This window comes from Perognathus longimembris, chromosome 14, assembly GCF_023159225.1.
Source record: "Perognathus longimembris pacificus isolate PPM17 chromosome 14, ASM2315922v1, whole genome shotgun sequence".
In the NCBI taxonomy this organism is placed as follows: Eukaryota; Metazoa; Chordata; class Mammalia; order Rodentia; family Heteromyidae; genus Perognathus; species Perognathus longimembris.
Window position 1 is genome coordinate 38237005 of NC_063174.1, and position 60948 is coordinate 38297952.

A 60948-nucleotide genomic window follows, 5' to 3' on the forward strand; every position below is an offset into this window, starting at 1 on the left:
GATCCCCCCCCCCCCCGCCCCCGTTACTTCATCAAAGCTTTCATTCCACTCCAGACTTCACAATGGTCAAAATTTGTGTATTGAGGAGCATCAGTAGAAGCTCATGAGTTATTTTAGTGGCTGTAACTAAATGACAGAAAGTGACCTCCCAGATGGATTCATTTTTTTAGGCTCATGACCATAGCATTAAGCCATTACATAATTGATACTTATTAATACCGCAAACTTACATTAATATTGTAAAGCAAAATATGTGATGCAGCTGTTGTCAAGTAATCCATATGCATAATGGAATCCTCCCTTGGCTAGCTTTAATTTTTTTTTTTTTTTGCCAGTCCTGGGCCTTGGACTCAGGGCCTGAGCACTGTCCCTGGCTTCTTTTTGCTCAAAGCTAGCACTCTGCCACTTAAGCCACAGCACCACTTCTGGCCGTTTTCTGTATATGTGGTGCTGGGGAATCAAACCCAGGGCCTCATGTATACGAGGCAGGCACTCTTGCCATTAGGCCATATCCCCAGCCCAGCTTTAATTTTTAAGAAGAAATAATTATAATGAGATGTTGAAAAGTCCATAATAAACATGTCTGCAAAGACTGTGGACAGGAGAACATAGCAAATGACTGGAAAATTAAGGATGGCTACACAGAAAATGGGACATTTGTGCCAACTATGTTAATTTTTTTAAATAAGAAATGATGGCTCTGATGATTGTTTTGACAGTCAAAGCTAGAGTAGCCACTCAACTAGAGCTGCAGTTCCACAAAAAGACACGAAGGGGCATAAGAGAACAAAAGTCTTGAAAAAGAAATCCTTCAACTAGTCTTTCCCTTCATGGAGCAAAAGACTGGGAAATGTGGCTGTTTTTTCAGATGTCAAAACACCAGATTATTATCATCTTCATATATATTATTAATGATAAAAACATATAAGCCTGTGTTATTATAATGCTATCACAAAGAAAATATCTAGCAGGGTGCCAGTGGCTCGTGGCTATTAATCCTACCTATGCAAGAGGCTGAGATCTGAGATTTTTGGCTTGAAGCCAGCCTTGCAGAAAAGTCTTTAAATTCTCTATCTCCACTTAACCAGCAAAATGCCAGATTGGAGGAATGGCTCACATGGTGAATGCCAACTATGAGCAAGACAACCAAGCAAGAGTGTGAGGCCCGGAGCTCAAGCCCTAGTACTGTTGTATTCCGAGAGTGAGAATAATCCATCAACGCACAACTTAAGGTAGGAAGGGGTTTTATTTACAAAGGGATTTTATTTACAATCTAAAACCCAGAACCAGAGCCACCCTCCACCTCCTAATGCTTGCCTGCGACTACCTTATCCTGACCTGTCTTGACCTGAACTCTGAACCTCTACCTTAATTTCTAACCACCTCAGCCTCCCAGCCTCCAAATCTCCAAACCTCCAGAGGAGCAAGCTTCCTTCCTGTAGGCCTCGCCTCTCCTCAAGCTTATTTAAGCCTCAAGCCTCCCCACAGGCTTTAGGCTTCTCTGCCGGCCTGAGGCTTCAGACTCTCCCTCAGGCCTCAGGCTCCAGAGTCCTCTGCAGGCCTCAGGCCTCGGGCTCCCCCTCAGGCCTCAGGCCTAAGACTCCTCTTTAGGTCTAAGGCTCCGGACCCTTCCGCAGGCCTGAGGCTCCGGGCTCTCGCCCAGGCCTCAGGCCTCAGACTCTCCCTCAGGCCTAAGGCTCCGGTCCGCTCTGCCTGCTCCTCCAGCAGGTCCGGTATGGCTCATCACTCTGCTCCTCCTCCGACCAGTCTGGATTCGGGCCTCCTGCACCGCTGGTCTGGACTCCAGGCCTCCCCTCGATGTTGGTCTAGACTCTGGCTTCTTCTGAAGTGCCAGACTTTGAAGTCAGGCCCCACTTTACCAAGCGAACCCCACTTTACCACGTGAACCTGAGATAAGCAGGCCCTGTGAGCAGACCCAGAGCAAGCTTCTTAGGGCCCAGTCGGTCAAGAACTCTAATCGCTGGGAATGCTTAACTCTGACCATCCCTAGAATGCCTCGAGCCCTATGCCTCGAGCTCTGAGCCAATCAGATTTGTACCTGTGTCCTAATCTTGCTTGCTTGAACACCTGATTGCTGTAACTTTGTTTTTGCCTTTATAAGCCCTGTGAAATCGCAGCTGGATGCTTCCTCCTAACCTCTGCTGTGTTGGTGGGGAGGACAAGGCCTGAGTTGCAGCTCGCTTAAATAAAGCCTTGCCTTGCTTTTGCATTTCAGAATGTCTGAGTCTTGGTGGCCTTCTTGGTGGTCATCTCTCGTGACTTGGCACAACACTTCCTCGCCTCCTTCCTCCTTGCCCTTCCTCCTTTTTCCCCTATGCCCAGGCAGGCTCTCAAGCCCCTCCCTTACTCCTGAGGCAGCTTAATGCCATGCCCCCTCCTACATCCTAGGCAGTGACACAGCAGGGGGTGGGATTTCCCTGCCTGGCAGGTTATTTACAAAATTAAATTTAAAAATACAATAAATACCTCAAATTAACAAGCTAACTGTACACCTCTAGAAGTTTTAAAAAACAATGTAGATATCTCAGTGGTAGAGCACGTTACCAGCTTTTTACAAAGCCCCAGGTTCGATTTCCAGCACTGAAAAAGAAATGAAAGAGGGAGAAAAGGAAGCAAATAAAAAAGATTTTTCTAAACCCAAATCCAGAGCTAGCAGAAAAGAAGAAATGTTAATAATTAGGGCAGAGATAAATGAAACTTAATTTAAACAGAAATAAGAAAAATCAACAAAAGTAAGAGTGTTTTTTAATTTTGGAGGTTTTCTTTGCGGGGGGCGGGGGGGAAATCTGGTGCTGGCCCTAGGGCTTAAACTCAGCACCTGGCTGATGGCATGAATAAAAACATGAAGTGGTTCATTGAAGGTAAGAGTCTCGCAACTTTCCTGCCAAGGTTGGCTTCAATCTCGATCTTCACATCTCAACCTCCTGAGTAGCTAGGATTAGAGGCATGAGCCACTGGCATCTGGCAGGTTTATTTACTTAGATTACTCCCACCCCAAATGGACAAACCCTTAACTATCTTAAGAAAGGAAGAGCTGGGTGACGGTGGTTCTTGCCTACAATCCTAGGTACTCAAGAGGCTGGGGTCTGAGGATTGCAGATTGAAGCCAGTCTGAACAGTCAAATCCAAGTGACTTTTACCTCCAAGTAACCCCCACAAACACAGAAGCTGGTGTATGGCTCAAGTGGTAGAATGTCAGTTTTGAGTAAGAAAGCTATGAGACAGCTTCTTGGTCTTGAGTTAAAGCTCTAGTATTGGCATAAAAAGAAAAAAGAAAGAACAAAAAGAGGAGGGAAGGAATAAAAGAGAAGCAAATAACTAACATTAAAATGAAAGAAAGAGCCTGGCACTGGTGGCTCACACCTATACTCCTAGCTATTTAGGAGGTTGAGATCTGAGGATCACAGTTGAAAGCCAGCCTGAGCAGGGATGTCTGTGAGACTCTTATCTCCAATTAAGCACCCAAAAAGCTGGAAGTGGAGCTGTGGATCAAGTGGTGGAGTGGCTAGTTCAGGGACAGCACCTTGGCCTCGAATTCAAGCCCCAGAACAAGCAACAAAGAGGGGGTTATTATAAGCAATGGCAAAGAATTATAGAGAAATTTGATGTTTGTGGTGGAGATAGCATGAATAAAAATAATACTGAAGAGTTAAAGTAAGACCCATTTTCAGGCAGCCCCCCCCCCCCCCCCCCCCCGGTTCTGGCTAGCAGGACAAGCTTATTAGGGCCCAGCCAGTCAGGAAACTCCCTGCTTAACTCTTTTGTTTTGTTTTGTTTTTGCCAGTCCTGGGCCTTGGACTCAGGGCCTGAGCACTGTCCCTGGCTTCTTCCCGCTCAAGGCTAGCACTCTGCCACTTGAGCCACAGCGCCGCTTCTGGCCGTTTTCTGTATATGTGGTGCTGGGGAATTGAACCTAGGGCCTCGTGTATCCGAGGCAGGCACTCTTGCCACTAGGCTATATCCCCAGCCCCCCCTGCTTAACTCTTAACCGCCTGGGAATGCTTAACTCTATCCGCCCCGGAATGCCTCGAGCCCTGAGCCAATCAGATTTGTACCCGTATCCTAATCTTGCTTGAACACCTGATTGCTGTAACTTTGGTTTTTTGCCTTTATAAGCTCTGTGAAATCTCAGCTCGGGGCCTTCCTCCTAACCTCCGCTGTGTTGGTGGGTAGGATGAGGCCCAATCTGCAGCTCGCCTGAATAAAGCCTTGCTTTTGCATTTCAGAACATCTGGCTCTTGGTGGTCTTCTCGCAACTTGGGCATAACAATAGGAGGCTCAAATTAAGTATCTATACTCCTGAAATAATTTAATAATTCACTTTTCCATAGAGGGATATTTGAAGAGTGAATATAGACACAAATGAATGATAGACATGCTAGTAACTTTCTCAGTAAATGATGTTCAATATAATTATCAAACATCCTCCAATTAGCTTTGGTTTGAGTGGCTCAGATTTGAGTAAAAGAGTTTAAAATATGCTTCTCATGTATGCTCAGGAAACTGAGCTGAAGGAGGAGAGAACGTAGCACAAACCATCTGTTCAGGTGCCCACGCTCCAGAATCAGTATGAGAAGAAAGTCTAAGATCAGTGGGCCACAAAGATTCAGAGACTACAAGAGACAGAAGGATGATCAAGACCTAGGGTAGATACAGAGCCTGCAGCCCAGAAAGCCAGCAGGAGCACTGTGCTTTCTGCTTACCACTTAAAGTTTTTTGCTTCAAAACAGTCCCACACATGTCTGCTCTAGGAAATCTTCCAGCATAGCTCGGCAGTGATGAGCCATATGATCACCCACACAATTCATTGACATGCACTTAGAGCTTACCTGTGAGGAACAGAGAGGTTTTGATGGGCTGTAAGTACCAACCCTGCTGGGTTCCGTCATCTTTTTCTATGAGGTCCAGGAGAAATCAGTACATAATAGATCAGAAATAAAAAAAATATTGCTTTATTTTCATTTGCATACCTGCCTAATTTCTCAGTGAAGGGCTCTCTTTTTAGGGCAAGCAGCTGCCATGGAAGCCCTCCAAAGGAATTTCCTTCTTCTGTGAAGCACCAAAATCATCCCACACTAGACAGGAAATGAAAGCAATAAAAAAGTATGATTGGCTCAGACTGGAAATGAAGATGGACCCATAACAAGGGAGGCCTTTGCCCAGTTTGCCTAGCCCTGGCTATGTGAGGTAAAGAGAAAGGTGAATGAGGATCCCGAACTCTGTTCTCTTTACACATGGGCCAGCTAATTTCCTGGGTCTGATCAATCTACTCAACAACTAGTCTATAGGGAAATGTAAAGACTGGAGAAGGGGAGATACAAAGATGGACTTTACCCTAATACAGGTTTCCTTAGTTTGGGCCATAGAACATCAGCATTGGGAACACCTGGTAGCTTGCTAAAAGTATGGACTCTTGGGCCCTATCACCAATGACTAGAATTGGAGAACTGTGCTTTTTATAAGATTGGCAGGCAACTCATGTTAAAGTGTTATAAGCACTAGGTTTTTGATTTCTAAATTCATGCTCAAATTTTCTGTCATTTGGATCTGGACTCACTTCCTAAAATAGTGCTCTGCAGTATGGTCACTAGTTAATGAAATGTTTGAGAAATTCTCATTGACACTCATTTCCATCTGAAGGAAAGAGGCCTTTTCTAAGAAGCTAGTACATGCCAATAAGTGGCTTCGATAAAAAATAAAAACATATGAAAAACAAGCAAATAAAGCAATTCCAGACTTACACACAGTTCTGTTGAGAGAGACAGATGGGCATAGTAACTCTTCTCTCACTCCTTCTTCCCACCCATTTTATTCCCTCCCTTCTTCATTCATGTTTCCTTTTCATTCGAGCCAGTACTAAGATCTGATGTTGAGTTGTGCGCCATTCACAGGATGTTATATGTGTTTACCTGCCTCTGTCAGCCCTGTCCTTTTGTCAGCCAGTAAGACAAGACATGGAGGGAAAACAAGAAGCAATCTGGCACTTCTAAACTTCTTTTAAATGACTGTGACTAAATTGGGTCACCGTAACCTAATGTATTTTTTATTTTTGATATGACCAAACCCCAGGCTATCTATAGCCCGAAATTTATATCTAAACAACTTTACACTTAGGTAAAATCACTTTACTTAAGTTTTCACTGTAACTCAACAATGAAATCTTAAAAGAAGGCCAGGCATTAGTGGTTCATGCTTGTACTCCTTGTTAATCAAGAGGCTGTGCTTTGAGGATCATGGTTTGAGGCCAGTCCAAGCAAGAAGATGTTGAGACACTTACATCCAATTACCCAGAAAATGCTAAAAGCAGAGGTATGGCTCCGTGGCTCAAGTGGTAGAGCATCAGCCTTGAGAAGAATAAAGAAATTAAACAAGAGTCAAAGGCTCCGAATTCAAGTCCTAGTGTGAGCCCAAAAATGTTACCATTTTTTTAACCTTATAAAATAAGGAGTATCCATCACTGGGTGAGAGCGGAACCCTGAGGTTGCCTGAAGTTGAAGAACTTATTCCGAAAATAGCAAAGAATTCCAGCCCACACCCACCTCAAGTGTGAAGCCTCTTAGCCACTGAAATAATGTGTTTTACTTCACATAAAGCACCATAGTCTCATAGTGTAAGTAGAGATTTATTGACTCTGTCTGGGGTGAATGGGAGGATTAAATGGACTAAAAATGATAAAGCACTTAGGAAAGCAAGGTATAACTTAATACATTAAGATTGTGAGCAACTTTAGTTATTTAGAAAATGGCAATAATATATGGGAAAACAAATTTATCCCTTAAAATAAAAAAATCAGTTAATTTGATATATATTTTTTCATGTATCAAATTAAAACATATCTTTACAAATTTTACCCTTGATGTCAGTAAGGATAAGTGTGAAACTACGTGACTAATCAGATAATTGGAATACAGGTTAATGTCTCCTTTCATGATTATTATTGTGATGATGATGATATGCCAGTCTTGGGGCTTGAGTCAGGACCTAGGAGCTTTTTTGCTCAAGGCTACCACTTTATCACTTTGAGTTACAGCTTCACTTCCAACTTTGTTTGGTGATTTTTTGGCCTTTACTGCCTGTGCTGGCTTCCAATTGCAATCCTCAGATCTCAACCTCCTAACTAGTGAGGATTACAAGGCATGAGCCACTGGGGCTTGGCAATATCTCATTTCTAAAAAGCAAATTGACAAGACTTTCTTGAACTGGGTGTGTAGCACAGTGGTAGAGTGCTTGCCTTGCAAACACTAAATTTGACCCTTCCTTCCTTTCTTTCTTTCTTTCTTTCTTTCTTTCTTTCTTTCTTTCTTTTTCTTTCTTTCTTTCTTTCTTTCTTTCTTTCTTTCTCTCTCTCTCTCTCTTTCTTTCTTTCTTTCTTTCTTCCTTTCTTTCTTGCCTGTCCTGGGGCTTGAACTCAGGGCCTGAGCACTGTCCCTGGCTTCTTTTCGCTCAAGGCTAGCACTCTACCACTTGAGCCACAGCGCCACTTCTGACTTTTTCTGTTTATGTGGTGCTGAGGAATCGAACCTAGGGCTTCATGCATGCTAGGCAAGCACTCTACCACTAAGCCACATTTCCAGCCCTCATAATTTCTTATAAGGAAAAATAAATTAGGATAAGCATATGCAAATACAAAGAGTGAAGGAGCAGACACGACGGTGCACATCTGTGAGCCTACCACTCAGGAGGAGAGCAAAGTGTCATTTGTGAAAATACACATTGCATAGGTCTGGAATGTGACCAGAGAATCGCTTATTGATGAGATGCCTAGGTGTTGCTGAGGCACATGTCTACACACTCTGCTTTAGAATATATTTTGTGTTATATATATATAGTATAATATAATTTTATATAATATATAAATATGTCTGTCTTCCTCACTGCCTCCAAAAATCATCTTCATCCTAAAGCTCCCATAACTCATCCCAACCATTTACCAGTATTTCTATGCATATATAAAAAAAACCAAACCAATATGTCCCTAACACACCTTGAGATGTCAAATGCCACCACTTCTTTGGAAAGCCTTTACTGTGGCTGATATGTCATTTCCTGCTTATTTTCTCATACCCAAATCTTACCCCTCTTTGTGGCAACAAAATACTTTTCCTCTTATAAAGCCCCCCTGTTGCTCTCCTCCCCAGAGCTCTACAGTGCTTTCTATTTCTCCAATCTCCACCTGGTCCAATGTCTTCAACCCAGGGTGGCAGAGCGCCCCCAACAGACTGGGCGCTACTTCATTCAGCACAGAGGTGCCTTGCCCATCTTCACTTAGCAAATTTCCAGCAAGCACCGAATGTGGACTGAAACAGAGAAGAGAGCAATGGATCCCAGGAAGAGCGCGGAACTTTGTAGTAATGAAAGCTGCCATCCCCAGCCCGCCAAGCCCGACGACCGGCAGTAACAGGTGTCTCCATCTCGGGAGCCCGTGATTCATTCGGCCAGGTTGCGCGCGCACGCACACTCCGGGGATTACAACGCCCCACACGCTGACGTGCGCAGTGTTCCAGGCGCCCCGGAGACACGCCATGGGCACAACCTGGATCCACAAACAACAACAAAACAACAACAACAAAGACGCCCTGTCCCCTTCAAATAGCAGTGCTTGTACTGCGAAGAACAAGAAACTCCAGCTTGTGCTTGCTTCGCTGGCTCCCCACCTCACCCCACTTACTAAGAAATCTAATGAGGATGAATCTGCATGCATCTCTCCAAGGCTGCTCCACCTTAACACACACACACACACACACACACACGCACACGCACATGAACATACACGCGCGCACACGCGCGCACAGTCACGCGCCGCGCACACGCTCCCTTCCCCCATTCGTCTCCTGACTAGGCGCGCCTCCAAGGCTGGATTGAATGGAAAAGGGCGCGGGGCCCCCTTTGTCTTAAATCCTCCGCTTCCACCAGCAAGCCAAGCTTCTTCCGGGTCAGCAACGATCACCACCACCCCAATCAGGCCCACGGTCCCCCTAAACTAAGAACCCGGGAGCGCGCGGGCGCGCGCGAGGGTCGGGTCCCGGTCGCCAGCAGGTTGCTGGAGGAGAGGAGGGCGGGGAAGAGGGCGGTGGGGAGGGAGGGAGGGAGGGAGGGAGAGAAGGAGGAAGGGAGGGGAGCAGTCCCGGGAGGAGGAGAAAGCAGTCTCCGACAGCTGGCGAGGAGAATGGGAGCGCGGGGCCACGGGGCGCCGCGGGGTGTCACGGCCGCGCCGGAGCCCGTGAGGCGTGGGGCTAGCGCCCGCCGCTTTTAAAACCCAGGCGGGCGGGCGGATTGCGGAGCGCTCGGGGCTCCCGGTTGGCGGCCGAATGGAGAGGAAGAGCTCGGCGGCCGTGGCCAAGGGGAACCCAAGCCCGCCCGTGGTCGGCGAGGGGCAGCGACCGCCGCCGCCACAGTGCGTCCCCGGAGGTGGTGAAGGGACTCCGGCGCGGAGCCAGGCTGGGGCGGCGGCCGAGCCCGCGGAGCTCATCCGGCGCGCGCACGAGTTCAAGAGCCAAGGGGCGCAGTGCTACAAGGACAAGAAATTCCGCGAAGCCATCGGCAAATACCACCGGGCGTTACTGGAGCTCAAGGGCTTGATGCCACCTCCCGGGGAGCGGGATTCGCGCCCAGCCTCGCCGGCTGGAGCCTCCAAACCCGGGCGCCTTTCGGACGAGCAGAGCAAGACGGTGGAAGCCATCGAGATCGACTGCTACAACAGCTTGGCAGGTGAGCCGCGCCGCGCCGCGCCCCTCCTCCGCCCGAGCGCCCACCTGTCCCGCGCGCGGCCCCACTGCGGGTCCTTGACCCTGAGCGGACGGTGGCGCGGCGTCCCGGCCGGGTGCAGACTCTGGGCCACTTTGTGGAAGGGGGGGGGGGGCGGCGGAAAGTGTGACTTTCAGGATGATGCCTCCTTAAGGCCAGAACCATCTCCTGTCCCTTTGCTTGCACACAACGTAAATCTTGCTTGTAAATGGCCGGGAGACCGAAGGCAACCCAGCTGGTCTGGTGACGGCGGCTCCTGGTCTCCAGTGAATGTGAGTCCCCAAAACGTAGTAGCCGTACTGTGGGTGGGCCTCTGCAACCACCGCGAGCCCAGCGTTTTGCAGTGGGTGGGCTATGAACCTATCTGATGTCTCCAGAGATCATTGGCTCCAAAGTTGGCCTTCATCTCTCCCCTCCCCCACCACACTAACCGCACACCCACCCACCCACGTCCTTCCCCTAGTTCTCTGGCCCTAGCAGCCAAGGGGAGTGTGCCACAACACCGTCTTGCATGTGAAGCAAAATGGATTCCAAAATGTCACTGTCTTATCTCTGAGCTCTGCTGGAGCTCAGGTTGCCAACCGTCTCCAAAGGTCTCTAGCTGCTGGGGTCTTAACCTCTGCCTCATTCTTCCCACCCAGCTCAGGACTGGGGAGGAGGGGAGCCTTCTGTTGGGCTTAGATGGTATCTATTCCAGAGTGCACTTGGGGGATGAGGTCACAGTCCGTAGTTAAAAATATTTTCAACTTAAATGTCTTGTTTTAGTTGCTTTTTTCGCAGACGACTTAAAGTCTGTTTATTAAAAAAAAAAGGGGGGGGGAACTCTAGGCCTTTCTAAGATTTTTTTTTTCCTGTGAGAAGATGGGCAGGGCAGCATTGGCTTTGCATTTAAAAAAGAATTCTCTCATTAGACTTGGTAGAATTGTGGGCATAATTGAGCTACTCTGACCAAGTGAATGAACATTTCTAGTTCCTTAACCCTTGAAGTTGCCTAAACTAGCTGTGGCCTGTTGAAGCAGAGTTGGGTCCAGGAGTGTGACTGGGTGTGGCAGGGATGGTGGAGGTGTCTGGAGGCCAGGTACTTGGGGATGGAAATAAACATGGTTCCCCAGTGCAGAACTGGTGCTTTGTTCCCTGTGAAATTTCTAGTAGCTCCAGCCTACCTTTGCCTTCCCCAAAGGCCAGGTCTGTTACCATCTTTAATCAGGTAAAACCCAAATCACCTAAAACATTGCAAAGTCGTTTAGAAACTTAAAGGATGCATAGCAATAGGAAACTCAGCGGTTTTAGAAATGGTGGTAGCCACAGAGCAGCTGGTTGCTCATGCCTGCAATCCTAGCTGCTGGGGAAGCTGAGATCTGAGGATCGTGGTTCAAAGCCAGCCTGGGCAGGAAAGTCCATGAGACTCTTATCTCCAATTAGCTGCCAGAAAACTGGAAGTGGCACTGTGGCTCTAGTGATGGAGCACTAGCCTTGAGCTGAAGCACTCAGGGACAGCGCCCAGGCCCAGAGTTCAAGCCCCACGACCGACAATAAGAAAAAGAAAGAAAGAGAGAAATGGTTGTAGCCATAATGGCACTACCAATAACAGTAGCAGATAAAGTGATGGTACAGCAAAGAAGGAATGTTTGAACACATGACATGATGGATGGCTTGACTTCTTCTATTTCCTGTAAGTCTCTGGCTTACTGGCTGCTGCCTGATAAATAGTAAAAGGGCAGAGCAGTTGTGGGTGGAGGCAGAGGTGCTCTGGATGGATTATGCAGTGATTTGGCACTGGGGATGGAGCCTTAAATTCCATGTTCTAAGACTGCTCCACACCCCACTCTTTTGACTTTCATTCAGTGGCCAGCACTGACTGTTCTTCACCCCAGAAGTGGTTACATTTCCTTGGTGAAACTAAAGATGTGTCCTTGGTCAGGCCAGCCAAGTCAGGGCCAGGGTGGAGCCTGAGGTCTGGATAGCTCCTCCCCTCTCATTCTCACATGGACACTTTTGGGGGAGGGGAGCCTTTGTGGTAAAAGAATGGAAAGTAGATTTTCTCCTCTGCTGCCCTCTCTAGTGCCTACCAGTTATTAAAATTAATAATTTATTGTGCATACTGTTAGGTACCTCAATGGCTTTTAAAATATAACCTATCTAAAAGAAACAGGACCATCCATTAGAAAAAAAAAACAAAAACACTGCCGTTCATCTTACTAAGGATATCAAGAAGGGTGCAGAGCCAGCCCACTCCAAAGGTGATGCTCTTACCTTCACACCTTAATGCAGAAAGCATACACTGAGCCTTTGCCTCCTCTGAACTTGGTCTTAGGTGGACTCCCAAAGAATTCAAAGAATTCTTCATTCCTCAGCTATGGTAGCCAGGAGAAAGAGATACAGTACCTTGATTTAAAGTTCCAATGGAGGTCCATACTTCCAAATGTTGTCATATTTTCCATAATAAAGGAAAGAGTGATTGAAAGCTGAACAATCTTGTCAAGGCCAAAGTCTGTATTCTTGGGGAGAGGTTTAAGCAGTTGGAAGGAAGGGAGGTTTCACATAGAAGTAAATATCTAATATTGGCTTTCTTTGGGGTGAAAGGCCAAATCAGTTACCGCTTTCTCATCCTAGCTAATAAAGAATGAAGCATCTTTTCTTATGGAATGTAAAAGCAAGAGAGAGATAGCTGAAACATGTGTTTTCCTTTAGAAAATAGAAAAACAGTTAAAGAAGTAAATACAAAATTCCCTTTCAATCATTCCATAAAGAAATCCATTGCATTGTATTTTTTCTATAAAAATAAAATGTTTATAAAGCTGAAGTGTATACAATCCTGTATCCTGCTTGTAATACTGCTTACTATTACATTATAAACTCAGGCATTTTAGACTTACTAAAATATTTTCATGAAGCTTATTTCCTTTTAAGATTTTTATTACCATGTTATTGGTTGTAAATGGGAGTTTCCCTGTCATTCTCTTACATATATGCAATAAATCCCACTCACACTCACCTCTTCCATCTCTCTCCCTCACCTCCATCCCCTCCTTTTATTTTTACATTTTTGTTATTCTATTGTTTTTCTAAGGGTGATATACAGGGAGGTTACAGTTTAATGAGTCAGGTAATGAGTAAATTTCTTTTTGGATAATATCACCCTACCCTTGCTCACATGAGGCTTATTTCAAGTACAAAATTTAAACGTGTGTTTTCAGTTATCAATGGATAGAAACTTAAGAAGTTGGGGTTTTTGTTTTTTTTTTTTAACAAATGCCACTCCTGGAGCTTGAACTCAGAGCATAGAGGCTGGCCCTGAGCTCTTGTATTTTGTTCAAGGCTAGCACTCTACCTCTTGCACCACAACTCCATTTCCATCAGTAGAAAGACAAGAAAAGATGGTCAGTGGTATTGTTGTCAGAGTGCAATACTGCAGCCTAAGCCAGGACATATATCCTTTCCCCAATGGGCCTGCTCAAAGGAAAAAGAGCAGCAATGACTGGAACATTCGGCAGGAGGGCAGCCAACCCTGCAATGGGCTGGAGTGCCAGCTGACCAACTCAGTGGGTTCTAGGTGATGGTAGTTGCAGTATAGTTGGCTTTTTGGTATTTTTTAAAGTTTTGTCCACATAGAGTGAAAGACTTGGGACTGAGAAGGCACTTGAGAATTAGCCCAGAAGTACTTGCAGAATTAAGTGTTGTTGCTAAGACCATCTCTGCCCCACACAAGAAGCTTCTGGAGGAAAATTGTTCTCCGTGGACCTTTATACTCTGTGTGGAAGCTTTCTGAAGAATGGCAAGGAGACCAGCTGCAGTTTGCTGGAGATGTTAGTCTGAAACCCATCTGGATGGCCTGGAATCACTGGAAGGATGTACATGTGATTTGCTAAGTGCCCCACGCTATCATCTGCTCTCATTGGGATTTCCTTGCTGTTTTGGGAAGTATCTGGCCAAATTATTCAGGGCCTCTGGATGAGATTGTGCACTACTTATTCTATGGGAAGTTCAAGGGACGAGGTAGGAAGTATAATGTTCCTTCAGAAAATTATATGGTTCAGATACATTGATTAGAAAAGCTATGCTGACCAGCCAGGGAAGACTTAGGAATATGGTCCATATGCAAGATTCTTGTTGACTTTGAGCAAGACACGTGACTCATCTGGAGCCTGGGAAACTCTTGAAAGGGTAGAGCCTTTTCCTGTGAGACTATGATGGCCTCAGCTGGAATATGACCCAAGAGATGCAACACATAATGCCTTTGTTGGTATTTTCAAATAATGGCCATGGCTCAGATGCCAATAGTGAAAATGGGTGCCAACAGAGTTATGGGATTGGACTCAAAGGTTAGACATTTGCATCTTTATTCTTGAAGTTCCTGTGGTCTTTTGTTTCACTTCCATTTGGATGATTTCTATCTGCTTATTTTACCAAAGGGGCAGATCATAACTATTGTTCCCAGTTGAAGCCCCAAGACAGTCTTTGAAGAAAGTCCACACTGGGAAAAATCCTGAGATGATACCCTCTGAGATCATAATATACATACATACACACATACATAAATACGTACATACATTTGTATGTGGGTCTATATATAGTACTATATATACATAACTATGAGACATGTATGTGTATGTACATATACATATATGTGGGTGGATATATATATTTATATGTATATAGTATATAATGTCCCCACAGTGAGGCTTTTCACCTGCAGCTTACAGGTAGGCTCTGTATCACCTGACCACACCCCCAGCCCTAAAACCAGTTTTATCAGTGCTTGAGACTATATCTTGAAGCTCCAGGCTGGGCTCAGGGCCAGTTATACAATTTTCAGGACCAACAAAAAGTGAAAATGTGGGACTCCTTGTTCAAAAAGCAGGGAAAGCATGTCACTGCAGGTCCTACAAGTTAGCTGAGCACGTCATACATTCCTGTGATTCCAGCATTTGAGAGGTTAGGTCAGGAGGATTGAGACTTCAAGGCCTATATATCAAGTTCAAGATTGACCTGGGTTACATAATAAGGCTGTATCTCACAGACAAAGTTAAAACAAAAGATAAAGCTATTTTTTCTTCTTTTGTGTATTTTATACATTCTTGACTTTTAAAATTAATTTGCTATTTTATATCATAAGAAAATTAAAGTTGTGTATTATTGGCATGAATCTTGCTACCCATGGATGTTCTGTGCAATGCCAGTTTATAAAAGCACTTGTCTGTGGAATCATAAAAAATCATACAATTGAACCTCATAGCTCATGCACGCATGCGTCATTGATTTCTACTAGAACAGGGACGAGGTTGTACAAAGCAGACATTTTATGTAGCCTCTGTGTAGGCACCCTTTACTTGCATATTTTACACATTGGTTTTCCACAGGCTTCTTGATGAACAAGGGAAGGAGAAGGAACTTTCCTTTTGTGTCATCATTTTCAGCATAAGTAAGTGGTTGACTAACAGAGAGAAGGAACAAAAGTAAGAAAGGATATGATAGGGTTGCCAGGCCATTTGTATTAGTTAGGACAGTATTGTTTTCTTTCTGGATTTGAAGCAATTTCTGGTCCAAAAGAAGAGTGTGGCCTGTTGAAACTGTCTATATATCTACTTACTTACCCACATGATGCCTTTACCTTGTGCTTGCACTGAGCTCTGTGTGTGTGTGTGTGTGTGTGTGTGTGTGTGTGTGTGTGTGTTGGTACCAGGACTTGAACTGACAGATTCACACTCTTGTTTAGCTTTTTCGCTCAAGGCTGGGCTTCTACCACTTGAGCCACACCTCCAATTATGGCTTTTGGCTGATTGATTGGAGACAGGAGTCTCTCAGATGTATCTGCCTGGGCTGGCTTGGAACCAGGATCCTCAGGTGTTAGCCTCCTCAAGAGCTAAGATTACAGTGTGAGCCACTGGTATCTGGCCTTATCTTGAGATCTGATGAACACTCCTCTATCTTGAGTCTACTGTAGTTCTGTGTTCATAGGGTTTTGTGAATATGTATGTGAACAGGACTGCAAAGAACAATATCATGTGTACCTCCTCATATACATGTTGCTCTGTCCAGTCAGTTTCCACTTACAAATGCTAGTTCAATGACTGAATGATCAAGAAGTCCAAGAAGGCAACAAACAACAGAACATTAAAGCAAGTACAGGACCCTTTTGGGTATGGGGTCCTATGCAGTTACATAAGTGACCCACTTTTGAAGCAAGCTAGTAGTGAAATACTAAGATGATTGAGTGGGTACATCAAAAGTGAGTGAAATAGGGTGTTGACTGGAGGAGAAGTTGTCAAAAACAGAGTACAGGGTAAAAACTGATTTCAGTAAGCAAAAAGCAAAGGGTAAGAATGAATTACAAATGCTTAACGCAGTAGTGAAACAGAATTCTGGGGCTAAAGACACAGGGTAACCTGGTAGCCAGAGATGAAATTCAGGGTAAGGGTTGAATCAAGGAGCAAGAAAAACAGGCACCGTGCTAAGGTGCTTAGATGAAATCCTGAACTGGATAGGAGAGTTTGGCCAAGCCATTGTTGATCTAGGACAATTCCTTGTGCAGAACACTGTAAAAGAAACCCTTCTTAAACATTCTGTAAATGTAACTTCCAAGCCCATTTTCCAGGTATGGGCGTGAAAATGGAAACTTGTAGGATGCTGGTATACTGGGAAGAACAAGCTGAATTTAGTAATGGGCTGAGTTTCTAAAGTAGATCCTGCAGCTCCTTAGTCCATCTCCAAGGGAAATGAATTGAATGGCTTGTAGCCAGAAACTTCAGGACATCTTGAAATCTGACTCTCTACAGGCCCAAACCTGAGCATTCCCCGTCCAAGATGCAAGACTCAGCTGCTATGCCAACAGGAAGAAACACCATCATGAGGAGAAGTCAAGCCCCTCTGAAGGTCACAGGTTGGCTGTGATCTCCAGATGGAAAGTTCTGTCCTGCTATTCTACTCATTCACCACCAGATTGTGCCTACTATATACAACCAAGATAAAAAACTGAACATTTCAAACAACCAAGCAGAGATTTCCTAATTCCCTTTAGAGAGAATCAGGTATCCATGTTTTTTTTGTTTGTTTGTTTCTTTTTTACCAATCCTGGGCCTTGGACTCAGGGGCCTGAGCACCTTCCCTGGCTTCCTTTTGCTCAAGGCTAGCACTCTGCCACTTGAGCCACAGCGCCACTTCTGGCCGTTTTCTGTATATGTGGTGCTGGGGAATCGAACCCAGGGCCTCATGTATACGAGGCAGGCACTCTTGCCACTAGGCCATATCCCCAGCCCCAGGTATCCATGTTTGAAACAGCATTTTTTCCCATTTTTCACCCAAATAATGAGGGTGACTCATTCCCACCCATAAGGCAGCAACTACATGCTCTAGCTCAAACAGTGGCACAAGTCAGAAAAACATGAGAGGTGATGAGAGGATTTGAATGGAAAGATTTGAGCCTTCCTGCGTTGCCTTGAATTTGCTCATTATCAATGTGGAGCTCATTACCCAACCCTTGTACTTATCTATAGCTTTAGATCAGCACTGACATGAAGTGCATCCACAGGACCCTGAACCAATATTTCTCAATATGTTTTGAAAAAGGAAGCAGCATGTTAACTGCCAAGGAGAGTCAACTTGAGCTAGAAGAATACCAGATTGGACTGGATCCAAGTAGACCTTCCCATCTCTTCATCTTTATTGCAAAATAACTTGTAACAAACAGAGGGGCTGAGGGGCAAGCTCTGTGGTAGAGTGCATGCTTAGTATACCTAGGGCCCTAGGTTTGGGTCTCCAGCATCACAGGAAAATAAGTAAGTAGGCCCTCAAGTGACAGATCGTGTTTGCATGGAGGAAACTTTGAGGGCAAATGTTTCCTTTCTACTGTGTTTCTATGTGGAAAGAACAAAACTGTGAAGAGGGCTCAAGTAGCTAACCCAAGACTAACCTAAAAACAGAATTATGTTTCCACCTTAAACAGGTCTATGAATTTCCTTGTCAACATTACCCACTCATCATGTAGCCTCAGCCACACATTTCTAACCACAGGAATGCTCAACACCACTTTTGATGACTACCACAACCAAAACAACTACAACAACCATAATAGTTATAGTAATGACAGAAAACATCACTATGCTGAGCTCAGTTCCTGCTACACAGTAGATACTCCACAAAATCTTTGAAATGACTGAAAATGCCTGCCATAGAATTTGTCCTTGGTTAAGGAACTAATAAACTTAGTCATTCAATGAACACTTACTAAACACAAACTGTATTCTAGACCTTGAGTTTGAGAGGTAGATATAGAGCAATAAACCTGAAGGGCAATGTCCTGGCCTTCAAAGAACATATATGGATATCATTTCCTTTGATCTATACAACTTTGTGAGTTTCAAGAGTTAAGTCATTTGGCCACGGTCACAGGGGGAAGAATATGTGGAAAACTGGGATTTCTTAGCCACCAGGTCTGTAACTCCAAAGGCTACCATTTTAGTGGCTCACAGACTCAGTTGCTTAGAAACTAAAATTAGCCTCCTTGAAATTTTTATCAATCTATCCATGTTCTTCCTTTCAAGCAACACTGGATACAACTCATCATTGTCTTAAGGATAAGCCTTGACATTTTTAGAGCAACACACCCATCCTGCTGTTGCGTCTCCTGGTGTTTAAGCATCCCTTTTTACCATGCTTGTGCTATACAGAATTGGAATCCCCATGTCATGACCATCCTAGGAGAAGAAGACTGGAGGTCCCATGTTCAGAGGTCAGAGCATAATTTCCCAAGGTCACTGGAAAATCGCCATGAAATTGTGTGGATAGAGGGGAGTGAAGAGCCTGAAAGCCAAAAAAAATTTTTTTTTTTCGGTCAGTCCTGGGCCTTGGACTCAGGGCTTGAGCACTGTCCCTGGCTTCTTTTCACTCAAGGCTAGCACTCTGCCGCTTGAGCCACAGCGCCACTTCTGGCCATTTTCTGTATATGTGGTGCTGGGGAATTGAACCCAGGGCCTCATGTATACGAGGCAAGCGCTCTTGCCACTAGGCCATATCCCCAGCCCTGAAAGCCAAAATTTTTGATGATCATAGAAGATGCAGAAGCCTCAACCATACCTCCTCCTTCTTGCTCCCCGGTACATAGCTTCCATTAAGGCATCTTAACTGTGTGACTCACATCTGTTATCCAAGCTATTCAAGAGGCTCAGATCTGATAAACATGATTTGAAGCCAGCCCAGCAAGAGAAAGTCTGGGAGATTCTTAACCCCATTAAACTACAAAAGAAAACAGCCTGATGTGGTGCAATGGCTCAAGTGCTAGAGTGATAGTCTTGAGCAAAACCCAGGCCCTAAGCTCAAAACCCAGAAATGGCAAAGGAAGAAAGCAAAGAAAGAAGGGAGAAGGAAGGAAGGAATAAAGGTTGGGAAAGAAGGAAGGAATGATGGAAGGAAGGAAAGAAAAAAGAAAGAAAGAAAGGGAGGAAGGGGGAGGGAGAGAAGGAAGGAAGGGAAAGAAAAAATTTCAAGTGGAAGAATGAAGCACAAGAGCTTATTTCAGCCACTAAAGAAGTCACGTGGTTGGAAAAATGTAATGGATATGTTCTTTGAAGGCTCCTTAGTTCCTCTCAGGCACCTGTTTTATTTATAGGGATATAGTAGAAGTTGTTTCTGGAGTTCAGCCGCACTACAGGAGAAGCCTAATGAGTTCACACTTCCCTCAGCTTCTCCACTCCAGGTAGGAAATGCCATCTGAGGTTAGATCAGATCTTGATCACTTACCTTGTTTTGCAGCCACCAACAGTGATAAAAAAAACCTCTCTCCCCCTTTTGTTCACATCTGTTTGTTCACCTGCTTCCCATATTCCTTCAGCACCATTTTTGCTGCATCCCTTTTTGGTCACCTCCCATGAACCTGCCTGTCTCATCGCACCTATCACCAGATTTACATTTTCTACCATTATGCTAGGTATATGTCCTCATGTCACTTAATTTAATCACCTTTTGTTTTTCTTTCATAATCCAGGGTGGGGAATAACATTACTCCTTTGGTTCAATGGAATGTAGAAGTTTATAAAGGTTGGAACTACGTGAAAGTTAATGGAGAAATAGGTGGGAAACCAAGATTTACTAAATAAAATCTGAGTTCGGTTATGCCACGCTGCTCCTCTGGTTCACTAGGACTCATGTGTGCTATTCATTTCTTCCTCAATTTTCTGTCTCTTCCATCTCACCTCATTGGTATTCATAGGGACATAGACCTCCCCATAAAGAGAAAAACTTACTCAAGTTTCCAATGTTCTCATGGTTCCATGACCTGGCAGGGAGCAATCCAGGAGGGAAACAAACAGATTTGACTTGGTACAAGGAAAACACTCAGAATGGACCCATAGTCCCAGCCTTTGGCCAAGAGGAGTCATGCTCTGAAATTCTCAACCATGGCCAGCAACTCTTCCCTGAAACTCAAGCCCACCCCAGGCTGTTTCTAAAAAGGTTTAACAATTTTCCTACCCAGGAGGACTTCCCAGCTTAATAGAGCCAGTATTGCCAGGTTTCTGATATTTTTGTAACTGACTGCTTGGTCAAAATCAAACACTGAATTTTGGAAGACGAGAACAGGAAGAGGTAATACTTGATGCTATCCGTTTAGACACCAAGGAGCACATGACACTTTAGGCAGGCTTTCTCTTTCCCACAATTCTCTCAGAAACTCCATTCATTTCTAGCATCCTGGGAAGCAATGAAGTGCCTCTCTTGTTAGCCCAAGTTTGCAAAGGGTGCCTTGGATAGCTCAGCTGAGATAGTTCTAAGAATGTTTCTCTGCACATATGAGTATACTGGAGTAAAAGAGAGGTGTTTCCTTCCCCTAATCCAGAGACAAAGGCAAGAGAAGGAGGGTGGCTAGAGGCTCTTCAAAATCCTAGATGGTTCAATGCTCCTGAAAGGGGACTTGGAGAGCCAGTGCCCAGAGAATCTGAGAGATTGTACTTGGCCAAAGCTACAGAGCAAGTTAGTAACAGAGGCTGTGACAAAACTCTGGTCTTCACTTGCCCTCACTCCATGTTTTGAGAACAGACTTAGATTAGGTCTGGCTGTGAAAGGCCACCTTCTGTGACCAGTACATAGAAGAAGAAAGAGTAAGCTTCCTTCTGAGTCCTTTTGCTGCTCTCTCTGAGCTACAAGTAAGTAGTAAACATTTCCTAGACTCAGGGGCTGGTAAGAATCCTAGATGCTGAGCATGCACACCTTCCTTTCCAAGCACTAAGACATATCACTTATGTTCAGGGAAAGTACATATCACAAAATTGAAACCAGCCATCTTTCCTGCTTCACCACCAGTTGCAAAGCATCACTAGTGTGTGACAGAGTTCACGGGGGATGTCCCCTTTACTTTCACTCACATTGCCAGGATTTAGCTGTGGGTGTGTGGACTGGCATGTGAGGGCTGAGAGTGAAGGGGTCCTAGCATGAGATCTAAGAGAAAATGTAGTTGTAGGATCATTTGATTTGATCTTCTTGGTGTTCCTTCTGTAATTGTGTGTTTACTTATTGAGATTAAACTAGAGTGGTGATCCTTTTTAGATCTCTCTATTCTGTTTTGTGTTGTTTCATTTGAATTTAACATGACAGTGAAAATGATTGATAATTTTCTGCATCCAGAAAGGACCCTTCATATGAAGTCCACCACACCCAGCTTAGGACACTACTAATCTCGTCATTTAATTCCATAGGATCACTTGCACTACCCGAGAACTTCTTCCCAATAAAATCATGTGTAAGGACTCACTCCAGTTGTTCTACAACAAGGTTTCTTAGTCATGCTGTCCAGTATTACATTCCATCAATAGCCTCAAACTTGGTTCCATTCTTTTTTAAATCACAGCTTTATTTTTTTTTGTTTGGTTTTGGGTTTTTTTGCCAGTCTTGGAGCTTGAACTCAGAGCCTGAGCACTGTCCCTGGCTCAAGGCTAGCACTCTGCCACTTGAGCTACAGCGCCACTTCTGGCTTTTTCTATATATGTGGTGCTGAGGAATTGAACCCAGGGCTTCATGTATACAAGACAAGCACTGTACCACTAGGCCATAGTCCCAGCCCCTTGGTTCCATTTTTATAAATACTATTTGTCCCCTAAACTGAAAGGAGGAGCATCCACATGCCTATTGTTGTTCAGGGTTTCTGTCTTCCATACTCAATCTTTATTGAATCATAAAATAAACAATCACTTTCTCTTGTGGCTTTTTGAAAAGAATTCCTCTCGCATGAAGTTGCACTAAACTCATATAAGTGTCCCTTCACTTGGTGAATTCCCTCCAGCCCTAGGATTTTCAGATTGAGTCTATACCCCTTTCCAAATAGCTCCCATGGCTACTTTCTGCCCCAGGCTCTCCCCTCCACTCTACATCACTGAGGAGCCCAGCATTGTTATGTCATAGACTAACCCCAACCCTTACACCTCAGGAGCTGCTGAAAGCCTTCAGCCTCAGTCTGCACTGCTCCTGGCCAGCCTGATGGGACTCTTGATGTCCTAGGGATAGTCTAGCCTGCCTGACATCTGACTGCACTTGCTTTGGCCCAGAACTCCCTTCCTCATGAGGTCATCCTGGGCCCAGGGCCTTCTGCCTGGAGCTCTCTGCCTGTTCTCTGGACTCTCCTGTCCCCTGCCTTCTGCTCCAATGACCCACCCGGGTGGCGCTTCACTTCCTCTGAGGTTGTCATCCTCAGGAAAGTGCCCCATAGCAAGGGCAGAAGCAAGATACCAGACCAGCTCTCCTACAGCATGCGCTATCGGGGTCAAAGACACGTGCTGCATATGAAACGCAAGAAGAACTTGCTGCCCAGACATTTACCTGTCATTACTGACAATGACCAAGGAGGCATGCAGGAGGACTATCCCTTTATCCCTGGAGACTGTTACTACTACAGCTACCTAGAAGAGGTTCGTGGATCGCTGGCTACACTGGACACCTGCCATGGAGGTCTGCGTGGAAGGATACAGGTGGATGACTTCACCTATGAAATCAAACCGTTGGAGACCTCTTCGAAATTTGAGCATGTGATTTCTATGCTCGTGGCAGAAGAGAGAGGAGAGGCCATCCAAAGGTGTGACATTGGAGAGGAAGAAATAAAACCGGTAGTTGAAGACCTCCCACTGGCAGAAAGTCCAAAGCAGGCACCTATTACTTGTGGCAGAGACATCCAAAAGACACACGAATACAGTAAATCCTTTCTAATTCCTACATCAAATACTTCAATAATCAGACCCTTGTGCTGCAGCATGTAATGATTATAAACAGCATTTTAGACTCCATTTACAAACCAACTGGTTTTCATATGCGTGTGCGTTATGTGATGCTATGGGAATAAAAAGATGCTCTCAATTTGCATATACACCCCTTGCAAGCACAGAAGTTCATAAATGACTTTGGGAGGTGGATGATGAATGTATGGAGAAACAGAATTAGCATGAGTGTTGCAGTGCTTATATCAGGACATCTGATTGGAAGCAGGGATCATTATAGTTTTCAGGCATCCATGTGCAACCCGAAGGACTCGGGATTGTTTGTGGGTGCAAGCAGGTTTCATGTATTTTTGGCTGCGACTCTGGTTGCATATACTGTAGGTCATCAATATAACATGCCCCACAGCAACACTTATTGTGTATGTTTTCTTTTTTTTCTTTTTTTTTTTTTTTTTTTTGGCCAGTCCTGGGCCTTGGACTCAGGGCCTGAGCACTGTCCCTGGCTTCTTCCCGCTCAAGGCTAGCACTCCGCCACCTGAGCCACAGCGCTGCTTCTGGCCGTTTTCTGTATATGTGGTGCTGGGGAATCGAACCTAGGGCCTCGTGTATCCGAGGCAGGCACTCTTGCCACTAAGCTATATCCCCAGCCCTATTGTGTATGTTTTCGAAGGATCCATTGTGTCATGACTCCTGTGCCCCATCATCAAGATTCATTTAGCAATTGTTCTTTCCCTGCAACACATGCATGGATTCTTAAATGGGACACCTGCATGTGGGAGCTGAATGTGCCCTATGAAAGTTTTCGTTATGTAGCTCCCCGTTGTGGAGACAAGATCATAAATCAACTGGAGGACTGTGACTGCGGTTCCTTCAAAGAATGCGCCAGTGATAAGTGTTGTGGGATGGATTATGTCAGTTACGCATGTTACATAGTTCATGGATTTGGCAATATTAGAGGAAACTAGATATGTATTAAGAAATTCAACTAGATTTTGAGCTCAGGAAAGAACTGTATAAGACACAAGAAAAATATCACCTTGAGCATGGATAACTGCCACCTAGTAAATGAGCAGAGGTATAACCTCCAAGTTCTGGAAAATGGCAGGAAAGAAGATCAGGATTTTCATGTCTATTCAAGGAACTGAAGGTTCTGATACACGCTCTTCTTGGTCCAAAGCACAGCAAGCTTGGGAATTTGTCTAAATTTTCCCATGGGAGGGGTACACATTTTTTTCTACCTATCATCTGTTGATGGGCTCCTAGTCTGGTTTCATAATTTGGCTATTTTGAATAGTGTCATGACAGTAATGACCTAGGAATGAATAAATGCATGGAGGCACAGTGAAGGGCGACAAAAGTTTTTGTCTGCAACTGCCTCATGCTGGGCTACTTTAGAACTAGGAGCAGCTGCAACCTCCAAGGGCATGAGGATTTTCTTTTCCTCCTTCCTCCTTCCCTCTCCACAGGCCTCTCCACAGGCTGAACCCTCCTCAGGTGGACCCCATCATGGACACCTAAGTTCCTTCACCAGCCTCTAGGCCTCTCTACTGACCTGTGGCCCTGTTGCCTGGCTTCTAGTCCTCTCAGGAGGCATTTAATCCTCTCCACAGGCCTCTCTGTAGAGCTCTAGGCCTCACTGAAGAACTCTAGGCCTCTCCACAGGCCTCTCTGCAAAACTCTAGGCCTCTCCACAGGCCTCTCTGCAGAACTCTAGGCCTCTCCACAGGCCTCTCCCCAGGTTCAGGCTCTGCTCTCCAACACAGGGAGCCTCTTTTGGCCTTTTCTGGCATGGGTTTCTTTCTAACACATTCTCCAGAACAAGTAGTGTCAATATATCTGGGTCCCTGTCCCCCCAGCCACTCATTCAACCACCCTTTAACGACCCGCCTCCAAGGGGTAGTGGGTGACAACACTACAGGGCAGACTTCTGGCCACTCTTATTCTCACAATGACTGAGCCATATGCATGGGTTTTTGGGTAGCACTACTACCAGTGATTCTTTGGGGATATATATACACTAGTGTCATGACTAAATCACAGGGAAGTCCCATTGTAATTCTGGAAGAAACTCCATGCTCATAGTGGATGGTCTACTTTACACTATTATCAGTAGTTAATAAAGGGTCCAGTTTTTGTTCAATAATTACTTGGCATTTGTTATACTGTTCCTTTTAGGTAGGCATTCAGATAGAGGTGATATGGAGTCTCATTGCAGTTTTGATTTACACTTCCCTGAGAGGTAAGTATAATGAATATGTTTTTTAGAAAAATTAAAAATATTTTCTTGAGCCAGAAAGTACTGGCCCACCAGGACTGCAGGTCAGGATCTCAAGATGCAGCTTAATGAATATTTTGAATTGTTGGTATTTGTACTTTGATAAGGAAGAATGTCTGTTCAGTACAATTACCCTTTTATTGATTGTGATATTGGCTTTCCGTTGATAAATTTCTGAGTTTTAAACAATATATCCTAATATTAATTTCTAGTCAGATGTGTATCTCCCAAATATGTTCACCCATCCTATAGGATCTCTCTGTTGATAACATTGTTGGTTAATACATATTTTGTATTACATACATTCACTATACACACATATATGTGTGTGTAAATGTATGTACATAATTGTCTATGTTTGTTAAGTTTCTCTATGTTCAGTTCAAATGAGCACTAGACAGTACCAATGACCCAGAGAATCAGTGATCACCTTAACTACAACTTTTAAAGTTACAACTGGCTTCCAGGTGAATCCCTTTTGATACATATGGAATTCATCTGGCTGCCACTTTGTGTATTCAGCCTTATATTGTAGCGCTCCTCAGAGACAATGCCCCAGCCAAAATGATATCTGCTTTTCTTCTCTCCTAGTCCATGGTCACAAGATGGTAAATGTTCCAATGGTAACAGCAGTTTTCAATTTCAGAGCAGTCGTTGTGTACCTTAATTTTTGGAAATGGATACCCACAACTCTAAGAACAATCTCTTGTAGGGACAGGAAGCAGAAAAACCAGGGGAAGGGAGCCACACGAATTCCCGCATTATTTCTTGTTGCCATATATTCTTCCTATTTGATAATTGACAGAATCTATATAGAACATGCTCACTGCATCCTGAAGGATGGCATACATAGCTTTGAAAGTGATGTTTCTAGATTGGTGCTGGTGGCTCAAGACTAATCCTACCTACTCAGGAGGGTGAGATTCCATGATTGGGGTTCAAAGTCAGCCTAAGCAAAAAGTCCTTGAGATTCTTATCTCTAGGCAGCCACCAGAAAACCAGAGGTGGTATGGTGACTCATAGTGGTAGAACACTTGCTTTAAACCAAAAGAGGTCAGGAACAGCACCCAGACCCAGAGTTCATGAACCCCCAACCTCAAATAGAACAAAACGGAACATATTGTTCCTCTGCTGGCATTCTAACACTCTGATGTATCAAGCATGTCAGACCCTATGATTTGAGAGGAAAATCGGCACCTAACATACACTAGACATTTTAGGATACTTGCTCCTTGGAATCATTTTACTCAAGGCATTTGTTCAAAAATGCACGTCATCTATTTACTTCAGAGTACCACAAGTCTGTACTAAAATTCAATGTTGCTTGTTTTCCTACTTTCAATACATCCATAGAAAGAAAGATAAAGATCAAAACTTTATGGGACAAATGATGGTTTATCTTAGCACCACAGCTTGGTCCCATAGCAAGGTTACTTACTTCTTTGGTCTCAACTCAGTGCAGACCATCTTCGTTATCAATCAACATATAGGTAGCATATTCTTTTATGATTATGGTATGTTTGCTTTAAGAGTTCATAGAGGTGAATAGAAAATATTGCCTCCATCTCTCGGGCAACACTTCCTATATACCTCTGTGGGCTCCAAATATCCCACAATGTCTGTGATCACTGAATGCCTAAAAATGCCAATAAAATGGCTGTCTCTGAGTCATTTTCACCTCTGAATACATGTCATTTCATGATTTTCTCCATGAACTACCAAGTCACACTACTCCTGCCTCATCAGCATGGAAAACTATCAATAGAATCACTGTGACTTCAGTCTGTGGCTTTCTTTAGGGGACATCATATCATTTCTTTAGGGGACATCATACCAAAGACAGGTGAGTTAATCTAATGCTGGATGAAAACCTTTGAAGAAGAACGTGCCTGCTCCAGGAAATGGAAACAAGATTTGTTCCTTCTTTGCTGTTTTTCTTTCTTTTTCTTTTTGTCTAGTTTGTTCATTTTTCTGTCTCTGGGAGGGCAATGGAGGCACCAAAATGGAGGGGCAAAGGGGGAATAAGTGCCACAGTGGTACTCACTAGATACTATCCTTTAGGTTTAAACTTACCTGTACAACTTGGGCATGGGGATGGAAAGAAAAACTGGGAGAGAACAAGGGAAGTGTTGACAGTGTCCAAAAAAGAAATCAACTCTTTACTTACTTATACAACTAAGGACTCTGCACATCACCTTTTAATGACAATTTTTAAGCTGGACGTGGAGCTGTGGCTCAAGTAGTAGAGACCTAGCCTTAAGCAAAATAGTCAGGGGCAGTACCTAGTCACAGATTTCAAGCTCCAGGACCATTGGAAATAAATAGATAAATAAACAAATAAGTAAAATGTGTGTCTGAAAAATGTGTGTGTCTCAGACTGACATAATAAAACTTGGGGCAGAAATCTATAACAAGATACCAGGAAAAGTATGAAAATGGCTCTACAAAAATTGCTAATTTCTAATCTAATTTAATTCCAAGAAAGGCAAGACCCAACTCAAACCAACAAAATTAAAGATGAAAAAGTAAATATAATTACCAATGAAAGCCAAAAGATCCTGAGCAAATATTTAAAGGAATTATTTTCAAATAAGCTAGAAAATCCTGAGGAATGAATCAATTACTAGATGCACATGAGTCGCCAAACTGACTAAGGTGATATAAAGCAATTCAACAGAGCTATAACCAGCAATGAGATAGAAGCAGTCTCTCAACCAAGAAAAGCCCAGGAAAGATGGATCCACAATCAAATTCTTTAGATGATCAAAGAGCAACTATTACCAATAATCCTGAAACGATTCCATGAAATAAAAAAGGCACACGATTGAACGCATCCTGTTTAGTAATTGAGAAACAACTAGAGTGGTGAGCCTATTTAGGTCTCTGTTTCTATTACACTTTGTGATGAGTTTGCTGTTGAAATCACCATGTCAGTGAAAATGGTTGATTGTTTCCTGCATACAGAAGGGACCCTTCATGCCTTATTCTACCAAACCCACCTTAGGGCACTACCAATCTTACCATTATTAATTCCATAGAATTGTTTGAAGTACCCTAAAACTTCCTCCAAATAAAATCATGCATAAATACTCACTTCATTTGGCCCATGTACTTTCTCTACAAATAATATCTGTGAGAATCAGCCCTGCACTTTACTCTATTAGGATGTTTTCATGTTAAAAGGGAAGAACATCTCAAGGACCTTGGCTACATGATTTTGTCTAAGTATTCCCTGTTAAAGTCTAGGTTCATAGGATGCAGTTGATACATGTTGGAATAAAGGCAGGATTAAGCACTTCTGCACATTTGCAGATGTGTGTGTGAGTATAAGTTCTTAGGACTGAAATTGATTCTGTCATAGGGTAGGTCAGGCTGAACATGAAAAGCAACTTTTGTTCTACAACAAGGTTTCTTTTTCGTGCTCTTTAGTATTCTATTCTTCCAATAGCCTCAAACTTGGTTCAACTTCTCTAAATAATATTTATCCCCTAAACTTTCCTGAAAGGAGGAGCATCCACAGGCCCATTGTTGCTGAGGGTTTTTCTTCCAACTCAAACTTTATTGAACTAAAAAATAAACAATCACTTTCTCTTGTGGCTTTTTGAAAAGAGTTCCTCTCGCATGAAGTTGCACTAAACTCATATAAGTGTCCCTTCACTTGGTGAATTCCCTCAAGCCCTAGGATTTTCAGATTGAGTCTATACCCCTTTCCAAATAGCTCCCTTGGCTACTTTCTGCCCCAGGTTCCTCCCTGCACTCTACATCACTGAGGAGCCCAGCATTGTTATGTCATAGACTAACCCCAACCCTTACACCTCAGGAGCTGCTGAAAGCCTTCAGCCTCAGTCTGCACTGCTCCTGGCCAGCCTGATGGGACTCTTGATGTCCTAGGGATAGTCTAGCCTGCCTGACATCTGACTGCACTTGCTTTGGCCCAGAACTCCCTTCCTCATGAGGTCATCCTGGGCCCAGGGCCTTCTGCCTGGAGCTCTCTGTCTGCCTGTTCTCTGGACTCTCCTGTCCCCTGCCTGCTGCTCCAATGGCCCACCTGGGTGGCGCTTCACTTCCTCTGAGGTTGTCATCCCCAGGAAGGTGCCCCATAGCAAGGGCAGAAGCAAGATACCAGACCAGCTCTCCTACAGCATGCGCTTCCGGGGTCAAAAACACGTGCTGCATATGAAACGCAAGAAGAACTTGCTGCCCAGACATTTACCTGTCATTACTGACAATGACCAAGGAGGCATGCAGGAGGACTATCCCTTTATCCCTGGAGACTGTTACTACTACAGCTACCTAGAAGGAGTTTCTGGATCGCTAGCCACACTGGACACCTGCCATGGAGGTCTGCGTGGAAGGATACAGGTGGATGACTTCACCTATGAAATCAAACCGTTGGAGACCTCTTCGAAATTTGAGCATGTGATTTCTATGCTCGTGGCAGAAGAGAGAGGAGAGGCCAGCCAAAGGTGTGACATTGGAGAGGAAGAAATAAAACCGGTAGTTGAAGACCTCCCACTGGCAGAAAGTCCTAGAGCAGGCACCTATTACTTGTGGCGGAGACATCCAAAAGACACGCGAATACAGTACATCCTTTCTAATTCCTACATCAAATACTTCAATAATCGGACCCTTGTACTGCAGCATGTAATGATTGTAAACAGCATTATCGACTCCATCTACAAACCAGCTGGTTTTAATATCCGTGTGCGTTTCGTGTTGCTCTGGGAAAATGCGGATCTTCTCTCTTTCAACATACCCGAACCATTTGACTTTGTAAAGAACTTTGGGAGATGGATTGGTCGAATGTGGTATACCAAAGTTCCTCACAGCGTTGCAGCGTTTTTATCAGGAGAACTGATTAGAGGACGTAATCATTATACTACCCAGGGAGGAATGTGCTCCAGGGACTGGACGGCATTTTTCGTGGTTGCAAGAAGGTTTCATGTATTTTTGGTTTCGTCCCTGGCAGCACATACATTAGCTCATCTATTTAATGGATATCACGACTCACCTCATTGTATGTGTTTTCGAAGAACCCATTGTGTCATGACTCCTGTGCCCAATCTTCAAGATTCATTTAGCAATTGTTCCTTTGAGGCATTACGCCACTGGGTTCTTAAATGGGACACTTGCATGTGGGAGCCGAATGTGCCCTATGAAAGTTACCATTATATAGCTCCTCGTTGTGGAGACAAGATCATAGGTCAAATGGAGGACTGTGACTGCGGTTCCTTCAAAGAATGCGCCAGTGATAAGTGTTGTGGGACGGACTGCTTCTTCACGAAGGGCACCCAGTGTGATTCGGGAGACTGCTGCCAGGACTGTAAATTCATTCCTGCTGGAACTGTTTGCAGAGACATAGTGGGTATTTGTGATCTGAAAGAATACTGTCCTGGAAATTCAGAGAAGTGCCCAAATGACACTTATATCCAGGATGGAACCCCATGTTCCCCAAAAGCTGTTTGTGTGGGAGGAAACTGCACTGACCGTGAGTTGCAGTGCCAAGCCCTTTTTGGACCCAACATAAAAGAGGCTTCAGCAGAATGCTATAAACAATTGAATAAGATTGGGGACCGATTTGGAAACTGTGGGTTGATTTCTCAACGAGGGGGACCTCTGCTTTTGCAGTGTTCAGAGGAAAACTTCATGTGTGGCATGCTGCACTGCAGTGGTGTTTCTGCTCTTCCAGGAGGAGGGGAGCACACTACTTTTCATGACCTAACCGTGCAATATGAGAAAGAAGAGCACCATTGCTTCGGATATGATGTACACTTAGGCACAGAGCAGCCAGAAATGGGTATGGTAGTGGATGGTGCAATGTGTGGTGCCGGAAAATACTGTTTGAAGAGAAATTGTACTTCTTTTGCAGATTTGAGTTTTGACTGTGATGTGAAAAGATGCAATTACAAAGGGGTGTGCAACAACAACCACAAATGTCACTGTATGCCTGGCTGGAAACCACCGACATGTGAAGAGAAAGGACAGGGAGGTAGTGAAGATAGTGGCCCACCAACTGGCAAACAACATCGTCTTCAAACCTACATACATGTGGGTATGCACAAAGTTGTCCCTGTTGTATTAAGTCGCTTAGTTCTGTTTCTGCTTTCCATTATTGGTGGTGGAATCCCAGCTGTAGTAGCAGGTAGCAGACGCAGAAAATAAACGTGTGAATATTCTCAGAACCCATTCTGTGGATTTATGTACCCATACTGTAACTTTCTGGACAGAATAGCCCCTGATTCCTGTGACAATTGCATCATCTATTCAATCTGAGGTGTCATCTTGAAATAAAATCACTGTGGGATTAAACATGGGTCTTCTTCAGATGTACTCTTTCTTCTTTCTTTCTCTACCCCCTTTGCTCCCTCCCTCCTTTCCTTATTTCCTTCACCACTGGATATGAAACCAGGGCCTGGTTATGCCAGGCCCCTACTCTACTACAGAACACTTTCCACATTTGTAATACTCCCACACATAAAATAGGAACTTGAAGATTCACTAGCAAGTTGGCTTGTGTATATTTAAAGTGTGAGTTTTAAGTTTCTCTGAATGTCCTGCATTGTACTTCATTGCATTAATTTCCACTCGTTTTAATTGTCACAAAGTGCTTCCAACTCAAATGAACTAGATTTTTTTTGTTATTTGTCCATTTTGCTTTGAGTGTCAAACATATACATAAAAAGTGACATTTGCCAATATGCCTTGTGGACAATAAGAAACTTTTCATTACTTTTTCCTTTTTTTTTTTGCCACTACTGGGTTTCGAACTCACAGCCTTGTACCTTGGTAGGCTGACAATCTGCAACTGAGCCATACCTCTTCTCTGTATTAATCTTTTGTGTTACAGCCATGTAGAAAGTCTCAATCTTTTAGAATTTCAAGGACTATATTCAACAATTGGAGATGATTCGACCACTCTGGAAATAGTCATATTTGATGATAGCACCAAAAGAAAAGTCTACTATGTTTTGGCTACATGCTAGTTTCTGTGTAATTATTTTGTTATTCTTGTGCAAAATCTAGAATGTTGCATGCATAATTTAATTGATTAATTTTATTAGACCATCACTTAATGAACAGTGGCCTGTAATAGAACACTTTTTAAGGCTTGGGATGTTTCAAGTCATAGGTTTCAATGCATAGAATCTCAGAATTGCCTCTGCATAACTTGGATATAAATTAGGGAGTAGCTGACTATAGGACCTTCACAGAGGCAATGTTGAAGTGAAAGGAAGCAGGCAGAATTACTATGAGAGTGGGCAGAGAGGAAGGTGTAGTAAGTAATAAGGGTTGTATTCTTTGTGCTGGGTTTTATGGTTTATACCTATAACTGCATCTGTGGGATTACAGTCTACAAGTGGCCTGTGTGAAGAATAAATGATTCAATCTGAAAACTGAAGCAAAAGGTACTGGGGGATTGAGTCCAATGAGATAGTATTTCAATAGCAATTTTAAGTTCCTCAATTCCAAAATAAAAGCATGAGAATCCTTCTTTCAAAATAATGAAAATCTTTTGCCAAATCTCTTTTCAAACTAAAGCCTCAAGACTGGAATAGCCAGTAAATCAGAGAGAAAGCTTTCAAGACTGTAGAATCAGGGTTGCTACCCATCTTAAAATTTTCCTATACGTTTGGAGATAATAGAGGAGACTAGATCTGTATTAGGAAATTCACTAGATTTTGTGCTCAGGAAAGAACTCTGAAAAACACAAGAAATATACCATCTTGAGCATGAACAACAGTGACCAATAAATAACCAGAGCTATAAGCCTCCATGCTCTGGACTAGGTCAAGAAACTAGAGCAGGATTTGCATGTCCAGTCAAGGGAATGAAAGTTCTCCAATACATGCTTTTCTTGCTCCAACACAAAGCAAGGTTGGGAATTGGAAATTTTTTTTTACCATGGGTCAGGTACACATTTTTTTCTACCTATCATTTCTTGATGGGTTGCTAGGCTGATTTCATAACTTGGCAATTTTGAATAATGCTATGACCAAGAGGTGTGTTTGGGTATCACTGTAGTGATTCTTTGGGGGAATGTATACACTACCATCAGGGCTGGATAAGAGGGAAGTTCCATTTTAGTTCTGGAGAAAACTCCATTCTCATTTTCGTGGTGGCTGGTCTAATTTACATTCTTTTCACTAGTTATTTATGAGTCAGTGTTTTGTCCACTAATTGCTCAGAATTAAATGACACCATAATCAAAATGGGTTAGTAGACATCTATCAAGTATTTCACCCAGTAACTCCATAATATACATTCTCCTCAGCAGTCCATGGAGTTTATCCAAAATAGAACACATTCTAGGACATATAGCAAATACTTTAAAATTTTGAGCAATTTTTTTAAATCAAACAACTCCTTACATTTTATATGACCACAATGGAATTAAACTAGAACTCAACATCGAAAGATACTACAGAAAATATTCAAAATAGGGAGACTGAAAAACACATTGTTTGAATAACATCTGAGTCACTGAAGAAATAAAGGAAAAAATAAAAAGTTTATGAAAATAAAACTACATCCTATCACAACCTCTAGGATACAGTGAAAGCAGTGTTGAGAGGAAAGCTCATAGCTCTGGGAGCCTACAAAAAAACAACAGAAAATTTGAATTAACAAATTTCTGATGCAACTAAAATTTCTACAAAAACAGGAATAAAACAAACCTATAACTACTAGGTGGAGAGGAATACTAAATATCAGGGCAGAAATAAACTGACTTTTTACTATACAAAGAATCGATGAAACAAAAAAGCAGGTTTTTTTGAAAAAACCTGGCCACCCCCAACAAATTTGACAGAGAGCAAGACAGAAGACACAAATCAACAAAATTAGAGAAAGAAAATACCACAATAACTATCAAAGAAATCCAAAAGATTATGAGAAAATAATTTTAACAACCTATATTTCAACTGGTCACCAGTGGCCCATTCCTGTTATCCTAGGTACACAAGAGGCTGGAGTCAAGAGGATCCAGCTTCAAAGCCAGCCCAGGCAGGAAAGTCCATAAGACTCTTACCTCCAATTAACCCTCAAAAAGCTGTAAGCAGAGCTGTCTCTAGGGGTAGAACCCTAGCCCTCAGCCAAAAAGCTCAGAGACAAGGAGGGAGGGAGGGAAGAAAAGCGGGGGGGGGGGGGAAGCAATGCTGGAAGTACCACAAGTCCAAACTTCAAACTTTACTACATTGCTATAGTAACAAAAACAACTAGATACTGGCATAAAAATAGACCTGAAGAATAGACTAAAGGAGCCAGAAATAAATACATGCTTACAGCCAACTGATATTTGAAAAGGAAGCCAAAAACTTTATGTTGAAAAGAGCCTCTTCAACAAATGATGTGTTCAACACCATTTGTTGAAGACATCATTTGTTGTGTGGACATCAATATACATAAGACTGAATCTAGAACCCTGTCATTTTGTACTAAGGTCAACTCAAAATGAATCATAGACCTCAATGTAAGATGAGAAACTTTGAAATATTAAAACTTGGCATATGCAAGAATTCCAAGGGCTCAGAAAAGTGGAGAAAGAATTGACAGAGGTGAGATTGCATCAAGCTAAACATTTTTGCACAGTGAAGTACACAGCTCTTCAGCTAGACAAAAAAGTCTGCAGAATGTGAGGAATTCTTTGCTGTCTATATATATGGCAAGGGCTTAATATCCAAACTATACAAGGAACTCAAGAAACTATACCTCACACTAGTCAATAACCTAATTAATAAATGGGCAGAGGAACTAAACAGAGTTCTCAGAATAAGAAAGAAAAATAGTCAATAAACACATGAATAAATGCTCAACACCTCTTGCCATAAAGAAAATGCAGATCAAAATAGCATCTCCTTCCAGTAAGAATGGTTATCATCTAGAATACAAACAACAAATACTGGAGGGGATGTGGGAGAAAATAGCCCCTATTATACTCCCTACTATACTGTTGGTGGATATGTAAAGTGGTGCAACCACATTGGAAGGTAGTTTGGAGATTCCTCAAAAAACTGAATATAGAACTACTTTATGATGTAGCAACACCACTCTTGGGCACACATCCAGAATATTATTAGCCATATAAGATAATGTGCATATCCATGCTCATTGCTGCATTATTCTCTGTAGTGAAGTAATAGAAACAGCCTAGAGTCCTTACAAAGGACAAATGGGCCCAGAAAATGTCATATAAACATATGCATGCATACACACACACACACACACACACACACACACACACAATTTTGTCAAAGGTTTTTCTATATTGAGATGATCATAGTATTTTTGTTTTCAGTCCTATTAATGTGATGTGTTATATTTATTGATCTTTGTATGTTGAACCCTCCTTGCATCCCTAGGCACTTTGGATCATACACTTGACCACAGAGTATAATTTTTTGATGTTTTGATGAACAGTAATTGTATATAAGTGTGTGTGTATATTTACACATATATAATGGCATGGAATTTTACAAGACCTTCAAGAAAGAAATGGAAGAAGACATAAGAATATAGAAAGATATCCCATGCTCATGAATGGGAACAATCAATCTCATAAAAATGGCCATACTGCCAAATGCAATCCACAGCTTCAATACAATACCTATTAACAATCCAAATGAAATTCATCACAGAATTAGATAAATCAATCAAAAAATTCATATGGGACCATCAAAGGCCCCAAATAGCCAAAGCAAATCTGGGCCAATGATAATAATAAAGCAGTGCTGGAGGTATTACAATTCCAAACCTCAAACTTTACTACAAAACTATAATATCAAAAACAGCTTGTTAGTAGTACAAAAACAGGCCTGAAAAACCAGTGGAATAGACTGGAACACCTAGAAATAAACCCATATATTTACAGGAATCTGTAACTTGATAAGGAGGTTGTAATCTGACAAGGAAAATGAATGTATATGTTGGAAAGAAGATAGCCTTTCAACATACAGTTTGGGAGAATTGGAATCCATATGGAGGAGACTGAAATTGGATTCCTGTCTGACACTGAGCACTTTAAATGGATCAAAGACCTCAATATGAGACCTGAAATCTTTTTTTTTATTTTAAATTTATTTGTTTATTAATTGAACATAAAATTTTTGACAAGGTGTTGTGCAAAAAGGGTACAGTTACATAGTAGGGCAGTGTGTACATTTCTTGTGATATCTTACGTCCTGTTTTTCTATCTCTTCTCTAGGTCAGGTAGACATATATACAATATACAATGTATCAAGAACATATACAGTATCCACGTGGACACACCCAAGAAAGTTCATCTAGGGCTGTAAATGTAATCTCGATATTAGACCATATGTCGACAGTAGTCTTATATGAACATACATACCTAGCTTTTGAGCTATTGTATTCCCCTGAGAGGTCAATTTTTGACCTTTATATGTTGAGTAATTGTTTGGTTTTAGTTACATACTGTTGGGTCGCTGCCCCAATCCTGTGGGGAATACTATTTGACAAGCAGTTGTTGGTTTCACAGACTTGGTCTCTACTGTCTCTCCGTCTCCCTTTGTTAACAGTCATATATCAGGGAGATCATGCCCCTTTGTTTTCTGTGTTCTAGGCTTGTCTCGCTCAACATTATTTGTTCATGTTCTGACCATTTCCCTGCAAATAACAATATTTCACCATTCCTAATCACTATGTAGTATTCCATTGTGTATAAATACTATATTTTTTGGATCCATTCGTCTGTGGAGGGGCATCTGGGTTGTTTCCATATTTTGGCTATTGTGAATTGTGCCGCGATAAACATGGAAGTACAAATGTCTTTTTTTTTTTTTTTTTGGCCAGTCCTGGGCCTTGGACTCAGGGCCTGAGCACTGTCCCTGGCTTCTTCCCGCTCAAGGCTAGCACTCTGCCACTTGAGCCACAGCGCCGCTTCTGGCCGTTTTCTGTATATGTGGTGCTGGGGAATCGAACCTAGGGCCTCGTGTATCCGAGGCAGGCACTCTTGCCACTAGGCTATATCCCCAGCCCTACAAATGTCTTTTTGATATCTTGGGGTTTGCTGTTTAGGATAGATGCCTAGGAGTGGTATGGCTGGGTCATAGGGTAGGTCGATATTGAGCTTTTGAGGAACCTCCATACTGTTCTCCAAAGTGGTTGTACTAATTTGCACTCCCACCAACAATGGAGAAGGGTTCCTCTTCCCCCGCAACCCCTCCAGCATTTGTTGTTGCCTGAGTTCAGAGTATAGGCCATTCTAACTGGAGTGAGGTGGTATCTCAGGGTTGTTTTTATTTGCATTTCCTTTACTAGCAGGGATGTTGAGCATTTCCTCATGTGTTTCTTTGCCATTTTTATATCTTCTCTTGTGAAGTCTCTCTTTAGCTCTTTGCCCATTTCCTAATAGGTTTATTGGGCTTGGAGGGGCTTAGTTTTTTAGTTCTCTGTAGATGACAGATATCAGGCTTTTGTCTGTTGCTGTGCTGGTAAATATCCTTTCCCATATCGTTGGCTGTCTTTCTATTTTGGTGGCTATGTCCTTAGCTGTGCAGAAACTTTTTAATTTGTAGTAGTCCCATTTGTCTAGTCTTTCCCCTATTTGTTGTGCCCCTGGGACTACATTCAGGAATTTCCTTCCTGTGCCTATAAGTTCTAGTGTCTTTCCTACTCTGTCCTTCAGTAGTTTCAGGGTTTTAGGTCTGATATTGAGGTCCTTGATCCATTTTGAGTTGATCTTGGTGCATGGTAATAGGCTTGGGTCTACTTTGAGTTTTCTGCATATGGCTGCCCAGTTCTCCCAGCACCAGTAGTTGAAGAGGCTATGTTTATTCCATTGTATGTCTTTAGCTCCTTTGTCGAATATCAGTTGGCTGTAAGAGTGCGGTTTTATTTCTGGGTCTTCATTTCTAATCCATTGGTCTTCCGATCTGTTTTTATACCAATACCATGCTGTTTTTGTTATGATGGCCTTGTAGTAGAGCTTGAAGTCTGGTATTGTGATACCTCCTGCACTGCTTTTTTTGCCTAGATTTGCTTTGGCTATTCTAGGTTTTTTGCTGTTCCATATGAATTTATGGATTGGTTTCTCTATTTCAGTGAAGAATGTGGCTGGGATTTTGATAGGTATTGCATTGAATCTGTAGAACAATTTGGGCAATATGGCCATTTTCACTATATTGATTCTGCCTACCCATGAGCATGAGAGGTCATTCCATCTCCTTGTGTCTTCTTTGATTTCCCTTATTAGATTTTTATAGTTTTCATTAAATAGTCCGTCACGTCCTTGGTTAAGTTGATCCCTAGGTACTTTATTCTTTTTTTGGCTACTGTAAATGGAATTGTTTCCATAATTTCCTTTTCTGTTTGTCTATTGCTGGTGTAAAGAAAAGCTGCTGACTTTTCTGGATTGATTTTGTATCCTGCTACTTTGCCAAATTGGTTTATTAGGTGTAGGAGTTTGGGGACTGAGTTTTTTGGGTCCTTCAGATATAAGATCATGTCGTCTGCGAATAGGGATAACTTGATTTCTTCCTTGCCGATGTGGATCCCTTTGATGTCCTCCTCTTGCCTTATTGCTATGGCTAGGGATTCCAGCACTATGTTGAAAAGAAATGGGGAGAGTGGGCATCCTTGTCTTGTTCCTGAGTTTAGGGAATGATTTAAGTTTTCTCCATTTAATATGATATTAGCAGTTGGTCTGCTGTATATGGCTTTTATTGTTTTGAGGAATGTTCCATCTATTCCTGTTCTCTCCAAAGCTTTTAATAGGTATGGATGTTGTATTTTGTCAAAGGCTTTTTGGGCATCGACTGAGATAACAATGTAATTCTTAATTTTAGATCTATTTATGTGGTGAATTACGTTGATTGATTTACGGATGTTGAACCATCCTTGTGACTGTGGGATGAAGCCTACTTGGTCATGATGTATGATTTTCTTGATCACTTTCTGGATCCTGTTAGCTAATATTTTATTGAGGTGCTTTGCGTCTGTGTTCATTAGTGATATTGGTCTGTAGTTCTCTTTTTTTGTTGGGTCTTTGCCTGGTTTGGGAATGAGTATGATATTAGCTTTGTAGAATGAGTTTGGGATTTCTCCCTCTGTTTCTATTTTGCAGAAGAGTTTGAGGAGTATTGGTATTAGCTCATCACTAAAGGTTTTGTAGAATTCGTTGGTGAATCCATCTGGGCCTGGGCTTTTCTTTGTTGGGAGGTTCTTGATTACCTCCTGTATCTCACTGTAAGTTATTGGTTTATTTAGTTGATTTATTTCTTCTTGGTTCAGTTTGGGCAGTTTGTACTTCTCTAAGAATTAATGCATTTCTGTAAAATTATTGTTTTTTGCTGAGTAGAGGTTTTGGAAATAGCTCCTTATTATTGTTTGAATATCGTGTGTACTTGTAACTTTTCCAGTGGAGTCCTTGATTTTACGTATATGAGTCTCTTCTCATCTTTTTTTTGTAAGTCTTGCGAGGGGTCTGTCAATTTTGTTTATTTTCTCAAAGAACCAGCTTTTAGTCTTATTTATTTGTTGAATGGTCTTTCTATTTTCAATCAGATTTATCTCTTCTTTAATCTTTGTGATCTCTCCCCTCCTAGTCGTTTTAGATTCTGTCATTTCTTGTTTCTCCAGTTGTTTTAGTTTCATCGTGACGTTATTCATCTGCTCTGCTTCCATTCTTTTAATGTGAGTGCTGAGGGCAATGATCTTGCCCCTCAGTACTGCCTTAGCTGTGTCCCATAGGTTTTTTGTGATGTGTTTTCATTGTCATTGTGGCTTATGAATTCGTTGATTTCATCTTTAATTTGGTCTGTGGCCCAAGTGTTGGATAGCAGTGTGGGGTTTAGCCTCCAAGAGTGTGTATAGCCTCTGTGGTATCCTTTGTTGTTGAGGGTTACCTTTAATCCACTGTGATCAGATATAATACATGGGATGACATCAATACTTTTGTATTTGCTGAGGTTCTTTGTGTGGGCTATGACGTGGTCTATGTTGGAATATGATCCATGGGCTGCTGAAAAGAAGGTGTATTGGGTCTCTTTAGGGTGGAAGGTTCTGTACAAGTCTGTCAGATCCATTTGGGATATGGTGTTACTTAGGTCCTCAGCTCCCTTGCTAATCCTCTGGGTGTTGGATCTGTCTCTTGGAGAGAGAGGGGTATTAAAGTCACCCACTATGATTGTGTTTGCGTCTATCTTGTTCTGTAGTTCTGTGAGAATTTTCTTGACATATGTAGGGCCTCTTTTGTTCGGTGAGTATACATTTATCACCGTGATGTCTTGATTCTAGATTTTTCCTTGTATTAATATGTAGTGTCCTTCTTTGTCTTTTTGAGTTGATTTTAATGAAAAGTCCAGCTTGTCTGAGATCAGGCAGGCTACACCTGCCGTTTTGGTGGGTGCATTTGCTTGGTATATCTTACTCCATCCTTTCATTCGAAGCCTTTTTTTGTCCCTTGCTGTAAGGTGGGTCTCTTGTAGGCAGCAGATGTCAACTTTTTGTTTGCGGATCCATCCTGCCAGTCTGCTCCTCTTTATCGGAGAGTTTAAACCATTTATATTTAAAGATATCAAGGATAAGAGTGTTTTTTCTCCTTCTATTTTCTTGTTGGGCTGTATTTTCCTCTTTTTTTTTTCTTGTCTTTCTGTTGTACTTTGGCTATTGTAGTTTCTTTCTGATTGGTCTGTGTGTCTTGTACGATCTCTGTTGGGTGGGGCTCCCCTCTTAGAATTCGCTGCAGGGCTGGTTTTTTATTCACATACTCCTTTAGCTCCTCTTTGGTGTGGAAAGATCTGGTTTTCCCTTTGAATGTGAACTCCAATTTCGCTGGATATTTGATCCGAGGTTGCATATTGTTAGCCTGAAGTACTTGGATGGTGTTCTTCCACTCACTTCGTGCTTGGTAAGTTTGTGTGGATAGGTCAGCTGTTATTCGAATCCTCTTCCCATTGTAGAAAATTTCTTTCTTCACTTTGGCTCAATTCAGAATTTGCTCTTTAATCTTGAGATCTGAAGTCTTGAATATTATGTGCCTTGGGGTGGCTTTTCTGGGGTCTGGCCTGCCAGGTGTCTTATAGGCTTCGGTTACCTGGATGGGTCCCTAGTGAGATTGGGGAAATTTTCTGCAATACCTTTATTGAGAACATGTTTAAGCCCTCTGCTCTAGTTTTCGGCTCCTTCTTCTATTCCAATTATGCGCAGATTATATCTCTTGTCTTTGTCCATTAGTTCCTGGATTAGTCTGCCCTGAAGCTTCACTGTTTCTTGGAGTGTGGTCATTTTCTGGTTGTTGTTGGCTGCTTCATCTTCCAGGCGAGAGATTCTGGATTCCATATGGTCAACTGTTTGTGTTGTGGATTCAATTGCGGAGTTTATGGCTGTCAGAGAGCTATTTATGGTTGTCAGATCAGCTCTGATCGTGGAAATTTCTTCCTTTAAAGAGTTGTATTTTAAATCTATTTTTTCATGCATTTCAATTCTCAGGATGTTAAGATCTTCTTTAAAGGAGGCTTGCATTGTATCCATTTTTGCTTCCATTTCTTTAAAGGAGGCTTGCATTGTATCCATTTTTGCTTTCATTTCTTTCTTGGCTTCCTGGGTGTCCTTTAAGATTTCCCCTCTAAACTCCTGGAATTGTTTTCTGATTTCATTTCTGACACTTTCCATCATTCCTGTTAACATGGCCTCATTTGCTTTTTTATTCTCCATCTCCTCTTCAGTCGTGCTGCTTTTTGGAGCTGGCGAGTTGGCTTGCTCTTTGATGAACTGTGTTATGTTTCTTTGTGATTTGCGCATCTGGAAATCTGTGGCTGGCTTCTCAGGTTTGGTTTGTAGCTCTGCCCTCCCTCCTGTGTAGGCGTGTCTACCGGAGCAGGTGCTGCCGCTGTGGCCCTGCCCACCAGTGTGTGGTACGCCTACCAGAGCGGGCGCTGTCGCCGGGGGCCCTGCCCTCCTGTGTGCTGTGCGCCCGCTACAACAGGCACTGGTGCTGTGGCCCCGTCCACTTTAGCGGGGTACGCCTCCCAGAGCGAGCCCCGGGTTGTTGGGTTGTGTTTGCGCCCTCCTGCGAGTCTGTTGGGGAGGGCGGTATGTGTGGGGCCCAGTGGGATCGACTGTCCGGGTGTGGGTTAGCACCCTCAGACCTCGCCTCTGCTGTGAGGGTGGGGCGTGATCAGGCTCAGGTGTCCCTGCTGTGCTGGTATTGCCCACCAGCGCCTGTGATTTTAGTTGTAAAGGTCCTCGAGGTCCAGGCGCCTCAGGTGGGGCTTGCACTGCCGGCCGTCCCCAGGCCCCTGTTGGGAAGGGGGCGGGGCCGGTTCTGCCAGTTCAGGAACCTGTGGGGCCTTGGGGCTGCTCTGCCCTTCCCCTGCTAAACTGACTTCCCAGAGCCTGATGGGATCTTCCCGCCTGATTTGGGTGTTCTTTGTTCCCTCAGGGTGGGGAGGAGGAGGGAGGGAGATCTAGCTTCTTTGTAGGGCTTGGGTCTCTGATAGCTGGTCTCCCATTGGTGGAGGGTGGGTAATGGGGGACTCACTGATCCTGGATTGTGTGTGTGTCCGCGCAGCCATTGGTCCTTCAGGGGGTGGCGAAATGTCGTGGTGGCTTCCTCAGTTCCCTCCTTCTGCTGCGCTGGGTTCCCCAGCCGCTGTCTGTCCGAACCCGGTGTGGACCCGAACTTCCCGTCGCTGTCGCAGTGTTTCTTGGTCCGCACTCTCCCTGGTGTCCATGGAGTCCCGCTGTCTGACTTCTGCGCTCCCTGCAGCCTGTCTGCCGATCGCCGGGTTCCCCCTTTCCCAGCCTGGCCCTGTTCAGGCCAGGGTTGGCTGGTGGGGGGAGGGTGCCCCGGAGATTCTCCGGCTCCATGTAGATTTTCGGCTCTTCTTTTTTGCTCCTTTTTGTTTTCCTGCGTTTCTCCACTGCTTCTGGCTGCTGGTTTTTAGAGACCTGAAATCTTGAAACTACTACAATAAGGAGACGGAGAAGCTTTAGTACTTATTGGCATAGAGAGGGACTTTCTAAGTAGAGTTTCAGGGGTTCAGACAATTGGAGAGGGAATTGACAAATGGGATTGTATCAAATTAAACCTTTTTGCACAGCAAAAGACATAGTTACCAAGCTAAAAAGATGGAATGGGAGGTTTTTACCAGTTATATATTTGACTAGAGCCTAATATCCAGAATATACAAGGAGCTCAAGAAACTAAAACCCTAAAAATCAGTAACCCAATTAATAAATGGGAAAAGGAGCTAAATAGAGACTTCTCAGAAGAAGATACAAGAATGGCTAATACATACATAAAGAAATGTTCAACATCACTCACTATAAAGGATATGCAAATCAAAACAGCATTAAGCCAGATGCAAGTGGCTCACATCTTAATCCTAACTAGTCAGGAGGCTGAGATCTGAAGATCACTGTTCAAAGCTAGCCCCTCATCTCCCATTAGCCATTAGAAAACTGGAAGTGGTCCTGTGGCTCAAAGTGGTAAAGTGCTAGTGTTACATAGTAAATTATCTGAGAAGCCACATTTCGAAGGATCCAATCTTGGAGGCTTTATTAGAGCATTAGCAGTTTGCAGGCAGCCAGCTGTTACAAAGGCCTGCGGCCCACAAATACCCTTAACACTGTCAGGAAACAGGCCAGAGAAGAAAGGTAGAATAAAAACAATACCAACAAACCAATTCAGCTCCAATGGAGAGCTGACGACACCATGGTGATCAGAAACAAGCCAGGAGACAGGACCCAGGATGCGAAGACAGACATGTGTCATGGCATAATGGCACCTGGGCTGATCTGACCCTAAATAGGGTCAGGTCAGGAGCTGGGTCACAGGAAGCTCCCAGTCCCAAGCACTTGACTGACAAGTTCAGTAACCTATAAGCCAAGGGCTCATCCCTGTCTCCAGGGATTCAGGAACTTAACCTGGAGATGGGACTTCCCTTCCTCTAGGAATTCAGGTAGGCCTATCAAGACAAGATGCCAGATAGTACAACTTGCCATGTGGCCAATGATGGTGCTGGCCAGATCTGACCTCCTTAGTACACTAGCCTTGTGCAAAAAAATTTGGAGACTGAACCCCAGCCCTGAGTTCAAGCTCCAACCATGACCAAAAAGAGACAGAGACAAAGAGAGGAGAGAGAAAGAGAGATTGCATATTACTCCAAGTAAGATCGGCCATCATTAAGAATATGAACAAATACTGGCAGGGATGCTGCAGGGGAAGAGCTAGGAAAGGAATCCTCTTATATTGTTGATGGGAATGGAAACTAATGCAACCACTCTGGAAGATGGTTTGGAGTGGGTAATGTTGAGGTAGAGGAATGGAAGGAGGAAGCGTGAGCGAATTCAGCCGTTATATTCAATGTACCTTATGTAAAACTTGAACTATACAACTTGAGTGTAGGGATAGGGGTGAAGATATATGGGTGAGAAAGAGGAAAGAGGTGACATTGATCAATATGCAATGCACTCATAACTTGAATGGAAACCTTTTTGTACAACTACTTAACTAAATAACCCTAAGGCTCAAGTTGTAGAATGCCTGCCTAGGAAGCACAAGGCTCTGATTTCAACTATCAGTACTGGAAATTGATGATGATGATGATGATAATGATGGTGGTGGTGGTGGTGCTGGTGCTGGTGGTAACTTCCACTGTGTGCTTTTAGAAGAAACATTCATCTGTGGGGTTGGGTTTTCTAGGTATCAAGATGCAGTGCTTTTAATTGAGTGCTGCTGACTTGTGCCTATAATTCTAGCTACATAGAAGGTTGAGATATGAGGATCTTGGTTTGATGCCAGTCTAGGCAGGAAAGCCTGTGAGACTCTTATCTGCAATTAACCACCAAAAAATCTGAAGTGGTGCTGTGGCTCAGGGCTAGAGTGTTAGCCTTGAGCACAAAAGCTCAAGAACAGCATTCAGGCCCTGAGTTTTAACACTGGGACCAACATTTAGGGCTTTTATACATTATCCACAAGCCTTCAAGGAAAAGCAAACTGAAACCATAGTCACTTACTTAAAAAAATTTTTTTAATTGTTTATGGTCCTGGGACTTGAACTCAGAGCCTGGCGTTGCCCCTGAGCTCTTGCTCAACGGTAAGAGTTCTACCAACTTGAGCCACAGCATCGCTTCTGGTTTTCTGGTGGTTAACTGGAGATGAGAGTCTGAGGAACATTCCGCCTAGGCTGGCTTTGAACTGCAGTCCTCAGATCTCAGCCTCCTCAGTAGCTAGGATGACTGCTAGGTAGTTGTAATAGCTCGTAGCTAGGTACCCAGTTCATAATTACTTTCATTTTTACCATTTTCACCAGGGGCACACAGGGAATTGCTATGCTGGCATAGGGTCTTCAGTCATTGGCTCAGAAGCAGCTAAACTGGCCCAGCAACTTCCAGGCTAAAATTGCTTTTCTCTTCCCTCATAGGCTCTCCTGAGTCCTATAGAGTTGAGAACCAACCTATTCATATTCATTTTTCCTGCTACAGCTGGCTTTCAAGGCTCCTAATTCCCCTGAATTGTGAAGACTCAAGGGAGCCCAATGGCTTTTGGTCCTTCCCTTAAAGCTTCCATCCATAAAGCTTCCTGTCAGCCACCCAGCTGGGATTGTGGAGTCCACTTATGGCTAGGAAAAGGGCTGGGGGAAGGCAGCACCAGGGCCTGACGCTTGAGGGGGAGGAGGGTGTGTAAAAGCAGAAAGAGGCCCAGAGCCCCATTCTATGCCTCTACTCCTAGATGCTCCTTCTGTCTTCAAAGGTACTTTTGTAATATTGTATGTATTTACCAACCCCAGTGTGGAAGATACCCCTTTGAGAGGAAATCTGGTAAATAACATGCTGTAGAGCCAGATCCCATTCTGTACCTGACTGACCTTACCATAAGTCCTACTCCCCACCCCTCGCTTCCTGGTAAAGACCATATCCAACCATGAGTTATGAGTGGAATTTTCAGTATCTAATCGTGAGTGTGATTTCCAGTATTTGTGAGAGGGATTTCCAGTATCCAATTGTGAGTACAATTTCCAATATCTAATCAAAACCCTGCAGCTGTTCATACATCCTCCCTTGCTACACCCCTATGGCTTAACCAATCAATTTTAAGTGCATCTGTCCTTTGAACTGACCAATGACCCTTTCCAGATTCCTTCCCACCACCAAATGCACCAAACATGCTTAAGAATTATTTTTTTAATTTTCCCGCAGTGTGTTGATTTGTTGGAAGATGCTATGATGTATGCTAAGTCCCTGCCTTCCCCAAAGAATGTATAAAACAGCTGGGAGCCCGAGGCTCAGGGCCTCTTGCGTCACCAGCGTGCTGAGTGCGTGGAGGACCGAGCTAGCTCGAAATAAACGCCCTTTTTGCTGCTTGCATTGGTCTTGGTCTCTGGTAGTCTTTCGGGGGATCCGAACTCGAGCATTTCAATGCAATTAAGAAAGCATTTGGAGCCAGGGAGTTTTTATCCTAGACAGTAAAACAAAAATGAGGAACCAAAAGTCATTTCAGAACTGTAAAAGCAAGCATTTGTACCAGGCAGAAGAGAAAATCAACACTTCATGGGATGGGAAAATTGGGTGTAACAAGCAATCTCAATAAAATGCAACAAGTTGGAAACTTTGTAGATGTGTAAAACAAGAAGTGTAGGTCTCAGGATGGAAATGTTCACCAATGCACATACTTATTGCTGAGAAAACTGTATTTTAAAGTAGGTTCCAAAAGAGTCAATGCTTATAAGAATCAGTTTTTGTCCCAGCACTGAGGAAGAGATATAACACACATTGATTAGCTGGCTTCAGCATCCTAAGAACTTCCACAAATTAGGGCTTTTCCTGTTCATTGAACACAGGCAATAAGCTTGCCGACAGACCTGCACTAGTCACTGGACCCTGGTTGCTGAGCTCTGATCTGCACCCTAGGAGCTAGTTCGATACTCTGTGCCTGTTGGGTTTGGTTGTGATCTGTTCTCTGGCTAAATCATGTGAATAGTAACCTCCATCCAGTCCCTACATTCCTTCCATTTTATTCCTATGCTATTATAGTTCTGTGAAATAAGTTGGAAAACAAATTTTCCCCAATAGTAGAAAGACATTTCCAGGATCCACCTCATAAAAGAATGGTCAGCAAGATGATATAGCTTCCTAAGGCTGCTGTAATAAGTTTACCAAATTGCCAAGATTATAAATAACACAGCTATTGTTTCACATTTCTAGAAGCTAGGAGTCCATGACCAAGGGATGAGCAGGGATAATTCCTGCTGCAAGTATAGGATAGCCTAAGGTATCTCTGTCTCTTCAGACCATTTTTCCTCTAGGTATGTCTGTCTCTGTGTCCAAGTTTCTCTCTTTTCCTTTTTTGGGGGGAGGGGGAGGAGTAATACCAGTCCTGGAGCTTGAATTTAGGGCCTGAACACTGTCCCTGAGCTTTTGTGCTCAAGGCTATGCTCTACCACTTGAGTCACAGTTCCATTTCTGGCTTTTCAGTAACTTATTGGAGATAAGAATCTCATGGACATTCCTGCCCCAGCAAGTTTTGAACCACAATCTTTAGATCGCAGCCTCCTGAGTAGCTAGGATTACAGGCATGAGTCACTAGCCACTGGCACCCAAGCCAAATCTCTCCTTTTTATAGGGTCACTTAGATTAGGATCCTCTTTAACACCTTTTGGCTTCATTACCTCTATTAAGACCCTTTTTTCTAAACAAGGGTACATGTTCCATACTGAGGATTAAGGACTCCAACATATCTTTTTGAGAGTATATAAGATGACCCAGACCATCAAGGCAGCCTTACAGAGTGGGTTCCTTCTCCACTCGTAGCTCCTGGCCCAGATGGGACTTCCTTTTCTTCCCAACCATCCATTACTTCTCTTCTGTTCAGCAATTAAGGGCAAACCATGGTGAGTCAGCCATAAGAAGATAAGCCAATGACTGCAGGAATTGGTTCTTCCTCTCATCTGATCCCTTTATCTTGTGTGAGTAGATGGCACTTTGCCCTGGCAGTCACTGTGCACCGCATGCCCCAGGGAAAAGAAAAACAAAATGGGAGCTAGAGTAAAGAGAATCTCACAGGCTCTAGCCTGAGGTCTAGATGTGATTGCTTAAGGGAATAATCATCAAACTCTGATTTTCTCTGCCTGCATGCATAGGAGTGAGGGCAATGTGGGGCTCTCAACTCACTGATTGTCTTCACTTATTAGTGACTAGAAGACACCTTGGTGGAGCTAAGGAAAGCCTGCCAGCTCGTTTTACATAATCAAACCCCATTCACCCCAGGCTTGCAGTAGGAAAGAATTCTCCATTAGGGAGGTATGGTTAGAGATTTACAGCTCCTATTCTTGTCCTCCAATGTCATCTTTCTCTTGTGAGCTCTTGTAAGTTGAGCTACTGCTATCACATCAGGCCCAAGGAAGGCTGTGTCCCTTCTAATACTCCTTCTCCCAAAGACATCTTTTCTAAAGGAGTTCCATCTTCTCTGTCAATTAAGTAAGATATCTTCTGTTCAGATGACGATCAGACCTGGAAAGGTAATTGGCAAGAGAGCATCTTAAAAGGATTGCTCCTGTGTGTGTGTGTGTGTGTCTGTGTGTGTGTGTATGTGTGTTTGCACGCATACGCGTACACATGAACACACCATGCACAGTACTGGAGCTTGAACTCAGGGCCTGAGCACCGTCCCTTGGCTTTTTTTCCCCTCAAGATTAGCACTCTATCATTTGAGCCACAGCTCTGTTTCCATTTGTTGGTTAATTGGAGATTAGAGTCTCACAGACTCGGGACTAGGATCCTCAGCTCTCAGCCTCCTGAGTAGTTAGGATTACAAGCCTGAGCCACTGGTGCCAGGCACATAGCACACATTTTTGCTTTAGCCAGTGCATACTAAATATGTGTATGTTTGAATAGAGGCTGAAATCATTTGTAGTGAGTACCTAGGGTTTAAAAGTTCAACCACTCCCTAAGATATTTCAGTCACGCACCAAGGTCTCCCTCACCCTGTCCTCAGCCCATGGCTATCCTTCCTTTCAGAGGGCAATGCTTTACTCAAATAGGGCTGTTTTATGGGATGTTGGAGAGGTGTTCCCAGGGGCATCTGCTAGCTTTGGTTTCCTCTCGGACCCCTGTGTGCCTCATGTCTAGAGCTGTGCACTGTGTGAACTGGTCCTTATAGTCCATCAGAATGTCCCTGTTCTCAGGAACCACAGAGACAATCAAGTATAAAAGGGAAAGACTGCTGGGCAGCGGTGGCTCATGCCTGTAATCCTACCTAACTGAGGAGGTTCAGATCTGAGGATCATGGTTCAAAGCCAGCCTGGGCAGGAAAGTCCATGAGACTCTTATCTCCAATTAACTGCCAGAAAACCGGAAGTGGCACTCAAGTGGTAGACTTGATGCTGAAGAGCTTAGGGTCAGTGCCCAGGGAGGAGGAGGAGGGGGAGAGGGAGGGGGAGGGGGAAGGGGAGGGGGGGAGGGGAGGAGGGGGGGAGGGGAGGGGGAGGAGGAGGAGGAGGAGGAGGAGGAAGAGCTTTCCCCCAAGGAAATCAGAGGCTGAGATCATTGGTACAAAGCTGAAAAGGAATATAGTAACTTAAACTTATACTACTTGAATGCTTATTAGTGACCGGCCCTGAATGCTATGGTCATTATTTTGTGTATTCCCTATCCACCATGAACAACACTTTGAAAAGAAAGGAAAGTCTCTGGAGCCAGAGAGCATTGGTTTAAATCTCATCCATGCCTTTTGGAAATTATGTATCCTTAGAGAAGTTTCTAAAACTCTCTGAGGGCTCTCTGTGGCCTAGTGGCAAGAGTGCTGCCTTGTATACATCAAGCCCTGGGTTCGATTCCTCAGCACCACATATATAGAAAAGGCCAGAAGTGGCACTATGGCTCAAATGGCAGATTCCGAGCCTTGAGCAAAAAAAAGAAAGAAGCCAGGGGCAGTGCTCAGGCCCTGAGTCCAAGCCCCAAGACTGGAAAATAAAATTAAAAGATAAAACTCTCTGAGCCTCAGCTTCCTTACCAGCAAAAGGGTAATAGTAAGAATAATACCTACATTATAGTATTGTGAGGATGACGTCAGGTAAGACATGTAAAATGATGAGACAAGCATCTGCCACAAAATAAGCATTCAAAGCCAGGTGGCTTAAAGTAACTGAAATATATTATCTCACAGTTCTGAAGTCTAGAAGTTCAAGGTCAGGCATTAATGGGTTGGTTCCTTCTTAGGACTGTGAGGGAGAATATATTCCATGCCTTTCTCCCAGCTTCTGGTAGCCTCAGGCATTCCTTGGCTATAATTGTAGGTAGGAGTCATCTATCTGTGTCTCTTCATTCTGTCTTTCCTCTCTTATTTCTGCTTTTATAAGGACACTGATCCTATTGAATTAGGGCCTACTCTAAGGACTCCTTAGGCTGATCACGTCTAAAGATCCTAACTTACCTACACTACCTTACACTACCCTATCCTCTCCTACGCTACCAAGCAAGGCCACCATCTCAAGACTCCAACATATCTATCACGGGAGACATAATTTAGCCCACAGCACAAGGCTAAGTAACTCGCTTAAGTCACATGGCTTGTCAGGGATGAATCCCATCCTGTAGCCCAGGATTATTAGATGCCAAATCCCATGACAGACACAGCAATGGAAAGGCCCAACACTGCTGAATTTCCTCTGGGAAGAAAGAACAAAAGAAGATGTTCAGAGCATTCCACTGTGGCACTGAAAGCCTTTTCTTGTTATTCTGCCTCCACAGCCTGCCTGCTCCAGGCGGAGCTGGTAAACTATGAGCGAGTCAAGGAGTACTGCCTCAAGGTTCTGAAGAAGGAAGGGGAAAACTTCAAGGCCCTTTACCGGTCTGGGGTGGCCTTCTACCACCTTGGAGACTATGACAAAGCACTCTACTACCTAAAAGAAGCCAGGACTCGACAACCCACAGGTAAGGTGACAATCTCTGCTTTCTTAGGTCAGACCCCTCTGACAGCTCTTGAACCGCTTTATTGCACTGGTCATCTTTCCATGGCTAGCAGGGCCAAGTGAGAGCAGAGAGGGCAAATTAGGGGTCAGGTGTATGATAGGACCTGCAGTGAAGAGAATTCATAGTCCATGCTTTTACCAGGGTCTGGGTTCCAGGACCTATGGGGATCTCTTCTCTTCAAATACACAGACTCTTTTCTTTCCAACTCAAAGTCCAGCTCCATTACTTTTCAATAAGTAAATATATACCATATATAATTATATGTTTTATTTTAAATATATATTACATTCTTACCATCAATTATAGTCTATACTGAACAGCAACACAGATGTGGATAAAAAGACATAGTACCCACCTATGAGGAGCTCACATTTGGTTAGAGATGGTACAGCATCTTTTGCAAAGTCTGCTGTCACTTCTCCAGTCAGATCCCAGTCTTTAGAGAATGAGTTTTCTGCACCATCCCTTTAGATCCAGACCCAGTCATTCCTTCACTCATTCCACGGGGAGTACAGTGGGCCAGGAACTATTATAAGTGCTGAGTACCTAGCAGTACACAGAAGAAAGTCACAGCTGGGCATGAGTTCCACAGAATGTACAAGCACCCAGGACCTGACACAGGAGGTCCATTTGAGACCAGCTTTGGCAACATAGTAAGGCCCCTTCTATCTCAAAAATAATAGAAAAGTTATTATGTTTAAAGAACTTACATTTTACTAGAGGAGGATGGATAGTACAAATGGACAAACAGATGAACTATGATTTAGTAGTGGTAAATGCTATACAGTGAATAAAGTAGAGTGAAAGGAGTGCTATTTTATATCAGGTGGTCAGGGAGAGGTAATACTTATAAAAGGACTTTGACTTGTTATTTTGTTCATATGGATGAGTTGTGGGGGGGGTTGTTGTTTTTTGTGGGGGGGTGGGTTTTTTGTTTTTTGCAATTCTTCTTCCAAGAAGATTTAAGAACTTTAGTATCCATATGCAAATGTCCGAATGTATGTTTTGTCTTTTTTAAATGCTTCTTATTTGTATCTACTATATACAAACCATGTTCTGACAACTATGCTGTCAGCAACTTGAGAACTAAGAGAGAACTGGTTTCATGCAACAGAATTTTCTTGAGCAGCTACTCTGTGCCAGTGCTCTTCTGTGTGTGCTTTTGGGCACGAGGCGAGGCGATATTCATTTCTACTGCTGGGAGCAAACATCCCAGGTAGCCCTGTAACGCTTCTGCTCTAGACAGCAGAGCTCAGGAGCTGTTCCATGTCCTGCCTTCCTCACTAATTTGAGAACTGGAATGAGGAGGGGTTGCCGAATGCCCTAGCTGTGGAATTAGTTGTCTGACCCTCTTCTGAAGACAAAAATAAGACAATGCAGCAAAGTAATTTTAAACTCCTCAGGTTAAAACAAGTTCAACTAATATTTGTTGATCATTAAGTAATTTTAGATTTACCTGTTTTGGTCCTCACTGCAATTTTATGAATCCACTGAAAAAGGAGGCTTTGGAGTCAGGCGCCCCAGTTACTGTGCATCTTCTTGGGTATCTTATTTGATGCCGCCAGTCCTCGCTTTCCCTTTGTCACAATGATGATGAGAATGCATACTTCACAAGACTGTAATGAGAGGTGTGATAATGAAGGTTAACAATACCACAGCCAGGCATGGTGTCACACACCTGAAGTCCCAGCTAATTAGACTGAGATAGGAAGATCGCTTGAATGTAGGAGTTCAAGGCTAGCCTCGGCAACACAGTGAGGCCCCATCTCAAACCTGGTACAAAACTGATATTCAGAAATGCAGTTTGGCCCAGCACTGGTGGCTCACACCTGTAATCCCAGCTACTCAGTATGGTTTGAGGACAGCCTGTGAGTAAAGTTCATGCAACCTGCACCCTCCCACCCCACCCCCCATCTCAACAGCCAAACACAGTAGCATGCACCTGTTTCCCCTAGTTACACACAGGCTAAAATAAGGCTGAAGTTCCTGACCAGCTTAGGCAAAAAACAATTTTCAAGACCCTATCTCAACAGAAAAAGCTGGGTGTTGGGGTGCATACCTATCATTCCTGATATGGTAGAAAATAAAAATAGGAGAAATGTGATCCAGTCCAACCTGTCTCAAAAATAACCTGGGCTAAAGGGAATGGGTGCATGGCTCATGTGGTAGAGTGCCTGCCTACCAAGATCAAATTCCTCGGCATCATAACAAAGAGAAAGAAAGAAATAGAATGAATAGAATAAAATTCATTTCTTTCAGCTGAGACATGAGAAGTAGAGAAGTTGGTCATTTGCCTGAGGATAATCTCCAAATCTCAGTTAACTAGGCTGATTGGGGGAGCCCACTAAGATTACTGTTGCATAGAGAGAGGGGAGAAATCCTCTCCTCTCCCTCTGTCTGCCTCCTTAGCATTTGCTAAGGCTGGTGAATAAAGAAAGAGACTAGTCCCTGGCGGCCCACCATGCAAAGACAGAAGGGCCTGAGGTTGAGCATGTGTGAAGCCGAGCTGGGCCTGCACCTGAACTGCAGACCCAGCTTTTGCCAGATTCTGTGTAGACCTCTGGTGTATTTCTCTCCCCTTAGACACCAACGTGGTTCGGTACATCCAGCTGACCGAGATGAAGCTCAGCAGATGCTCCCAGAGGGAGAAAGAAGCCATGTAACCAGGAAGCCTCTCCGGAGCTGCACCTATGCCTGACTGGGGACTCCAGGCCCCCCTCCCACCCCTTGGGTGGAGAGCCTCACCCTGGGTTCTATCCCTCTGTTCCCACTTTTTCAGGCACCTCTTCTTCCTCCTGTTGCTCCCCAACACTGTGTCTACTCCCAGTGTGAAAAGAAGGTGAGAGGCTGACTGGAAGGTGGTGCTGCCCAGACATGGAGCCATCTTCTTCTGTAGTAGGTCAGCAGCTGAGCCAGGCCTCGTTTCTCTTGGGGTGGCTGGGGAGGAGTCTCACAGGCTTGGGATGGAAATGGGCCCTGGACTTGGGCCAGTGCTTCTGACAAACAGCACACACAGTGCCCACGGACTGGATCCTTCGACACCCTCCTGACACACCAGAGCATCTTAAGGCAACCGGAACACATCCAGGGATGAGACAAACAACCTGAAGTGTGGATGAAGCCAACATAGAGACTATGAATTTGTACACTGGAGTCGTCCCCCCAACCCCACTCTCCTGAGTCACCTTAGCCCCTGCCATCCCCTCCCTCACGTGGCTTGGCTTGTGCTTTCTTCTCTCCCTCTCAGGGATCTGAGTCTCTGCCAGGATTCACATGCCATCAAGGCCCACTCTGAGGCCCTCTGGTGACCACACATACCATTCCCCGCCTCCAGCCAGCAGGCAGCAGGGACAGCTCAAGGCTGGGCCAAGGGTTGGGGCAGGGCAGGCAATGTAGGAGATGGGGATGGGGAGATGGTGCCGAAGGCTAGGACACAGAACTGTGGAGCACTTAATATACATAAGAAGAAATCCACAGGCAGCAATTCCTATCATTTCTGTTGGAAGCAATCCACTCCTGCACCTCAGTCCGAGCTGCTTGTAGTCAGGCAGGACGTGGTTTCTCCCAAAGCCATCTGCCTTTTGTCCAGCTCTGTACGCCATGTCAGCTGCAGCCTTTGTCCTGTAAAGAGCAGGCTGAAACTGTGGAGACCAGCCCCAGGGCTTGGCTGTGTGGAAACTTGTATAGCTTCTTCATGATCACATTAGCTGAACTTAATATCTAGCCCATAGAATGTATTCAACAAATATTTGTTGAATGAATAAACTATGACTGCAGACTGACTTTCCTGCCTTAAACTAATTTTATCCCAGCCTAGTCTCCTGTTATCTAGCCTTTCTCGTGCTATGCCATGTTGCTTCAGTCAAATAAGAAACAGTTTCTGAGGGCTCACCCATTGTAGTGCAATATACTGTGGGACATGTGATATAGTCCCAATTTTTGTGGAGATGAAGAAGTTGAGACCTGCTTATGAGATTATTACCAATGACATCGCTAATTTATATGATGCTTAAACATTTTCCAAGCACTTTCATGTATTTTTCGTGTGGTTAGTGACACAATATTGTATAAAACTAAGATATAAGCAGATGCAATAATGTTCATAGGATTTATTAAATGCACTATCTTCAGATCTTTACATGGACACTCTCATTTCTTTCATATGATGACTCTGTGAGATGCTATTTCTATGTGATAGAGAAGAATGTGGAAAAACCAGGAAAATTAACAGGTTGCATGGCCTTAAGCATGGCCTTAAAGGACATAGCTAGGACTTGAACCAGATCTAACTCTGGAGCTCTAGTCAGTAACTGTGCTGTCTGTGGCGCTCTCTCTTCCCCCCCCTACACACACACACACACACACACACACACACACACACACACACCCATACACATACATATATGTGCGTGTGTGTGTTATACTAGGAAGTCACAGCTGTTTGAGAGCACCATACTATGCATTAAGTTGAGAAATGTTCACCATCAATGGTGCTACATGGGCCTCCTCTTATATTTACCCAAGGCAGAAAAGAACCAGAGATCAGAATCCCTCTGGCTAGAGCAGTGACCATCCAAGAGGAAACAGCTGACACTCAGAATGATTTCAGTCAGTCTGGGAATATGGCCTAGTGGTAAAGTCCTCGCCTCGTATACATGAAGTCGTGGGTTCAATTCCCCAAGCACCACATATATAGAAAAAGCCAGAAGTGGCACTGTGGCTCAAGAGGCAGAGTGCTAGCCTTGAGCAAAAAGAAGCCAGGGACAGTGCTCAGGCCCTGAGTTCAAGCCCCAGGACTGGCAACAAAAACAAACAACAACAACAAAAAGAATGATTTTAGTGTATTACCTGTTATAGTTGCTGATGGGACCAGAACAGAGTTGAACAACCTACCTAGTATTCCACCCTGCCCCGGCAGTGGAAAAGGACCACAATTACAAGTATGGGCGAAAAGGAGACCCAGAGTTAATTATGGGTTATTTGTTTAGGCAGAAGCTCTGCCATTACAAGATCCAATAACAGCAGGGGCCCACAAGCCAGCAGCACAGGTTATACATATATAGCTCCCTAAGCACTCTAAATGGGAACTTCAAGAAGGTGCTAGAACTACCCAGTGGGTCACAATGACTCACCTCTGAAGAAGAGCAAAAGGAAAAAGCCATTCCAGCTGCCAAATTACCTGTTCCTATTCTCTCACTCCTGCCACAGGCCTAGCATAGGACTGTTTGCAAAACTACCCCATTCCTAAGCCTCCAGCCCAGAAAGTATGCAAGTTGACAAACCGTTAGGAACTAAAGGATGAAAATGAGGTCAGAGGAGGCCTGCAGAACCAGATCAAACTGGCAGGGTCTTCCTTTGATTTCATGCATCATGAAGGACTCTGCGTGAGTATTCCCAACATGGAAACAAGAGAGAAGTCTTGCTTGATGGACTGAGCTGGAGTGGAGCTGGACAGATGGGGATAAGACTGTCACCATCCCAAGGGGAAAGCCTGGACCTCAGATGTAGGTGAGGACAACCTCTTGGAACCTCCTAGAACAAGTGTATAGGTCATTAGCTTGTCTGTTGACTTAGATACACATGCTTATTGGAATTCCATTCACTGTGACCCAAATATCAATAATCCTCCCCACAAAAGAAGCTGCCTGAGATAGCAATTAATGTTTGGGTCTAGCAGGTTTGAATTTTACTGAGCATATGTCCAACGGATACTTTAGAGAGCTGTTTACTAGCTCTGTTTACTTTTCCAAGTCTTTGACTTCCTTCACTTCTTCCATCCTAAAAAAAGGGGACTAAGATTTAATTACACACTTTATAGCTGTCACTGGTGAACTATGTAAGGGGAACACTAATCATGGATCTGACCTGCATTGTCATCTTCTGCCTGGATTTTTATGATAGACTCTTTTGCGGGGGTGGTGGAAACCCATACATTTTGTCTAATTATGAAAGCTTCGTGTGTGTACTGTAATTGGAGTGGGAGACAAAATTCAACCCATCATCCTACCACCCAAGATAGCAGAGTTTTATCTTTTTTGGTATATCTTTCAGTTCTTTTTTTTAATAAATGTATACATACATGCATAGTTTTTCTTTTATGTGGTGGTGGTGGTGGTGGTGGTGGTGGTGTGTGTGTGTGTGTGTGTGTGTGTGTGTGTGTGTCTACTTGTACTGAGGCTTGAACTCAGGACATCATGCTCTCACTTGGCTTTCTTGCTCAAGGCTGGTGCTCTACCATTTAAGCCACACATCCACTTACAGCTTTTTAGTGATGAATTAGAGATAAAAGACTCATAGACTTTTCTGCCCAGCTAGCTTTGAACCACGATCCTCAGATCATAGCCTCCTGAGTAGCTAGGATTACAGGAATGAACCAGGAGCACATAACAGGTTTACTTTGTTTCTAATGGAAAACTGGGCCATACTGCACATCTTCTTTATCCACTTTTCAAAATGTGTGGTTATATATTAGAATATAAATATGTAAACAGATTAAATATTCAAGAGTACAAAAAGCATTCTAGTCAGAATTAATTCTTCTCCACTCTCTGCCAATATCTACTTCCCCTCTAATTTCACAGATAAACATTTTCAAACCATATATATGTGTACATATATACATATATGTTCTTTGATCACACAAAAAAGTAACATAGCAGACATGTTTTTGTTTTTCCTTTTACTTCATTGAGTATATGAAGAATGTTTTCCTCATGTCTTTCAAACATTACCAAAAGCACCTTCGTTATGTATGGATAGACCCTCATTTTGCAGTGAGTCTCCAAATAGGGATGATTCCATTAATCCCCAATCTCTATTGTTGGTAGTAGCATACCTTCCTGCCACTGAGTTTTGTACCTTTAGGTTTCCTTAGGATTTAATCCAAGAAGGAAATTACTCAATTATTTTTAAGGATTTTGATATGTGTTGCCAACTGACACCCTTCCCCCAACCCCAAGAGTTTGTCCCAAGCATGGTCCTACTGGCAGTCTCTAGAGTATCTATTCCTAGGGCCACTACTATCACTGTAAGTTATCACTTAACAAACCTTGTACAATTTGGTAGGCAAAATAATTGTGTGTCAATGTTATTTTAACTTTCTTTGGTTGTTAGTGAATAACATTCTCATATACTTATTGACCCTCTGTACTTCTATCTTTGCAAATTTTTGTTTATTTGATATTGATATGTTTCTCTTTCTTACCAATTGTAATTGCAAGAATATTACTTTTGTCAAGAAATGCTGCCAATATGCTTTCCAAGTGCTTTGCTTTCAAATTTTGTTTATGGTGCTTTTGGATATACATAAATTCTGAATACCATAATTCATTTGTTCCTCTATAGCCAGCTTTTCCTGCCTACTGTTTATCATCTTATTTCTGTCAGAGTGGCTCTTCTTAAATATAATTTTATCATGGGTTTCACAGCTTTAAAAGTTTTGTAGTTGATCATCACTTTTAGGATAAAGAGCAAAACGTGTATGTGACATAGTACACAAGGTCTTTCATGCATTTTCTCCCTCTGGCTCCGTACCCCTCTTTCCAAGGCACTTCCCATTCTACTGTGGCATAGACTGGAACCATTGTGCTGGGGCTGTGGAATTTTCCATGCTGAGCCTTCTGCCTCCATGTCTATTCCTTATCCTGCCACCTTCTCTTTGACTTAATAAGTCTTGGCCCAGGATCACAGCTTCAAAGACATGGCCTATGCTCCTAAAGCAACCCAATCCTACCTCTGTCCAGCATTTGCTACAACTAATTGTAGTTTTCTATTTACATCCATCTCTGCCACCACCACCTGGATATTCCTCGAGAGATGACAGCCAAATGGTCTAGCACAGTGCCTGTGCATTATGGATGCTCAAAAGCTCTTGAATATTGAGCTAAACTAAAATGGATAAATAATGGATTCAGTGGCAAACCCAGGACTGGACTAGATCTGTGCTTCTGGGAAATGAAGGTGTCCTGAGAGACTTAGGTCAGGAGAGGAGGCATGCGCTCCAGGCCTGTGCCTTCTAATATATCACCACTGCAATGAGCTTTTTAAAACAGACCCTCTCAGCCACTACCTCAGATGTGATGAGTCCAACTTACAGCTTGCTAGAGACACTACCATGTTTAGAACATTCGAGAGTGCTTCCGATGACCACGTGTGGTCAGTGTCACTGCTGCAGAGACTAGCATTGCTTCACTCCACCATTTCAAATCAGGTGGTAGATAGATGAATACCAGCTTGAATACCAGCTTGGACACAGCTAGGAGATCTTAGCTGTGTGCCTCCGGGAAAGCTGTTTGTTTATTTATTTTTGTCAGTTCTGGGGCTTGAGCTCTGGGCCTAGGCAAAATCCCTGAGATTTTGTGCTCAAGACTTGACCTCTACTACTTGAGCTACAGCTCTACCTCTGGCTTTTTTGGTAGTTTTAGTGGAGATAAGACTCATGGACTTTCCTGCCTAGGTTGGCTTTGAACCACAATCTTCAGATTTCAACCTCTTGAGTAGCTAGGATTATAGGCATGAGCCACCGGTGCCTGGCCTGTCCAATTTTTTTTTTACCTAGTTTTCCTAAACTACACATGGAGATGTGGTGGTTCTTAAAAGAGAATTGAGAGGGGTAAGAAATAGTCATCTCTTTACTCAGTTCCCACTACAGAGTATCCATCAGATATTCATCTCTTTCCCCCTCCCTCCTCAGCCTCATTTTCCTCTTTGATGGTGTGGTTGCTACATGTTTGCCTCCCTCTTTCTATACGCCATACTCCAGAAGAGAAAGGCCTTCCCGCAAGCCCTTTGATATCTCTCTGATCCCCAGGCATAGCTGAGGCTCTACAGCTCTACAGTAGTTCATGGAAATAACTCTGATGGATTCCAGAATCAACAGTTTTCTAATCATTAACACACACACACACACATACACATGCATACACACACACACATACACATGCATACACACACACACACACACACACACAATTTGCTTCCTAACAGTCCACAGCCAGCAGCCTCTGAGTTGCAAGGAGAAAGCATTGTCAGGAACTAAAGTGTTCATTTCCCATTCTCCTTTCAGTGCTCTTGATAGCCTCATCAGGAAAGCTAAGAATGGTGGGAATGGAGGTGAGGTTAACTAGCTGATGGACAGCTGCTCGGATTAAGATACCCCACATCCTGTTCCCAGTGCCCACACCAGCCCAGGGTAGGCAGAAGAGACAAGGAAAATGCATGCAGTCCATCAGGCACAACAGAGTTCAAATTACCAAGGCAGCATGAAATGGACTGAAATTAGATTCTATTAAAAACCACACTCAGCGAGGCCTTGGGCTATTAATATTTGCTAAGACATGGAGGAAGGAGAGAAGGCGGAGGCCCCTGAAAAAGGTTGGGAGATCACAGCTGCTGGTGGATTGCTTGCCTGGAAGGAAGCCTACATGTGAAACCTAGGCTTGCCCTGTTTCTGAAGTCTCACAGACTACAAGGGCAGACGTGAGTATAAAGCCCAACAGTTCTCCTCTTGTCCTACAGATGAGGGATCAATCTAGCAGTTAATGACTTATTCAAAGTCATGCAGCTTGTATGTAAGTAACAAAGACCAAACCTGAACTTGGGCCAGTTTCCTAACAGCACTTAGTATTTCTTTCCACTGAATTGAAACACATAAAACACCCAAGAGAAATTGTGCTCTAGAGAAAGAACATTGTCCTAGTTTATTTATTCCTTCATTGCAGTCACTTCAGTGGTTAACATGATATCCTCTACACAAGAGGCTTACAGTTTACGTGGGGAAAAAAGAAA

General features: G+C 43.5%; 1 protein-coding gene across 1 annotated transcript; it reads left to right on the forward strand.

The window, feature by feature from the left end:
- The first annotated feature begins 9242 nt into the window (after window positions 1–9242).
- On the forward strand, window positions 9243–55300 carry Ttc9 (tetratricopeptide repeat domain 9). The gene is made up of 3 exons (XM_048362376.1): window positions 9243–9729; window positions 50941–51123; window positions 53746–55300. The coding sequence occupies exons 1-3, from the start codon at window positions 9330–9332 to the stop codon at window positions 53823–53825; spliced, it is 663 nt and encodes a 220-aa protein (XP_048218333.1). The 5' UTR covers window positions 9243–9329; the 3' UTR covers window positions 53826–55300.
- The last annotated feature ends 5648 nt before the right edge of the window (window positions 55301–60948 follow it).

Coding starts and splice junctions, on each gene's coding strand:
- Ttc9 (XM_048362376.1), top strand. CDS start 9,330: ATGGAGAGGAAGAGCTCGGCGGCCGTGGCCAAGGGGAACCCAAGCCCG. Junction 9,730..50,940: donor CTGCTACAACAGCTTGGCAG/GTGAGCCGCGCC, acceptor CTGCCTCCACAG/CCTGCCTGCTCCAGGCGGAG. Junction 51,124..53,745: donor CAGGACTCGACAACCCACAG/GTAAGGTGACAA, acceptor CTCTCCCCTTAG/ACACCAACGTGGTTCGGTAC.